We start from the raw sequence: 72,089 nt of genomic DNA, 5'->3' as shown, positions 1-72,089 counted from the left end.
TTACCTCTGTTTCCAGTCTGTTTATAAATAAAAGGACAAAGGTTAGCATTCAATCTGCTAGTGAGCTTGGTTGTCAAGAGCAATTTTTATCAGAATGCAGGGTTTTGTCAGCGTGACTTGGCCTTACTGGAAAACAAAACCAAACAAAATCTAATGTTACTGGGCATAAATTGTTTGTTATACTGGGCATAAATTGTTTGTTTCAGCAAGTCTTTGAAAATGTAGTGTATATATACATTCATATATAAAGTGTTAGTCTTTTTGTAGCAGGTTTTTCTCTGCTCTAAAACAACATGAATCTATTGACTTTTGTTGAATTTTATGGGCATTTAGAATATGCATCATATAACTTATAACATTACTCATTTGTTTTCATTAAAACAGAAAGCTAGCCATGCAACATGTTCATTCATTTAATCACATTAATACAGTGCTACACATTCTTTAGTCAGTACAGTTTGGGGATATCAAACTTTATAGTATTTGCTTGCATAACTTCATCTATAAGCAATATGCAATCACTTCTGGAATGGATTGTACAATCTTTCAAGACTGCAACTGAAGAAAAAAAAAAAAAAAAACAATAGGCCCAGACCTGAATCCAGCACTACAGGTGTGGCTGTACTATGGCAGAGTTAAAAAAAAAAAAAAAAAAAAAAAAGGAAAAAAAATCACCTGCCGGTTATCTTTGTCAGACTTGTTGAGTTACGATTCTATTTCTACAGAAGCTGGAGGGAGAGAGCAGAAATGTTTGTTTATGAGCAATAGTAGCTCATGTGTGCATGTTGGGGGAAATACAAAGAATTTCACCCTTTGATTCAAGAGAAGACAATAATAATAATAATAATAATAATAATAATAATAATAATAATAGTGAGAAGAAGAAGAAGAAGAAGAAGAAGAAGAAGAAGAAGAAGAAGAAGAAGAAGAAGAAGAAGAAGAAGAAGAAGAAGAAGAAGAAGAAGAAGAAGAAGAAGAAGAAGAAGAGGAAGAAAGAAGAAGATACTCCCTCCATTCCCAATGTCTGTATGCCTGTCACAAAAAAAATGAATAGTTCTACCTTGTTTTTCCACAGTTCTAAGCTGTCTTAGACTTCGAGCCATTCAAACGAGTGAGTTCTCTCTATTCCCAAACATGCTAGTAAAGGTGAGAGCATTGAGGTCGAAGGAAGGAAAGAAGGAATAAAGGAAGGAAGGAAGGAAGGAAGGAAGGAAGGAAGGAAGGAAGGAAGGAAGGAAGGAAGGAAGGAAGGAAGGAAGGAAGGAAGGAAGGAAGGAAGGAAGGAAGGAAGGAAGGAAGGAAGGAAGGAAGGAAGGAAGGAAGGAAGGAAGGAAGGAAGGAAGGAAGGAAGGAAGGAAGGAAGAAAGAAAGAAAGAAAAGAAAAAGGCTGTCATCCTGTTCTATAAGTAGATGTAACTCTAGGTAATGTAATGCTAGGTAACTTGCATTTTGTAGGTTATCAAATATGGACAAAGTCACTGAAAAAATGGCAGCAAATACTGCAAAATTAACTTTTTAGCCCTTGTTTTAGGTCTTTTTCAACTCCTAGAAAATATTTAGGTGAAACTTCATATAATTAGGAGAAATGTATCCATCAGATTTAAAGGTTTTTTTTTTCAAGGGACTGCTCCTGGATTCAGGTATTCAGCATAACTTCTCTGAGACTTTAGATGAAGTTCACAGGATGTAACTATGCCACTTATGTTTCATATTGAAAGCTTATAAAAATGTGTATTTTTCCAGTAGCAGTTTACCATTCAGTACATTGTTTGGTGAGCCAAATTCCCTCTGTAGACTCCTCTTCTAGACACCTGGTACAGAATCATTCTGCTTTGGGACTAAAGACAATATTACTTATATATTTCCTAACAATGAAACATTTATGTTCTTTGCTATATTAACAAAGTCTAGCATATAACACATATGACCTTTTGGAGAGGTGTTAATGGAAAAAAATAGATATATATATATTAATATTGAAAATATAATCAAAGATATCATATAGATTCACATTAACTTGATGAATGGATAAACAATTTTTTTTTTCTGGTTATTTCTACCATGAAATTTTGGTATGGAACTTTTGGCATTTTCAACAAAATGGCACAATGTGTACAACATATTTTTTATTTAATCAGACAAAGGTGGGACTGAATATATAAATATATCACAATAATTTAAAAGATGTGCAATTTGATCAATAATACTACTGTAACAGGTCATTCTCTACTTCACCACTTATTACTTTCAATGATAAATTAAGATATTCTATGATGCAAAAACAAAGGTAAAGTTTTTTGTGTCATTGCAACATTTATGTACATCCATAGCTGGCACCTCAACTTCTGTATTCATATTCCAAAACTTATGTGTACCAGGCTGTTTGGATATCATGGTAGAACTTTTCTTACTAACACAGCAATTTTCTATGTATCTATTGTTCTTAAATTATTCAGTTTCTTGACTTCATTGTGTTTGGCTTAATTTTTACAAAGCATGTACAAACCATCATTTAATTTAAAAAAAAAAAAAAAAAGTGCCAATGGCAACAAATATATGCAATATATATATACTATATATATATAGTATAATATATATTATATATATTATAATATATATATAATTTAATTCAATCCGAGACATCTGAGACACAAACACCTACTCCATTTATATTACATTTTTATTATCTCCTAATATCCAAGTATCCTTCTTTTTCATTAGTGACTTAACTTTTCTTAAAATCATATTAATTAGGCCAAGGTCTCAGAGAGACCTAACACCCTCAATAAAAGTTTGTCATTCAAAATAAAATTGTTTTGGGATTAAGGCAGCTAGATGGGTGACTAACATTTTGTGTCACAGGCTTTAATGCAGACCAGTTGAATTACTTCTTTACTTTAAAAATATGTAGTGTTATATTGCTTTAGAATGTAACTTAGCCATCCCAGGGCACAATTGTCTTACCAAGTCACCACTTGTCCTAGTCTTTCCTTAACTGCTTTGACCCTATGAGCCTTTTCTGAGGGCATGTGTTATTATCATTAGTAATAGTAGTAGTAGTAGTATATGTTTATATTTTATAATAATTTTATTATATTCAATATAATAATAATAATAATAATCTTTAAGAATAGAATCATAGAATCATAGAATCATAGAATATCCTGAGTTGGAAGGGACCCTTAAGGATCATCAAGTCCAACTCTTGACACCGCACAGGTCTACCCAAAAGTTCAGACCATGTGCCTAAGTTCACAGTCCAATCTCTTCTTAAATTCAGACAGGCTCGGTGCAGTGACCACTTCCCTGGGGAGCCTGTTCCAGTGTGCAACCACCCTCTCTGTGAAGAACCCCCTCCTGATGTCAAGCCTAAATTTCCCCTGCCTCAGCTTAACCCCGTTCCCGCGGGTCCTGTCACTGGTGTTAATGGAGAAAAGGTCTCCTGCCTCTCGACACCCCCTTACGAGGAAGTTGTAGACTGTGATGAGGTCTCCCCTCAGCCTCCTCTTCTCCAGGCTGAACAGGCCCAGTGACCTCAGCCGTTCTTCGTACGTCTTCCCCTACAGGCCTTTCACCATCTTCGTAGCCCTCCTCTGGACACTCTCCAACAGTTTCATGTCCTTTTTATACTGTGGTGCCCAGAACTGCACACAGTACTCGAGGTGAGGCCGCAACAGCGCAGAGTAGAGCGGGACAATCACCTCCCTTGACCTACTAGCGATGCCGTGCTTGATGCACCCCAGGACACGGTTGGCCCTCCTGGCTGCCAGGGCACACTGCTGGCTCATATTCAACTTGCTGTCTACCACGACCCCCAGATCCCTCTCTTCTAGGCTGCTCTCCAGCGTCTCATCGCCCAGTCTGTACGTGCAGCCAGGGTTTCCCCATCCCAGGTGCAGGACCCGGCACTTGCTCTTATTGAACTTCATGCGGTTGGTGATCGCCCAGCTCTCCAACCTATCCAGATCCCTCTGCAAGGCCTTTCCACCCTCATTCGAGTCCACAACTCCTCCAAGTTTGGTGTCATCAGCAAACTTGCTCAAAATACCTTCTATAAATAGTGTATAACAAGAAAATTGTTGCTGCTTGCAGTTTTCTAGGTTGATGTCAAGGTGATATACAGAACAATGTAGTGTACAAGGTATGTAGTGTGCAAGGCTATAAGGCTTACTGGTGTAGTGATGGAAAGAAGCTTGGACTAGGCAGCTGGAGTGAGACTTGATGGGATCAAATTTACAGATAACACTACATTGGAGGATGGGGGTGGGGAAGATAGTTGATACAAAACAGGGGTAGAAACAAATGTAGCAAATGTATTTCCAGCCCCACAGGTATTCTTTGAAAAAAATGTCTTATTTACCAGATTTTTAATTGAAAATAAGAAGCAGTTTATATATGTTGTTCAAGTAGGGAAAATAAAGCCCAAATGTTTAGTGATAAAAAGAATAACAAAAGACAAACAGAAATATATGTATTTTTACCTTCTTTAATACTTATTTGGTCCATCATGATAAAAAGCTTACTATTTTGGTGTTGTTGCTGTTGCTGTTTTTTGTGTTTTTTTTTTTTTTTGTTTTGTTTTAATTTGTTTGTTTGTTTTATATTTTATTATTGCTCACAAGGCAAAAACATACAGAGATAAAAACAAAGGAGTTACTGATATCCATTATCAATCATCTTATTTTCTCTATAATCAGTTTAGAAATGAGAAAACGTTTTAGGAAGGCTGGAGTCACAAACGATTAGGAAACGCAATTCAAGCTTCTTTTTCCTTTATACCTCACTCTTTTAGTTTCCGTAGAGTTGAATAAAATAAAGCATTAGAAAAGCTAGATATATAAAGATACAACTTTCTAACATCATGCTTAGAGGCACACCAGATAGGTTTACTAATTATGAAATTTAATTAGAGTATCCATCTTTCATTTTATTCCTTGAGATTTAAGTGACAACATCACATAACATCCATCATGTCTTTCTGGCTCATCTTCCTTCCTGGCTTTTGTGTATGAGATGAAAACTATTTATTTATTTATTTATTTATTTTCCTGTAGCCATTTTCTGACTAGATACATTTTTATACACAATGAGGGGAATGGTAGAAATGTAGAAAACTACCTGTTGACCAAACTCCAACTAAGACATGGACAAACACCAGGAAACAGTACAAGATAAACAAGAACTCTGCAATGATGCTCATTACTTACTAATTTTGCAAGACAAAACTTTCCAAATAGCATTAATAACTGAAAAAGTTGTAAGGATATGTAGAAGGAGAGTGCCTGCTCCTTTAAGGTTATCTGGTCAAGGGCCTTTTTCAGTGCAACAAGAGATATTAAGAAAGGGAGGCAGTAATGGGAATGAGGTCTGATCAAGTCACACTAATTGATGAAGGCATGTGAGTATATGGAAATCTTTATTGTAGCAGGGTTATCTGATCAAGGTCTTCAAAGCTCAGAGGCCATGACCAGAAAAAAATTGTCAGTTGTACTATTTTAAAAGGAAAGAGATTGCATCTGGGAATGTTGATGCAAGCAAGGTTGTCTGAGTGAGAATATCTGGTTCAGGATGATATGAAAAATATTGAGAAGCAGATCTGTCAAAGAAAAAAATGGAGACGATGACAAGAAGCATACCTCCCAGTCCTTCCTCCCACTGCCAGGAAGATCGACCTGAACTTTGCATTTGATAAGACTCTGAACCTGGGAGGGGGGCTGGGCTGGGAAAGTGCAGAAACTGAAGAGATATGCAAACCCATGATGAGTGTACAGGGGGATGGCAGAGTAGAAGGAACAAAAATGTAGAGAAGGGTATAAAAGGGCCAATCACTTGTAAAACAAGGCCAGTCTCTACTTGTCTGTCCAATGTTTGGACATGTCTTCAGTGAGCTTCAAGCTGGACTAGACCAGGGAGTAGTTGATATGCTAATTGGGTAAAGGGCCTGGGAACTAGGCATGAGTGCTGGATGGACAAAGGAGACATGCCAGGTACTCAAAGCATCTGCCAATGTATGTTTGTAACCTATTGCTGTGTGTGTGCCTGCACTTGCAAACTTGCGTCTCTACCAGCCAGACAGAAGGGGATTTTGCTGTCTATGTTTTACTCGAGTCCTGTGTGTAAGTGCTGTTGAAGGCAGCCCTTGTCTGGGGCAGCCTGTGTGACCCATCCTGTCAGCACCCCATCTCTCTTTGTGTCTGTGTGTCACTGAAATATGTGCTCAGCTTTGCTACCAGCTGAATCTGCAAACGGAAAAGCGGCAGACACATCCCCCAGCCTGAGCAGAGACACTAGGTCCCCATGCACCTCCCCAGTGGCCCAGCAGGAGCAGTGATGGGTCAGAACAACCCCAGAAGGCAGCTGCACTCTTTGCTTTTTCCTTCACTTAATTATTTGTAGAAGCTCCATAAAGTAGATGAATTATATGTATTCTTAAAATATTAAGATAATGTCACTTTATTATTTAAAGAACATCTGGAAAGCTTTTGTTTTGATTTCTGGCTTGAAATATATGTTGTAAAAATAATAGCTGCAGAACACATAGTAATTGTTAAGTACAAAATACAAGGGAATAAGAGAAATTCAAAAGGCAATAGAATATTTGCTATAAAGTTATTATGGTCTAAACAACAAAACTAATTTATTTTGAATCAGTCCCATATCTGTAGAAGCTTGCATTAATGGTGAAAAGAAACTGGTTGAAGTTTATGCCTCAATTTAGTGGCATAGTGGAGACAGACAGATGGCAGAAGAATTATTCCTGGAGATCTTCAAAACAAAATCTTATGCATCTTGATCAAATCTTAAAGTTGATGCCTCTCTGAGTGGAGAGTAAAAACAAATGAGTTCCTTCCAAATTGAATTATTCAGTAAGTCTATGATAACTGACACAATTATTATATATAAGTATAATTTAACAAATGAGCAAATAATATGTTTAAAAGGTTAAGAATATCCACTTTTTTACATGCTTTCATACATGTGCTTTCATTATTTTCTTAACTTACTTTAGAGCATCACCGAAAACATCATTTGTGACAGTAGAAAGACTGTAAGAATTTATCTGCAGCTTTAAGTACATCTCTGCATATATATATACATGTACACATATATGTATACACCAAACAAGATAGCACAGTATTGTACAAGGCAGCAAAACTAGCACAAGTCCTAGAAACTAGTTTATGATGTGCTGCACCCATAAAAATTGATCTGCACTGCTTTGATGTATCTATCCTGCTTCTAGCTGTAGAGCTTGTTCAGGTCATAGCTCAGTGCATGGCACTTTTTCACAAAAGAGATGTAACTTCTATAGGTTGTGTATTTTGACCTTTTATTTGCTCAAGAGACAAGACAGCTTTATGCAGTTTTGAAATTTTAACGAGTAAAGCAATATAGCTGCTGTTGTTGTTATAATAAAATTGATTATTAGAAGTTTTGCCCTTGGCTTCAGTAGAATTAAGCTTTAATGAGAAATGAATTTATTAATGAAGAAGGAGTGATGTGAAGGGGAATGAATAGGAAAATATCTACAAAATCTCCAATTGTCTTTAAATATAGGCCTGACATTGACTTACAGGTTACTTTAAATACACCCAGAAACATTTCCAAGGCTAGATCCACAAGTCTAGATGGTGTAAAACAAACAAACAAAAAAAGTTAAGCCTTTCAGAAAACAAAAGGGCAATGGTCTTCTTCAATGTACTGCACAGTAACGTGGGATTCACAGTAAATAAAACAAAATGTTTGAGACCCCAAAAATTCTTTTAAGAGAGAGTAAATCTAGAAGAGGGACAAATAGTGATAATACAATGGAACTATGTAAAATATGTAATGATATATCAGAAGGTCAGGAAAAAACAATACTCATATGAACTTTATTTTTTTATTAATTTTATTTTTATTTTTTATTTTTTTAAAGACAGAATGCTTGCTCAGAAGAGTTTACTGTTTCCTTTTATATTTAATAATATTTCTTAGAAATATTCTATATGTTCAGTCATAACATTTTGCCTAAATAAGTTTTATATCTCATGAAAACAGATTGGAGCACTATAAATGTGAAACTAAGAACTACATTTGTGGTTGAGCAAAAAAAAAAAAAAAAAGCAATTTTATTTTCAGGGATACAATAATTTTTAATATTTTAATAAATTTTAAAAATAATAAATAAATAAAATAAATATTAAAAATATTTTTTTTAATATTTTAATAAATTTACATCATGTTCATTCTAGGACTATATGTGGAACCTTAATTTTTACATCGTTTTATTGTGAGTAATTATCTCTTCATAATGTTTTCTCAATATCTGAGAAAAGTAATCACAAGATATAAAGAAGGCCTATAAAAAGCCTTCTGCATAGTATAGATTGTAGTAGATGAGTCAGTCCCAAAACCTACATACCTGTATATCTACAGACTAATTTGTTTGGGTCTGCTCTCTGGCAATGTGTCAATAGGCAGAATGTAGCTTGTGTAGTGAGTTAAATTCTCTTATTCAAAAACATGGGCAGCAGGAAATGTGTAGTAGAAAACTATGTCTCATTCTTGCAAGACCTATTTGCAGTTTGCAAGCTGACTGAATCTCACTATTTCACTTCTGAATCTCTGACACTGGCAAATGCTAACAGGGAAACAAACAAACAAACAAACAAACAGGTTAGTGTCTGAGAAATTTCATAACCTACAACAGAAGTTGGATGACCAAAAAAAAAAAAAAAAGTTGGAATTTGATTGATGTCCCCTTAAAATCCTGACACAAGAAGCAAACAGAACTATACCTGTTAATCTACTGTTGCAAAACTCCAAATCTACCTGCAAATGACTAAATCCCTATGGGACTTTATTAGTTATTGAATGCTTAGAGAAATTATGATTTCCTACTGATATTTTTGTTGGTACAAAATAATAATCACTTCTTTTGGGATTTTATGAAACAGTTGGTGGTGGTTCTGGTTACTTGTTAGAACACCACCCTGGCTGCTTTTCAAAATGATTGGTAATTGCATTGTACATTATAGCATTTTGAATAGAACAGGTAAAAGATGATTCCAAACACTTTGTGTAATTGAATCAAAGGCAGCTCTACAAATATTCCTAATAAATGTTTTGTGTGGTTTGTGTCACTTCTATAGACTATCACCTTATTTTGTCTTGAATATTCAGTTTCTAATTGATTTTATGTTTGTGTAATACATTTCTATTTTATTCAAAATACAAATAAAGTATATAAGTAAGCAATGACAAAAAATATTCTTTCCAAATCTGTACTTCAGGAACATAAGGCATTTTTTGAGAATTCCATTTCTATTTGTCTTATTTTTTATTAATTCAGAAATCAATATCCTTTGGATTTGTTGTTTAGTTTCAGAATTACAGTCTAACTTATTTAGTGCCATCTCCAGTTATGGTTGAGTTACAGAAATAAAGGATAGGGAACACAAAAAATATTAGTGCTGTCACACTGTGAACTACAAGAATGATGCAAAATATAAAGAAAATGTCATTTAAATGCAGTGTTTTGAAAGGAAAGAAAGTGATTGATGGCAGTTATAAACTCTACAAGGCAGGCAAGCAGTTGGGATTTTACCAGCAGTTCTGCAATTAATTAGCATACAAATATCAGTATTTCCCTGTGTATAACATGTGGTACAGATTGATGTATAAAAGATTCCACCTAATAATGCATGCATTTTAGGAGCTACAAGAAACAACTCAGTGTTCTTTCCACTTGGTACCTGCAATCAAATAGACTGGGGGTGTACAAGAAGTTAGAAGGGGTTACAGCCAGAACAGCTGACCCAAACTGACCAAAGGCACACGTGACAAAGGCACATATTTTATTTACTGAGCATATCATGCTCAGTAATAAAAGCTAGGGCAGAGAAGGAGGCGGGGGTGGGAAGTGGAGTTTGGAATGATAATATTTGTCTTCCCAAGCAATTTCTTCTCAGAAAGAGTAGTCAGGCATGAGAACAGTTTGCCCAGGGAGGTGGTGGAGTCACCTTCCCCAGGGGGGATTAAGGAAAGGTTAGGTGTGGTACTTAGGGACATGGCTTAGTGGGTAATATTGGTGGTAGGGGGATGGTTGGACCAGAGGAGGTCCTTTCCAAACGTTATGATTCTACAAGTAACCATTACATGTGATGAGCTTTGCTTTCCTGGAAATGGCTGAACACATCTGTCTGCCATTGGGAAGCAGCTAATTAATCCATTATTATGCTTTGCTTGTGCATGCAGCTTTTTCTTTCCGTAGTAAACTGTTTTTACCTCCACCCATGAGTTTTTGCACTTTTACCTTTCTAATTCTCTCCCCCATCCCACCTGGGGAAAGTGAGTGAGCAGTATGGGGTTGCCTACCAAGGTTAAAACACAATGCATGGGTAGTGAGACCTGGTGGTGTCCTCAGGACCCTGACACTACCAAAAGGTTTATTGCACAATGACCCTAACACTACAAGTTTTAACGAATATGAGAAGTTTTTTTTGTTTGTTTGTTTGTTTTTTTTTTTTTTTTTTTTTTAATTAATATGAAGATTGAGGAGTTAGAAAGAGGGAATATCATAATGCCATGAAACACTGAGCATACAATAGTCTGAACTCCATGACTCGGCACCTTTCTCACTTGCTGGATTCCACTGAAATACCAATTAGCAATTTGCCATGACTTTGAGGAGTATAGCCATGAGGCAGTTAATGCCTGTCATCATATACTTACGACTTTGTACTGTCATACACTTTTAGAATTCAACAAAGGTATTATTTAATGATGGCAATTATACTGCCACTGACTGTAATGTAGCTAGAAGGTAAAATAAATAGTCTTACATTTCAGAGAGTTAAAAAGATATGAGAGATTTCATTTAAATACTGTTACAGTTTTCTCAGATCTAATGTAAATACCTTGTAGGTTTGTTAGAAACAGTGATAACTTGTTTTTCTTTCTATTTAGCAAGTTTTCATTGTGCTATTCACCTTTCTCTAATTTGCTCAAGTTAAGGTCAACTGTGTTGAAATCAGTCTTTTATCTGAGTCTTCTCAAGAAGGATAAAAGATTTGTTTAATTTGCAAGCTTCCATTTTACAGCATAAATATTGCATTTTGTTAACCAAGTAAAGCAAAATGAAACACTGTGAACTGTGCAGCAATTCCAAAGGTTTCCTTTTACCTTGTCCTGTCCAGTCTATTCTGGCTTAAATATAAAGTGTGTTGGAAAGGTAAAATTTCCTTAACCTCAAAAGTAATTGATCGTGTTCCGATTCTGCATTTGCAAATGTGCATATATATGCTTGGGAACGGATGCCTGAAGTACAAGTGACAGAAAAGTGTAAGTGAAAAAGATTGTCTTGCAGCTTTGAAGATCCTCAAATTAGCAGGAGTCTGCAATTAGAGAACAGACCAAAGACATACCTCAAAGGTAACAGGAAAGAAACTTTCCTACAAAACAAGAAGGGGAAATCTGTGAAGTTTGTTCAGCTCAGCAAGCTAATGGAAGTTGTTAGACTGGAAAAAGGAATAGAAGAAAAAAATTTCCAAAGTTATTGCACTGGCACAGTGGGAAAAGGAAAGTTTTGTACATAGTGTTTCAATCAAAGAGTTATCCCTATTCATCTAATTCTATTTTATAGTATCTGTGTTCTGATAAAATATTCACTGTAGAAACTGAAAGTATTTTTAGCCTTTTGCTGTCCTCAGTTCACCACAATGAAGTGTGAGTGTATTTAAGTGGTCATTCCGAAGAGAGGGAGGGAGACAGTTCTAGAAATAAAAAGTTTTAAGAGTGTAAGTTAGCAATGTGTTTTTCTTGTTAGTGACATAGTCTATGACTACTTGTGAAATTAGTGCAGAACAAAAGGATTGGATAGATAGAGCAAAATCAATATGGAGGATCTAATCATCACACTAAATATATTTAAAGACATTTCAACATTTCAAGAGTATGTTCAATGTGATCCTATGGACTGAAAGCTCATTTACAGCTGAAGCATATTAGGTGCACACATGCAGCACATCATCCACATTGGTTTCCTCTAAAAGAAACCTAGTTCCTCTTCAAAGACATTGCTCCACAACAAATTGAAATATTTTAAATAGAGACAGCAAGGAGATTTGCTTCAAAAGTCTACTGGTAAACTAAAGTAAATCTTTAATGCAGAAATGTTCATGATAGACAGTCCTATTCAGGACTTTTGCTCTTTTTACTGCTGTATGACTCCAAAAGCTCTATGAGTAATCTTCATCACTGTGTCAGCTTGATGGTCAGCCAACGTTCCATTTTATTACTTGCATGCTATGTAAAGTGCTTTGGGACTAATGTATGAAGATGGCTATTAAGGTCCAAGAATAATAAGTGATAGCATAGTTCTGCAAATGTACTATGCACCATGTATATATATTACAGTTATTTCTCTTACTGATTTCCTGTTGTGGTCTGAGGGGTTCAATATTTATTTGTATATGTTATAATTTCAAGTATATAATCCACATCTGATACAATCATTCCCTTATGTACTGGCTCTGTCTGGAACTGAGATAAATTTCTTCCTAGCAGTCTACATGGTGCTGTGTTTTAGAATTGTGACGGCAGTCACTAATTAGAAACTGCCTGGGCATTGGCCTGCTTGTAGGAGGTAGTGAGTAATTCCTCTTGCATTACTTGTTTGTTTTTTTCCTCTTTATTTCAGCTATTAAAGTGAGTTTACCTTGACCCATACATTTTCTGTAATTCTGCTCTTCTGATTCTCTCTTCCACCCCTCTGGGGAAGATGGGGGAGAGGATGGGATTCAGTTGGATTTACAGGAGTGAAAGTAAAATTAAAAAAAAAAAAAAAAAGAAATTTAAAACAGAATTAGAGAGTGCATCAACTATCAGCATGAACAAGCATTTTTTAAAACTGGATTTTCTCTTCAACTGTTTATAATATAAAACTTATGTTACACAATGTTGTGTATTCTTTGGAAGTAAACTGCTGTAGATGTAAAGCATGTTTTTCCATGAATGCTGTTAAGTTTTGATATTATTTTTTTCCACAGCTTAATACTCCACAGAGTTCAAAAATGCAAAATACTAATATATTTTTCCCCACAGCAGTGAAAAATGCAATAATTTTGTCAGAACTACATTATATCGCAAATGGCATACACAGCTTCATTAGAAAAGAATGTCATAACACTTCTGACTTTATTGTCTAATCTCCACAGACTTGGAAAAAAAAAAAAAAAAAAAGAAAGAATTATCATCACACTGAGAATACTATGTGCTCTTTTGTCCAGCTAGTACAGCCACTTGTACAATTCTGAGTACAAATATATCGTTATTGCATAATATTTGTTTCACATCTAGGTTCAGAAGAGGGGAGATAAAACTTTGCCAACAATGCTGTTGTGGCATTTCCATATCAATACTTTTGCAACAGCACCTTTTCCCTCTTACTGACTAAATTCCAGAGTTTTGACTTGTTTGTAAATATTGGTGTTAAAGGATGTTAAGAGAGACTGCTTCCTTTAGTGACCCCTGCCCCACCACAGACCTGCCCAAGAACCCTCCTGCAGGGCTGCTTAGGCCAGCCCGATGTTGGGGGACCCAGGGTCTCTGCCCAGGCTGGGTGATGTGGCTGTGCTTTCTTCTTTGTAGGTGCAACCAATAGCAAGGCTGAACACGTATCCAAGAGACATGCAGGATGCTGACACAGCTGGCAAGGCACTTTAGGCAAGGCACTGACTTCAGAAGCTCCTACATATAGCATTTGATTTAAGCACAGACAGAAAACTCCCCTTTCTATTCTTCAGATGGTAGCGACAAAGGGTCATTAGTGTAGACACGCATCTGCAAAAGATTGGCTGTATTTCTGCTACCTGGCTTTAAAGCAGGAGTTTATCAAAATGGTATGTGAACTCATCGAGTTTTACCGTTTCTCTTCCTCTCTTCTACTGAAAATGTGGTAACAAATAACTAGATCAAATAAAAAAGTTTTTCACTAAGACAGTTTCCCTGAAGTTTTTGCTGGAGAGGAAATACATGTATGAACTGGAAACAAGTGAACTAAACTGGAAAGCTGAAGAAGGAGGAATAAGTTTCTCCTATGTATGATTCACAGGTAGTTAAAATGAAGTATTTTACAACACACAACTTTAAGTGTTATTTTCAAAAGGTCAAATTTTGTTACATTCAACTTTTGTAATATTTTAAATCTTTTATCACAAAGTTGTGGTTTTACTCAGCTAGACAGATGAACTCCACCAGAACTACTCTCTCACTCCCCCTCCTCAAAGGGAAAGAGGCAGAAAACACAATGAAAAGGGCTCAACATTTGAGATAAGGATAGAGAGATCACTCAATTATTGTCACAGGATAAACAGACTTAGCATAGAAGGAAGACTAATGTAATTTATAACATATTGCTAACAAGCTAGAGCAGTGAGAAATGGGGGGGGGGGGGGGGGGGAATACAAAACTAAAAACGCCCTTCCCCCCATCCACCTTCTCCTACAACCTCACCCCGCGTGGCAAAGGGTAACAGGGAATGGAGATTGCAGTCAGTCTGTAAACTTTGTCTCTGCTGCTTCTTCCTGGTCACTCTCTGCCCCTGCTCCACGTGGGGTCTCTCCCATGGAATGCCGTCCTTCCTGAACTGATCCTGCAGGGGCTGCCCACAGGCTGCTCTTCAAGAACTGCTCCCACATGGCTCCGTATCACAGGGTCCATCTGTTAGGAGCAAACTGCTCTAGCACGGGTCCCCCACAGGTGGGCGGCAGCTCCCCCCAGTCCCCCTGCTCCTGCGTGGGCTCCTCTCCACGGGCTGCAGCTCTGGCCCAGGGCCTGCTCCTGCAGGGGCTCTCCCTGGGCCGCAGCCTCCTCCAGGCCACACCCACCTGCCCCACCAGGGGCCTCTCCACAGGCTGCAAGGGAACTTCTGCTCCGGTGTCTGGAGCAGCTCCTGCCGTCCTTCTGTACTGACCTTGGTGTCTGCAGAGCTGATACTCACATCTCACTCTCCCAGAGGCTGTTGCACAGCAGTTTTTTTCCCTTTCTTAAATATGATGTCACAGAGGCACAAACAATGTTGCCTATTGGCTCAGCTCTGGCCGGCGACGGGTCCCTTTAGAGTCAGCTGGAACTGGCTCTTATCTAATATGCGGCAGCTTCTGAATTCTTCTCACAGAGGCCACTCCTACAGCCCTGAGCTATCAAAACCTTGCCATATAAAACCAATACAACAATATAAAAAGAAGTATATATGTATATTGAAATCATAATAAAGATGTAAAGGAATATTATCACCCTTCACCCAACTTTTTGGATTTGGTTTGGATTAATAAAACCTATGCATATTTTACCCACTGTTGTGGTTTAACCCGGCTGGCAGCTAAGCACCACACAGCCATTCTCTCACCCTCCGCCCTCCATCATGGGGGAATCAGAAAAGAATCAGGAAAAAATGAATCCTGTGGATTGAGATAAAAAGAATTCATTAGGACAGAAAATAAAGGATAACAGTAGTAGTAGTACTAATACTGTGTACAAAACAAGTGATGCACAATGCAATTGCTCACCACCTGCTGACCAATGCTCAGTCTATCTAATCCCCAAGCAGCCTGTCCCCCCACCCTGGCCAGCCACCCCATATTAATTGTTACCATCAGATGGTATGGAATACCCCTTTGGCCAGTTCAGGTCAGCTCTCAAGGTTCTGTCCCCTCCCAGCTCCTGCTGCACCCCCAGCCTTCCTGCTGGCATGACAGTGACAGAAGCTGAAAAGTCCTTGGCTTAGTGTAAGTACTGCTATGCAACAATCAAAACATCAGTGTGGCATCAACATTATTCTCATCCTAAATCCCAAACACAGCACCCTACCAGCTACTAGGAGGAAAATTATCCTGGCTGAAAGCAGGACACCCACGTATGAGGAAAGTAAATCAACCAATTAATCTTTATGGTGCTGACCCTAAATAAAAAATAAATAATAATAATAAAAAAAAAACCACCTGTGCTTAATTAGCTCTCATTCTATTACTTTCTTGAATTATTTTCTTCTTGGAAATTATTCTAAAAATAAACAATGAAAAATCTCATTACTAAGCTTTAAATAGTTTATTTTACTTTCATAATAAGTGATATGGCAAAGTTTTGAGCTGCTTGGGAGAGGTGTTAAAAACTTACATATAATTCTCAAGTTACCTCATTACATCAGCACTGTTGGCTACAAGTTTGTCCTTCTCTTTCATTAAGGCAAAATACACTGACAATACAACCTGTTGTATCTTGTCTTTGCATACCTTATTTAAACATTCAACATAAGTCTTTAATTACATTTCACATAAGGGAAATAGAATCTGAATAGCAATGAAAATGAAGACATTCATGTGTATGGCGGTTAAACACCAATGGAGAGCTAAGCACCACCACACTCCTCTCTCACTCCTCCTCCTCAAAAGGACAGGAGGAAAAAATATGTTGTCTAAATATGGACTGCTCCAGCAGAGGTCCCCCATGCACAGCACCTCCCACCAGATCTGCCATAATCTCTTTATGGACTGCAGTTTCAGCACGGAGTCTGCTTCTGTATGGGCTGTCCACATGCTGAAGCCTCCTTCAGGCCATATTCACCTGCTGCCTGAAGGAATTCACATCAAGAATGATAAAGAACACTAACAAATAAGAAAGCAGTAGAAATTGAATTGTGGTAGACATACAATTATATTTGGAAATGCTGTCTTGTTCCCTATTGCTACTCATACTACTGAGTATTTAGGGCTCTGGAATTTGGTTCAGAGATTGTCATCCTCAGTCAGAATTAAAGAATTATGAGAAATAGGCCTTTCCATTAAAAGAAAAAAAAAAAAAAAAAAAAAAAAAAAAAAAAAAAAAAACAATATCCACAATATCCATTTCCAGGACTGAAAGAAGGAGTTATAGAATAGTATTTAAAAAGAGATTCTTATTCATTGGTGTTAGTTTGATCTGGATGTTGTATGTATCTACCTTTTAACAATTAATAAAAGCACAGGTACTGCATCATATAGTTCTAAATCAACTCCTCCTTACAGTTAAAAGTAATATAGCAAGAGTGCTTCAAATTCCCCAAGCTACTCCAATCTTTTTACTTTATCCCTTTCTGCAGAAATATGCCTCTGCTCACTATTTGGGAAATTGACTTGTCTGTAGACTTGCTAAAAGCTACACTCCTTCATAGCACCATCTTGAAAGTCAGCTGAACATTTCCACAGGTTCTTCAGATTTCATACAGCCTTCGCCAGCTACTGTATTCTCTTTGGTCTACATTTTGCTCTATTCCTCTTTTTCTTCAACATCCCACATGCAGCTATATCCTTTTTACTCATCACAATTACTATTTGCTACTCTTTATCTTCTATAGTTGGCAAAGGTTTTGTATATTTGTTTGTTTGTTTGTTTGATTTCCTGTGCTTTGCTACCCTCTCTTTGACTTTTTTTTTTCATTCTTTCCCATTGTAAAGGTTGCTCATTAAAAACCATCCCTTGCTAAATGCTTCTTCTGTTCGCAATTGTTTATTGTAAAGTATAGCTGATAGAATCCCATGTTCAAACTGATATTTTTCTCCACAAATATATTCATTTGTATTTTTATATACAGATACTCTGATTTAAACAAATTTCAAGCATGCAATGCCAAACTTCATCTCTTATCTCTTTTTTTTCTTTTTTTTCCCACTTTTCTGACAGAATTTCCTTTACGCTTATCCTTGTTATTAGAGTTTCATCTCAAATTCAGAATAATTTTGAATCTTTGCAATGACGCATACATTTTTGTGGTTGCATATTGAATGAACAAGTCTTGATCTTATGTGACACTAGATAAGCTGGAAAGCAGTCTGATGAAATAAAACATCAATTTCTAAATATAGTGTGTTGAACATTATTTTTTCTTTATTAGATTTTCTCAAAAGTTTGTGAAATTTATGTCTTCTATCATAACTCAAATTTTCACAGAGTTCTCAATGTGATAAAAGCCCAATCTAGGATAAGTTTGCAAAGAACTTTAAATTTTTGCTTATACCAAGCCCCAGTAAGAATTTGTGTGAACGTCAGTCCTTCTACATCTTCAGGAGTCTGTAATACACTAATCTATGGTATTCAAGAACTTAAAATTATTTTGATGATAAATTTTCAGATAAGTCTTTTCTCTTTGAAGATGAATTACATTAAGAATGATTAGAAGGTACGTCCCACGGAAAATTAAGCAACTACAAGCAAAATATGATACTTCAGAAATTCCTGTTAATTAACATATATATATATATTAGTTTTATGTAGGAAAATATGTTTGAGAATACTTAGTTAGCCTCAACACACTTAATTAATTATTTTTTCTAGTTTCCCCCACTCAAAAAGGAATCAGTATTCATACTATTCCTTATATTAAGCCTTTGTAAACCTCAGCTTCATGCCCCCTGATCCTTCTTTACTCCGTGGAATTGAATTACTTTCCCTCAGTATGCAGATCAGCTCATCAACTGAAAGGCTGACATCATCTTTTTAATCTTTTATTTCTGGACTTCATTTCTGCCCTTCAAAAAAGAAAAATATTCCTATTAAATTATAGTGAGTAGCTCTGAGGAGAAACTAGACTCTCAGGTAAAACAAACAAACATTTCCCTGAGAACAGAATGTGTTGTGGGTTTTTGAGTATGAAGTTTGTAATTGCTTTCAGTGGTAGCAGAATTGTGCTTTCTTTAGAAAATTATATGCATATATACATTAAAATTGTTAGATATATATTGTTTTCTGGTGTTTCAATATATGTGTATTCAATAATACTTATTATAGAGAATGGTGCACAAATGGAGGCAACTTTCACTGTTTAAACAATAGATAGACAAGTTGCATGTATATGGATAATAAAAGTTTGTTGATTTAAGTTCTGTCTTTTCATGATGACTGCTCATGAATACCTCTCCATGAGAAGTCATTGCTCACACCAGTATACAGTCTGTGGTAGTTCACCAAGGCCTGGCTCCAGCTACAGCCCCAAAACATTGCGGACCTGACAGCTAACAGCACCAGGCTCTTGCTCAATCCCCATGGTCCTGAATGGCCATCTTGGGGCTGGATCTGAACCTGGACCTCACCCACCTGTTTATCCATGTCTCAGATCAGCCTTGGCTTGTCCCCATCCCCAGAGAGGTGCCCAGGGCTGCCCTGACACCCCAAGCTGCCCTCCTCCTGGCTAGGGCCGTGGGATAGGCCCTGGCTGTCAGGCCCTACTGCGATGGACCCTGGGGAACCTTTGTCAATCCCAGTGTCCTGGCCTACATGGAGCTGTCAAGATGCATATTTCTTTTTCAGGAAGAAGCCATGCTTTCATGGAAATTTGGAATTTGTGCACGCACTAGATAGACATTTTTTTCATCAGTAGCATTGAATGCCACCATATTCAACATATAACTATTCTGCACTTGCAACAAAGGATTGATGTTTCCAGAACTTGTTTTCTGTAACTTTGACAACACTGGATTCATACAGCAGACGCATTTCTGTTTGGAATCACATGTAGCCCAGCTGTTAAAACAAGGAAAATCTCTGCATAATCGTGGGTTAATTCCATCTGACAGGTAAAGCCCCACACAGTCAATCACTCAATCCCCCTCAGAAAGACAGGGGAAAGATAACTGGAAGGGCAATAATGAGAAACATGTGTGGATCAAGAGTTTAGTAAATGAAGCAGAGGTGTATGTGCTAGCAAAGAAAAATTAGGAATTCATAAACTTAGCATGGCACAGAATGGGGGATGAAGGTTGCAGTCAGTCCATAACAGTTCATCTCTGTTGTTTCTTCATCTTCACTCTCTTTTGCTGCTCCACTGTGGGGTCCCTCCCACAGGATGCCATCCTTCCCAAACTGGTCCTACATGGGCTTCCCACATATTTAACTTCTTCACTGAAAGGGTTGTGAGGCACTGGAACAGGCTGCCCAGGGAAGTGGTGGAGTCACCATCCTTGGAAGTCTTCAAAAGACGTTTAGATGTAGAGCTTAGGGATATGGTTTAGTGGAGGGCTGTTAGCGTTAGGTTGGAGGTTGGACTCGATGACCTTGAGGTCTCTTCCAACCTAGAAAATTCTGTGATTCTGTGATATTGCAGCTCTTCAAGAACTGGTCCTGTATTGGATCATACAAGGGTGTGCAGCCCTTCTGGAATGGACTGCTCTAGCATGGGTCTCCCACAGGTGTCAGGTCCTGCCACACCTCCTGCTCCACTGTGGGCTCCTCCTCAGGCTGCAGCTCTGACCCAGAATCTCTTCCTGCATGGGCTCCCCATGGGCTGCAACCTCCCTCAGCCCATATCCACCTGCTCCACCATGGGTTCCTCCAAGGGCAGCAGAGCGCATATCTGCTTCACCATGTTACACTATAGGGGCTGAAAGAGGACAGCCTGCTCTGCCCTTTTGCTTTCCGCAGGCTTCAGGAAAACTGCTCTGGTGCCTGGAGCACTTCCTCCCTCTCCTTCTTCACTGATGTTGAAATCTTCATTGTTTCTCTGTACATTTTCTCATTTCTCTCTCCCAGCTACTGTTGTGCAGCAGTTTCTCCCTTTCTTAAATATGCTCTCACAGAGGTGTAATGAGTGTAGTTAATAGGCTCAGCTTTGGCTGGTGGCAGGTCCTTTCTGGAGCTTGTTGGAACTGGTTTTCATCTAACATGGGGCAGCTTCTGGACTTTTCTCACAGAGGCCACCTCTGCAGTCCCCCCACTACCAAAGCTTTTGACATGTTAACAGAATACAGTTGTTTCATAGAATGTAATTATAGGGATTTGGGCATCATAAGTATATGCAGAGAGAACTGCTAGATATGGCATAGTTTAAGTAGAAGCTTTGAAAAGAAATTTATGTTTTTTCTTACTTTACAAAATAGGTCCTCTTCTCCAAACAGTCAGGTTCCAGTGACTTCTTGGGGGTGATAAAGCCCTTCCAAACTCTTACTAGATCACTGTGGGACTTGATTATGAGGCTGTTGCAAGCTATATCCCTTCATCTGCCACTTTCTTCTCCTGCTACAGGCATTTCCTTTCTGTTTCACTGACTACTTCCCCTGTCCTTCACAAGTTTCTTTAAGCATCTCAGTGAAGGTACAATACTTTCCTCTCTTTAAAGGGTTGCTCCTGATCTGCAGTGTATTAGCCAATACAAGATCCTTACTATCTAGCTTCACCTTTGTTATGGAAAATACAAAAAACATTAGAACTGGTATAAACAGGTTTAATATTTTTATCAGCCATCATGCTCTGTATCAACTCTCATTCTCCAAAGAGGGCATTAAACTGCATTGAGCTGTGGTGCAATTGCTCTCTGATGAAACAACTAGTTTGTTTTGCATTCTTGGAATGATTTATTTATAGCTGGGTCAGTCTGCAATGTAGATATGTGTAAGGAACACAAATTCTTCTGGGGGCTCCTGTGGGAAGCTTTATAAGATCCAAAAGTGTATCTGTCTGTTCCTCTTGTAAGAAAGGGAAATAAAAATGTGCTAACAAAACTTTACTATGAGCTGAGTTCTTGTTTTAAGTGGGAATTGAACCCTTTTTTTTTTTTTTTTTTTTTTTTTTTTTTCCCTACCACACAATGTATGTCTTAAAGTCTATTCATCTGTTTTTGGCTTGTTTACTTGTTTGTTTGCTTTCTAAGAAAATGAGACATAAGCTGCCACATTAGATTTTCTTTCTGTCTCTGCTAATAAACCTTCTGTGTATTTTCCAGCTGAAACTGTTAATTTACAAATAATATATATATATATATAACACTTCTAGTGAAAATCTACTTTCAGGTAGGAGTGTAAGAGAGTGCCCCTACTACTGTCTTGCAGAAGGGGAGGTTGCACAGTGATGCTCTTTAAACATCAGAGATTCTAAACATGAAATGCCATGGTCTTAACTTATCAAGTGAGAGACACTGTTTATGCATCACTGTTTTTATCCATCACAGAACTACTTGCAAACCTCAGAATTAAAATATTAAAAATCTGAGTTAACACAAATTAAATTGTGCTTGATTTTCACATACAAACCACCAGCTCACATTTTCCTACAGTTACACTGAAGTTATTCTTTTTAAGACCCCAGTAATTAGTGATAGGGTTGCATCAAATTAGTACCAAATTACAGGGTCAAATTTAAATAGAGCAGTTTACTTTGTGCTAGACTTTCTCAGTTGACTTATTAGGTAAATGCCCCATTTAAGATATGCAAACACCTTTCAAAAGAATATGACAAAACAGCATCCAATTTAAAATGAAGTAATTAAGATTTTTCTTTCTAAATTTCTTCATCTTTCTGAAGGTTTTATTGCTTAAGTGGCTAAACAATTACTTCCTCCTCCCCTGGGGAAACAAACAAACAAACAAACAAACAACAACAACAACAACAACAATAAACATTCATATACCCCTCTGCTAAACTCACAGCAAGCAGTGGTTAAAGAACTCTTAAAATACCTATGAAGAAATAGTACACATATTTTATCTGCATACATGTCTACTAGAAAAAAAAAATAAAAAGCAGTCAGTTTAATCAGTGGATTAAACTTTCATCTAGGAATCTTGGAAACATATGCATATGTGCTGATTAAAAACAAAACAAAACACTAAAAAAAAAATATATATAGCTTTTTATCTTAGTGAAATCAACAACAAAATATTCCTTACTTTACTGAAGAAGGGAGTTACAACACTAAGAGGAGTTTTTATAAAGACAGGGATGACACTAAAAATAATCTTATTGTCTAAATTTCACAGTTATGAAGGTGTCTGTTCTAGTGGGGATACTGTTAAGGAGTTCACTCCAGGTATTCCTAGATTGTGGAGATAATTCAGACAGACTTGTACACAAAGCAATGGGCTCACTGTCTTCAGCAGAGTTGCAGTGGTGAGGTACTGAGCCAGAGACAGATTGTCACATTTGCACTTACTGCTTGCATTTTTATCTCCTTTCTTGATCATCCCCATTATGACATTTACTAGCCCTCCGAAAGAAGTATCAGACCTTCATTTATTTTTTCGCTTTAGCTCTAGTTCACTGTCAGACACTCTTATTTGGTAGCAGTGATACAGCTGTCTTGAAAACGTTGATGGTGATCTTCTTTTGTTTGGTGCTTCCCCTTTACTACGTATACTACTATTTGTACAGTTACAGTTTCCTCATCACTTCATTCAGTTTCCTCCTTCTCATTTCAGTGCCTGCTAAAACTGTGAGTAAGATTATTCTAGAACTTATTGAAAAATACCTAAAGGACAATGTAGCCATTGGTCAGAACCAACATGGGTTCATAAAGGGAGAGTCATGCCTAACAAACTTAATTTCCTTTTTGCAAGATCACCCAGCTAGTTTACCAAAGGAAGACAGGTGATATAATCTTTCTGGATATCAGTCAAGCTTTCAGTACTGTCTTTCACAGTATCCTTCTAGACAAAATGACCAGAATACAGTTAGGTAAAAGAATAGTAAGATGGGTGAACAATTGGCTGACAGGTCACACACAAACTGTTATTTTACATAGGGTTACATCAAGTTGGTGACCTGTCACTAGTGAGGCTCCCACTCCATTTTAGTACCAGTCTTCTTCAATGTTTTCATAAACAATTTAGATGCAGGACTTAAAAAAGGGATGGTCAGCAGGGAGAGGGAGGTGATTGTCCCCCTCCACTCTGCTCTTGTGAGATCCCACCTGGAATACTGTGTGCAGGCCTGGGACCCCCAGCACAAGAACAATGTAGAGCTCTTGGAATGGGTCCGGCAGAGTGCCACTAAGATGATCAGAGGGCTGGAGCACCTCTTTTATGAAGAAAGGTTGAGGGAACTGGGCTTGTTTAGCTTGGAGAAGGTTCCAGGGAGACCTCATTGCAACTTTCCAGTACTTGAAGAGCGCATATAAACAGGAGGGGGAATGCCTGTTTACATGTGTTGATAGAGACAGGACAAGGGGGAATGGTTTTAAACTAAGACAGGAAGGAGGAAGTTTTTCACTCAGAAGGTGGTTAGGCACTGTAACAGGTTGCCAAGAGAGGTTGTGGATGCCCGATCCCTGGATGCATTCAAAACCAGGCTGGATGCGGCTCTGGGCAGCCTGCTCTAGTGGTTGGCAACCCTGCTCATGGCAATGGTTTGAAACTAGATAATCTTACGGGTACTTTTCAACTCAGACCATTCTATGATTCATTCTATGACTTGAAGGTTTTTTGAGCAAGTTTGCAGACAATACCAAATTGGTTGGTACTGTTGACTCCATTGAGGGTGATGAGGCTTTGCAGAGATCTAGAAAAATTAGAGAGCTAGGCAATCACCAACAATATGAAGTTTAACAAGAGCAAGAACCAGATTCTGTACCTGGGAAGGGGCAACCCTGGTTATACATACAGACTGGGGAATGAGATGCTGGAGAGTAGCCCCACAGAAAGGGATCTGAGGGTTTTGGTTGACAGCAAGCTGAACATGAGCCAGCAGTGTGCCATGGCAGCCAGAAGGGCCAACAGTATCCTGGGGTGCATCATGAACTGCATTGTTAGCTCTTGAAGGAAAGGGATTGCCCTTCACTACATTACACTGGTGCAGCCTCACCTTCAGTACTGTGTGCAGTTTTGGGCACCACAATATAAGAAAGGTATTAAGTTGTTAGAGAGTGTCCAAAGGAGGGCAACAAAGATAATGAACGGTCTAGAGGAGAAGTTGTATGAGGAGCCGCTGGAGTCACTTGGATTGTTCAGCTTGGAGAAGAGGAGACTAAAGGGAGACCTAATGGCAGTTTACAACTTCTTCACAAGGGGGAACAGAGAGGCAGGAGAGGCAGGCACTGATCTCTCTGCTGACCAGTAATAGGATCCAAGGGAATGGCTTGAAGCTGCAACAGGGAAGGTTCAGACTGGATATGAGGAAAAGGTTCTTCACCAAGAGGGTGGTCAAGCACTGGAACAGGCTCCCCAGGGAAGTGATCATGGCACCAAGCCTGACAGAGTTAAAGCATCATTTGCACAATACTCTCAGACACATGGTCTGAGTTTCTGGGTGGTCCTTTGGGGACCCAGGAGTTGGACTCAATGATCCTTGTAAGTCCCTTCCAACTCAGATATTTGATGATTCCTCCACCAACCTTTTTTGTGGCAATGGGTCACTGTTAGTCACATGTACACTTTCCCCTATTAGTATTTTGTAAGAATGAGAAATCATTTTGCAGCATTTTAAACTTTTTTTTTTTTTTTAATGTAATGCTCGAAATAGAAGAAACTTCTGAATATTATAAGGGCTTTCTTTGATAAACGTGTGCCTTTTAGTTAAACTACAGAAAAAAAAAAAAAAAAAAAAGAAAAAAAGAAAAAAAGAAAAAAAAAACACCTCTAAAAATAGAAAAAAATAGAAAAAAAACCCACCCTTACTTCTTATCAAGTGTAAAATTCAACAAGTGTAAAGTTCTGTTTTACACTATACTTTCATCAAATGTACTCATTTCTTTTTATATACCATGAATCACTAAGAGCTTATTGATATCTGTAGTTATGTGGTTGTTGTTGTTGTTGTTGCTGTTGTTTCTTAAAAAAAAAAAAGTTTATCAAAATATATATCAAGATGAGGTAAACCAGCATAGTCATTAAAAAGTAATAAGCTGTTGAAGAATTATTTGAAATTTATTTTTGCTATCCCTGGCTTAGTGCCAAAATTATGCATCAAGAGATGCAGTTTTCTGGTTTATGACATTTTAACAGTAACATTCCTTCAACTAAAACAAAATGAAAAACCTAAAGTCACATTTATACAATATTAAGAAACATTGGTACCTTGGTCTTACAAAGTATTTCAGGTCAAAATCTACCTCAAAATCTTTAAGAAAATGACATAACTAAGCATGAAATCTTAAAGGCAACACCCTGTCTCACTACAGCTCTTCACATCACTCAGAACTTCACCTGCTTCAACTCAAAAAAGCAGTTCTGCAATATGTATATTTTATTTCTAGTTTGCATGAGTGCACTTATCACAAACATTCAGATTTTCAGAGCTGTCTGAGTGCTTGCTAAGCATATGTCAACTCTAATACCTTGCAGATACTGTGGATGTTGTTATTGCTCTGTTATTGCTCAGTGTAGGTCACCTTTTGGTATAAGCTCTTTTAAAATGTGCCCTTAACTTGACAAAGACCTTGCAGATGAACACCTACCTTATAAAATTTTTTTGCAAACAGGTATTAACCAACTGACAACATGCATCTAGAAAATCTACTTGGCAAGTAATCTCACTTTTTGGCTTATATACTAAAGATTCAAATACAGTGGCTGTGGGTTGTTAGTTTGTTGTTGTTTTCTTTGTTTTTGTTACTTAATCTTTATTTGTTTCTTCATAACGGTACAAAATATACTCCAGAAAACCAGAGGAAAACCAGAAAGGGCATGAATAGAGGCAACTGTTGTTGGTGAGGCCACACCACAAATGTGTTGTTCAGTTTTGGGCCCATCAGTACATGAAAGACATTGAGGTACTGGAGCATGTCCAAAGACAGGCAAAGAAGCTGGTGAAGGGTCTAGAAAGCAAGTTTTAAGAGGAGCAGCTGAGGGAGTTGGGGTTGTTTAGCTTGGAGAAAAGAAAGCTCAGGGGAGACCTTATTGAATGCTAGCTTAAAAGAGGCTATCACAGAATCACAGAATCACAGAATTTTCTAGGTTGGAAGAGACCTCAAGGTCATCGAGTCCAACCTCTGACCTAACGCTAACAGCCCTCCACTAAACCATATCCCTAAGCTCTACATCTAAGCTTCTTTTGAAGACTTCCAGGGATGGTGACTCCACCACTTCCCTGGGCAGCCTGTTCCAATGCCTCACAACCCTTTCTGTAAAGAAGTTCTTCCTAACATCTAACCTAAAACTCCCCAGGCTCAACTTAAGCCCATTCCCCCTCGTCCTGTCACCAGGCACGTGGGAGAACAGGCCAACCCCCACCTCTCTACAGCCTCCCTTGAGGTACCTAAAAAGAGCGATAAGGTCACCCCTGAGCCTCCTCTTCTCCAGGCTGAACAAGCCCAGCTCCCTTAGCCGCTCCTCGTAGGACTTGTTCTCCAGGCCCCTCACCAGCTTCGTCGCCCTTCTCTGCACCCGCTCAAGCACCTCGATGTCCTTCTTGTAGCGAGGGCTGGGATTAGTCTCTTCTCCCAAGCACATGTGACAAGACAAAATGACCTTAAATTGCACCAGTGGAGGTTTAGGGTGGATATTAGGAAAAAAGTCTTCACTGAAAGGGTAGTGAAGTATCAGAACAGACTGCCCAGGGAAGTAGCTGAGTCATCAATCCTGAAGGTCTTCCACAAAAAGTGTAGATGTAGTGCTTGGATGATGTGGTTTAATGGTGGACTTGGCAGTGCTAGGTTAAAGTTGGACCAGATGGTCTTAGTCATTTTTTCTAACCTAAGTAATTCTATGATTCTGTGAACTTTATGAGTCAGTTATATATAGAATGTCTTCAGTCTTCCTCCCCTAAAACAAAGGTCTGGGGCATGAGTACCCAGGAAGGGAGTAAAATACTATGTTTATTTCTGTCATTCATTCTCTTCCACCACTTGAAACTTTTCAGTCTGCCGGTGAACAGCTCAGGTTTCTTCTCTGGATCAGTATACATTAGGCAAAGACTTCTGGAGTCTTTGGACTGAGGAATACCCATCTCTGGAGGTGTTCAAGACCAGGTTAGATGAGGCACTGAGCAATCTGATCTAGAGAGTGGCATCCCTGCCTATGGCAGGGGGGTTGGAACTAAATGATCTTTAAGGTCCCTTCCAAACCAAGCCATTCTATGATCTTGTGATTCAATGAGTCTATGATTCCATGATTCTGAGACTTCTGGGTTAGACTGGAAGGCCTCCAGAGGTCCCTTCAAGCATCAGTCATTCTGTGATTCTAGGCAGTATTACTAACTTCTATATATCAAAATATTGATGGATCCTGTTACTGTGCCAATGAGCATATTTTCTATTTATATTTGATTGGAAGACTATTTCTTTAAATAAGAATTACAAAATCATAAGTTCTGGGATACATTTTGCAGCTGAGAGGTTTTAGAAAGAATAAGTCAGACTTGATTGTCAGCTAACAGAGCCTGTTTCTGTGAAGTACAGCTGACATCAGCCATAACAGAAACAGAGTACTAAACCAGCTGGGTTATTTCTGTAATCCAGTCTGCTAATTCCTATGCTACAAAGAACGCCATCTCCTGAAGTTTTAGCTCAGATTCAGTACGTGTCTATTCTGTCGTCAGCATATTCTTAGAAAATGTTGTTGATCCATTTCTAAGTGCTTCTACCCAACCAACTAAAGATAGTAAACTCCTATTCTCTCTTAAAAATAAATAAATAAATAAATAAATAATAAAATTGCAAAAAGTCTTAACAAATTAGATACAATTACCTAAATAAGTTCCAAATGTCAGTAATACATAAAATAATGCAATACCATTGCAGTAGCAAAGGCAGTAACAGTGATATTCAGAAAGGTGGGTGACACAAAGCAGAACTGTGAAATTACTGTTATAGCCAGTCAATTCAGTCTTCCTGTAAGTAATTCTGTCAGTTGGTTATAAAGTTTTAGTTGCAGATCTGTAGAACATTCTTATGTTAGTAACAGTGGCCAGTTTATTATACACTTTATGCAAAGCCACGTTGTGAGTCTTCCATTTCATACCAAGGAACTCAATCAAGAAGAGACTGCAAATAGCAAAAAATTCTGTGATTGTTATTAATTGAAAATATCTATCTGGAAGCATCATTGCTGTGGAAGAACCAGCTGGCTTCAGAAGAACAAAGATTAGTTCAAGATCTGGTGCAATGTTCAATGATATATAGCATAGGTAATGGCACTGATAGTTACAAATGCCCAAATTTTTGCATTACAATTTTATTTCCAGTTGCTTCATCTTAATGCCCACAACCCTCCCCCCACTTACTGAGTCTGTAAGTTTTTTGCTCTAGATGAGGGATCTGATTTTTCTTGGAGACTTTCATCTGAAACCACTGTGTTGTTTCACATATATATTAAAAAAACATATTATTCCAGTCTTTCAAAAATATATTTATCATATTTTTTAAAAGAGCTCATCTTCTTCAGGAGCACAGGTATGATATTTGGTTGATACTTTGCCAATATATTTTTTTTAACGAGGACCTCACGCAGATAGCCTGCATTGAGTGCTCCTGGCAGGGAGATGAACAGACCCAACCCCTAACATGCCCCTCCCCCCCATAACGCAGCACACAGTGGATTGGTCAGAGCCGCAGCCCCGGACCCCCTCCCCTCAAGTAGCCAGGAGCTGTGCTTGTGCCACCGCGGGCGTTGATGTGATGAGGGCGGAGCCAGGGGTGACAGCAGCCCACCCACCCCCTGGTGCTGTAAAACTAGTCCCTAGGGAGCGCTGCAAACAAGACGTGATAACAGGACTGGTTTGGCAATTAGCGCGGGGCATTTCAGGCGGGGCAGGGAAGAGTGCGAGGAGTATCCTCTCCTCCCTTTCCCACCTCCATTTCTCTTCCCCGCCTCTCCTCGGGGAACTCTGCCTCTTTGCACCTAGAATTCACCATGGTGGGCGCCCGTCGCAGTGGCTGGTCCGGGGTGGCAACCCAAACAGAGGAGATGCAACCTCTCTGGGCTCACGTGGGCACTCAGGTGGATCCCCTGAGGGGGAAAGTGGCAGTCCAGACAGGTGACTGCGGGAAGCTCCAGAATCTGGAGCCCCCCCTGGGTCCTGAGGGAAGAGAGGGCTGTCATGGGTGCAGGTGTGCCCTGCTTGAGGGACTCCTGGGTGTCTCTGAGGGTGACAGACAGGAGGTGTCAACCTACCCCTACTGATGCCCAGCAGCCCCCTCCTACATCCCTGAAAGGGGTAGTAGCTGACCCAGCTGATCACGTGCAGGACAGAGGGCTTGACCACTCACAAGAGAAAAGGGGCTGGACCCTCGTCTCAGCTCGAAGCAGAAAGAGACGTTGCCCTTGACACCTACAGTGCCACCAACCCCCACGGTGTCCCTGGGTAATAGATTTGAGGCTCTCAGGCAGAAAAAGGATGAGGTTGAGGGTCTGGACAGTAGTCCAAACCCAGGAAGCAACCCTGTGAAGAATGTCAGCGTGGGGGAAGTACTGAGTATAGGGAGCGGGGCCGCGCAGAGCACTGCATCACAACCAGTGACACAAAAAAAGAACAGAGAGTCTTAGTGATCAGAGACTCTTTGCTGAGGGGCACTGAGGTTCCCATTTGTCACTCAGATAACCTATCCAGAGAGGTGTGCTGTCTTCCTGGGGCACATGTCAGAGATGTTAGGAAGACTCTGCCAAAGCTCATTAAACCAGAGGATTACTATCCTCCTGTTGTCATTCAGGTTGGATCCCGGGAAGCTGCAACTAGAAAAAAGGAGAATATTAAAAAGGACTTTGCATCCCTGGGAAGGTTGTTGAAAGGATCGGGGTGCAGGTAGTGTTCTCCTCTGTCCTCCCTCTGGGTGACTGGGACCCAGAAAGAAGGAGAATGGGACAGGTGAATGACTGGCTGAGGGGGTGGTGTCTGGAGCAAGGATTTCGGTATTTCAATCTTGGGCAGCCCTTTGAGAAGCCAGGTATGTGGGCTGCTGACCGAATTCAACTCAGTAAGTGGGGCACAAGTGTGTTGGGGAGCAAGCTCTTTGGGCTAATTACCAGGGCTTTAAACTAGGTTTGATGGGGGAAGGGAGGGGAACTAAAAGTGACAGAGAAGGGCTGGGGGAAGTTGTCACTGCTGTCACTTTTGAAGATAGTAGGGAAAAACCTCTGAGTTGTCCCATAGGATCAGACAAGGGCACCTTAGAGAAGGTAATGATCCTGATACCCTGTCCAGAATTTTCTTCTTCTTGCATCCCTCCAGGGGTAACTGTGCCTGCTGCTTGCCTAATGTGCCTGTATACCAATGCGCGGGTCATGGGAAATAAACAGGATGAGCTCGAGATCTGTGTGCGGTCACAGGGCCACAATCTTGTTGCAATCACAGAGACATGGTGGGACAGCTTGCATGATGGAATGCTGTCATGGAGGGCTATGTCCTTTTAAGGAAAGACAGGCAGGAAAAATGAGGGGGAGGTGTTGCCCTTTATGTGAGGGAGCAATTAGAGTGTACCCAGCTCCACCTGGGTGAGGGTGACGGACAAGTGGAGAGCTTGTGGGTGAGAATTAAGGGGTGGGCTAGTATGGGGGACACTGTTGTGGGAGTGTACTACAAGTCACCAGATCAGGAAGACGAGGTCAACGAGGCTTTCTACAAGCAGCTGGTAGTAGCCTTACGATCACGTGCGCTGGTTCATGGGGGACTTCAATTTTCCAGACATCTGTTGGATAAGCAACTCAGCCAGGCATGCGCAGTCCAAACGGTTCCTACAATGCGCTGAAGACAATTTTCTGACGCAGGTGGTGGAGGAGCTGATGAGGAAGGGGGTTCTCCTGGACCTTGACCTTACCAACAGGGATGGGCTTGTTAGGGATGTGAAGGTCGGGGGCAGTTTGGGATGCAGCCACCATGAGATGGTGGAGTTCAGGATGGAACTTGGTGGAAGAAGTAAGGCTAAAAGCAGGATTGCAAACGTGGACTTTCGGAGAGCCCACTTCAACCCCTTCCGGGACCTGTTTGGAAGTATCTCATGGACTAGGTTGCTAGAAGGCAAGGGTGCATGTGAGAGCTGAGCTACATTTAAACAGAACTTCTTCCAAGCTCAGGATCGGTGCATCCCTAAGAGTAGGAAATTGGGGAAGGGGGGCAGGAAACCTGTGTGGATAAGCAAGGAGCTCATCGATAAGATCAAAAGGAAGAGGAAGGTCTATGAAATGTGGAAAAAGGGCCTGTCCTCTTGGGAGGAGTATAGAAGTGTTGTCAGGGCCTGCAGGGACATGACAAGGAAGGCTAAAGCCCACCTAGAGATGAGGCTTGCAAAAGAGATAAAAGATAATAAGACTTATTTATTTATGTATGTATTTATTTATTTATTTTAAGTATGTAAACAGTAAAAGGAAAATTAGGGATAATGTGGGTCCCTTGCTGAACAAGGGGGGTGTCCTGGTAACAGGAGATGCCAAGAAGGCAGAGATACTGAATGCTTTCTTTGCTTCAGTCTTTGCTTCAAGGACTCCGCCCTGGGACTCCTCACCCCCGGAGGGAGGAGAAAGAGCCTGGGAAGTGGAGATCTCCCCCCTTGTTGACAAAGGAGTGGTTCGGGAGCATCTGAGTGGGCTCAACACACACAAATCCATGGGTCCCGACGGGATGCATCCACATGTGGTAAGGGAGTTGGCAGAGGTGATCGCCAAACCACTCTCTATTATCTTTGAAGGGTCCTGGAGAACAAGAGAGGTGCCTGAAGATTGGCAGATAGCCACTGTCACTCCGGTCTTCAAGAAGGGCAAGAAGGAGGATCCGGAAAACTACAGGCCGATCAGTCTCACCTCTGTCCCAGGAAAGGTGTTGGAACAGCTTGTTCTGGAAGCCGTCTCCAAGCAATTGGAAGAGAAGAAGGTTATGAGGTTATAAGTCAGCATGGATTCACCAAGGGAAATTCATGCACATTGCCTTCTATGATGGCATCACCAGCTGGGTAGACGGGGAGAGAGCAGTGAATATCATCTACCTTGACTTTAGCAAGGTTTTCGATATTGTCTCCCATGACACCCTGATAGCAAACCTGAGAAAGTGTGGGATAGATGAGTGGTGGGTTGAGAACTGGCTGACTGGCTGAGCTCAGAGGGTGGTCATTGGCGGCACAGAGTCTGGCTGGAGACCTGTGACTAGCGGTGTTCCCCAGGGGTCAGTGCTGGGTCCAGTCTTGTTCAACATCTTAATTGACAATCTTGATGAGGGAATAGTGTTTGCCCTCAGCAAGTACGCTGATGACACAAAGCTGGGAGGAGTGGCTGACACGCCAGAAGACTGTGCTGCCATTCAGCGAGACCAGAACCGGCTGGAGAGATGGGCAGGAAGAAACCAAATGAGGTTTAATAAGAGCAAGTGTAGAGTCCTGCACCTGGGAAGGAACAACCCGAAGTATCAGTACAGGCTGGGGGAAGACCTTCTGGAGAGTAGCTCTGAGGAGAAGGACCTGGGGGTCCTGGTGTACGACAGGTTTACCATGAACCAGCAGTGTGCCCTTGTGGCCAAGAGCGCCAACGGGATCCTGGCATGCATTAAAAGGGGGCGTGGCCAGCAGGTCAAAGGAGGTGATCCTCCCCCTCTACTCTGCCCTGGTCAGGCCTCCGCTGGAGTACTATGTCCAGTTCTGGTCTCCCTGGTACAAAAAAAGACAGGGATCTCCTGGAAAGAGTCCAGCGGAGGGCCACAAAGATGACACAGGGCCTGGAACATCTTCCTTATGAGGAAAGGCTGAGAGACCTGGGTCTGTTCAGCCTGGAGACAAGAAGACTGAGAGGGGATCTCATCAGTCTGTATAAATACCTGAGGTGTGGGAGACAGTGGGATTTGGTCAACCTCTTTTCAGTGGTTTGCGGGGACAGGACAAGGGGCAACAGCCACAAGATAGAACACAGGAAGTTCTGCAACAGCATGCGAAAGAACTTCTTTACGGTGAGGGTGATGAAGCACTGGAACAGGCTGCCCAGGGAGGTTGTGGAGTCTCCTTCTCTAGAGATATTCAAAGCCCGTCTGGACGCCTACCTGGGCAGCCTGCTGTAAGGAACCTCCTTTGGTAGGGGGGTTGGACCTGATGATCTTTCGAGGTCCCTTCCAAGCCCTTCAATTCTGTGATTTTGTGATATCAATAAAATACATTTACTATTTAATATTAAAAAAAAAAAAAAAAAAAAAAAGTGATCTTTTCAGGTAACCTTAGGCTTTAATTCATACTTGTTCACTAGAAATTAATTACCGCATAGAATTACATTATCTGAAAGATGACTCAAAGATTATATTCAGCCAAGACCATATGGGCTGTGCATAATTTTTTTCCTGTAATTGTTACTCCATGATGAAGATGTACGTGATTTCCCAGAGCATCCAAGCAAGTGGGTATTTTGGAGTCCTACCTTGCAGACCAAATTACTTTAATGTAGCATGACTGTATGTTGTGTTTTTTGTTTGTTTATTTGTTTGTTTTTTGTTTTGTTTTGTTTCCTGTAGAGTTCATCAGTTTATTGTTTTTAATTACAAGTTGTCTAGAAAACAAACAAACAAACAGAAAACACCAGGAGTACAGGGAACTGAAGTGAAAGTGCATTATGTGCACAATGCGTTATCCTGTTGTTAAATTCATCCATGTAGATAGCTAGGAAAGAGCTTCTGAAGTGAAGAGATCTGACCATGCACAGTGAAGTTCTGTGAGTGAAGTACCATTTACTCCATTTCACCTATAGCCCTCTGAGAATATGTTCCTTACTATTGTGACTAACTACTGCTTTCTAGTTGGGTGGTTATTGAGCTACGCAGAGATCCATGCTGCTGTAGTATGGAATAACTTTCAAAATTGTCCCCTCACATGTTATCAGTGTGTTGTAGTCAAGGCTAATAAATTATGGTTTAAATAAAGTTTTCTTTGTCAAGAAATAGGGAATGAAATGGAAAACACTTATATAGACATACAAACACTTATAGACATACAAACTATAATACTACTATTTATTTGATGCTGTTACAGTAGATAGTCCAGATGTTCATTATTCTGAAAAGATAAAAATAACCTGTTTATTAATGTATCATTGCTCCTTGCCTCACATAGTGCTATTTTTCCTTGTAATGAATTGATCTTAAAAAAAAAAATAAATTATAATCATAATGCATCAAAGAAATTGCTTGCAAATCTCATATATAATTTGTCAGTTTGGAGTACTAGAACAGATAGATGTAATCATTAATAAAGTAATTTTCATTTTAAAAAACTATGTGCAGTAAGTATATCATTATTACTTCACAATCTTAAAATTAAAATGCATTTTATGTTATCTCTTACTAATTTGCATTTAAAATTAGATAACATGCTATGCATAGTTAATATAGGGGAACATAATTAACCTCTGTATACTCAGTGTCTTCCTTTGCATTCTAATCTAAACACATTTGAGGTACATAATTACATGGAATTATAAAATAATTAAATAGCTGTTTTTTATTATATATTGATTACAACAGATGCCTATATGGTTTATCAACAACTACAGAGCATATTTATTCCTAAGTGAGAATTTTCAAGCTTGTTACTTTCTGCAATAACAATTATTAAAATAGATTAACTTAATAGCAAATCATGTTCAGCCTATTACTAAATACAAATAATCTGGAAACATTGCAAAAGACTATTGTGGATTCTAAATTTAAATGAATGTCCTTTAAAAAAATGTTATTTCAAACAATAGAAGGTACGTAAAGGAACCATGTAAAACATTAGCATTTGATAATGTCATAAATAAAGAACATAAATAAAGAACATTTCATAAAGAACAAAATAAACTAAGCATATAGCTATCCCATTTTATTATTTATTTTTTTAATGTTTCACAGCTGTGTTATTATGGTGAAGTATAAGTTGTGGGGTTGCTTTTGTTGTTGATTGTTCTTTTTTTTTTTTTTTCCTATAATATTAATATGATTCATACAAACATAGTATATTCTAAGCATTAGTTTATACTCTCCCATGAACTAAGTGGGATTTCTTTAAAAATGACTCTGATCATCCAGAATTTGTAGATGACTAATATATATCTTATCATTTGTTTTCATTAAGCTTTCACTAAGCTTTAAGAAAAAAAAAATAGTAATGTGTAAAGAGTATACACTTAATTATTTTGAAATAAAAGACCTTATAGTCTCAATGTATTTCCAAAACACCAATTGTTTGTTATAATAATTTTCACAGGAGTCCAAGACCTTCCTGATTGATGGTCACTGCTGATGAATTCTGCTCTTCATCAGAACCTATTTATCCTCACATTTATTTTAGACTATGCTCTGATTCAGTTGTTTCTGCTCTCACTTTTTGATTTTCTACTTGAAGGTTATAGGCCAGTGTTCAGTGTAAAAAGTGAAAAAGAAACATCCTGGTGTATAAGCCACACATTGGATATGGTCAACACCAACATAATATCTCTTTGTGTAAACAAAATTCAATTTTGCTTTATTAGGAAAGAGAAACTTTTATATATTTTTGTTTGTTTTGGTTGTTTTTCATGCAAGAAAGAAAGCAATTGTGAAAAAGAAGGTTAATCTCTATCTGAAGAATTAAGCTTATTGCACCCCCGCTCAGTAAGGAGGGACTAGAAAGCCACAGTTATTGAGATAGGACTTTTTCCTTTCCAGAAGCAGTCAGTTAATTGTTCATTGTCACATTTGCTTGGTGGCAGCAGGAGTTAATGAGAAAAAACTACAATGGAGTTAGGGAACTCCTGTAATAGCAGCAAAAGAAGCATAATATATAAGGCTTGACAAACATGCCTACTTGTAAGACTTGTGGGGAAAAATATAGCTCTAGCATAATTATGTTATCAAACAAAGAGATGTAACACAGAGACTTGTGTGATGACAACTAAAAAGTGACACATTTTCTATGTATGAGGGTTGTTGTTGTTGTTTTTTTTTGTTTTTTTTTTTTTCTTTGCCCTTTTTCCCCTGACTGTTACAGAAAATATTATTTAAAAGGTGAACAAAGATATCTAGATTTTCCTGAGCTTCAAAAAGGTGGCTGTTAAATCCAGGGACATGTGGAAGTGACTATGTCCTTGGACAAATTCCAATCAACAGTAATTAATCATTTCAATTGTGTAATAAAGTCTTGAGAATATGAAGCTTTGCCACCAAAATGTGACATTTATTTCCATTAAATAATGAAACAGTTACTGCCACAGTAAACCAGCAAACCATTGTCAAATAATAGTGAGTAAGACTGATCCTTCTATCATCTTGTGTTAGTGCATTTTACTGAAGTACTTGAAACATTGGACAACTACACAGACTAACCATAACAATTGACATATTACAAAAAAAAAAAAAAAAAAAAAAATCCTTGAAAATGAGAAAGTTATTTACTCAGTTTACATATTTACTTGCATTTGATCATTCGTGAATAATGAAATGGTCACCAAAGTACCTGCAATTTATTGTTATAAAGACTACCCTGAAAAAACTGGTAGAAGCTGTGGATTACATACACTACTCTGCACACTAAGGCACATGAAGGAATTAATTAGAAAAAAAAAGAAAAAATAAATAAAGAAAGGAAATGGAAGAACAAAACTTCAGTAAGGTCTTTGAGGTTCTGTAACAATCTTTCATGTATATCATTTATCTGTCATAGGCATTTATCTTTCTATCTTCCCCTTTTAGTTCCTACCATCTTACAGATATTAATGGAATCACAGTACTCAATATTCAATGCCATTGTCTCCATTTGCATGCTTTTTGTAGATTTGGTTTTATAAACTTGAGTCAGTTGTTGAGTGAAAAGATTTCTCTCATCTAGCTTAGAACAATCCTCAGGGTAAACGTCTATGTCCCAGCTAATCACATTTTATACCCTGTAATCAGAAATAACTACTTTCAAGTCTTGATTCACCCAATTTTTTTTTTTAGGTGTTTGCTTCAGAATTAGATGAATAATGTCACAGAAGCACATATTCTTTCCTTTAGTTAAGATGGGATTTTAAATTATTTGTTCAGATGTAGACATCAACAGTATGAATATCTAAATTTGGTTAGATGAATACGTGTTACTGTAACACGGTTCTTTCTTACTTATCTCTTATTCTTTCATGAGTTCCATCCTCTAAAATATTGCCAACTGATGTCTTAAATATTCAGCACAGTTACAGGACTTGAACCAGAGGCCTCCTAAAAACACCAGAGTGGGAACCTGAGACAGAGACTAAAACCTAAGTCAACAAACGCATTTTCTCCTTTTAAGATCTTTTTTTGATCAAAAACTAAATCTGAGAGATTTCATATACAAAATAGAAACATATGATTTTAAAATACAAATCTAAAGCAGAAAACAGTCTTGGGTAACATAATAATTTCCCATCTGAATAAAATGGTAGATAGGAAAGCTATATATTTAGCATTTATGATTTTTTTTGTTGATGTTATTGTTGTCATTCTGGAGGATATTAACAACATAACATTTTCTGAAGATGTTAATTTTTCTGCCGTTTATTAGTGTATTTTATAGTTTCTAAATAAATAGCAGCTAAACTGGACCTACAGCTTTGAAAAGACAGATTATTAACAACACTATGATATAATCCAAAAGAAAACCTCCTAGCAACTAAAAAGGCAATACTAATTAAGTTTATTACTAAGATCGTGGGTGAGAGATTTTTGATGGTGTTTCATTACTGAATGTGAAAAAGACTAATGAGAAGAAAATGAAGAAAATAAGAACTATTTCTGTCTTCTAGCAACAGAAATGAATAACAACAACAACAACAACAACAACAAACTTTAAGAAAGACTTTAAGATCAGTTAAGAAGGAAATGAAATGGAAAACAGTCTAACAACTTATATATCTTTCTTGGTACATCTGTCTTTTTAGTTATCTCTTTATGACCAAACCGAATGACATTTTAAATATGCATCTCTAATATAATTCTTTATGATAAATGATTGAAAGTGATAAAGATCTATGATTTTCTCTACTTGCTATACACTATGTAACAGGGGATTCAGATATACAGCGCCTGTAATTAAATGGTGATGTAAAACCTGTTAAGGAACAGGAAGGGTATGGTTTAGATTTTATTTTTATATTTATTAGCTAAAGAATTTTCAGTTGCCAAATAAAAAAAAAAAAAAAAAAGTAAAGGAAAAAAAAAAAAAAAAAAGAGGAAAAAGCAAACACAATGTCTATTTGTTACTGACAGGTTCTAGTTAATCCATTGCCCCCAAAGCAGATAATTAAAGGATTTTAGATGTGTTGCTGGTGAATTTAATTTGACACATTAGAGTTTATAATCCCTGTGACCTCAATTATTGAGTAGGAATGATGGCAAACACTACTAATCCAAATGACTGGTGTCTTAATTTCTTTATAAAATCCAATACTTAGTTAACTAACTGTGAATGAAGGTTATCTGAATCACAAAACACCCCACCCTTCATCTTTTGAAAGGAAAAAAAAATGTTCTGTCTGTGAAGGTCACTGCTTTAACAGCATATATTGCCTATGTTCAGAGATATACAGAAAAGAAGATGCAATTCTTGTTGTTCTTAACCTTTATCTAAAAAAGAGCAATTGAAAAAAATGATGTTTTTTAAAAAATTAAAAATACATATTTTTAATATATTTTCTGTTTTAAAAACTTCCATAATCCTATATCAAATGTATCCACATTGCAGTGCAAGAATCTTTGATAGCTTTGAAGAAACATGCAATGAAATAGGAGTTGTTTGTCAGAACTGGGAGACAGACTCTGAACAAATATCAGTTCTACATTTCAGTTAATGTAAGTACTCCAATAGATTTCTGTGCTGGTTTTGTCTGGGGTAACTAATTTTCTTCATGGTAGCTGGTATGCTTCTATGTTTTGGATAGTGATAATACTGTTGATCACACACTGGTGTTTTAGTTGTTGCTGAGCAGTGCTTACAGTAAATGAAGGTCCTTTCTTATTCTCATGCTGCCCTGCCAGCAAAGATGCTGGGAGTGCACAAGAAGCTGGGAGAGGACACAGCTAGGGAAGCTGACCCAAACTGAACAAAAGGATATTCTATAATATTCCATACCATATGATGTCATGCTCAGCAATAAAAGCTGGAGGAGAAGTTTGCCAGGGGTGCCATTGCTCAGGGACTACATAGGCATTGGTGAGCTGGTGGTAAGTAACTGTTTTTTGTATCACCTTGTTTTTTGTTTTGTTCTGGTTTCATTTTTGTTTGTTTCCTCCTCTCCATTTTTTATTTTATTTTATTTTTTTTAACTTATTAAACTCAACCTACTATCTCAACCCATGATTTTCTAAAATTTTCCATTTCTATTCTCTTTCCCCATCCTTCTAGGGGAACATTGGCCCTACAAAAAATACACATATATCTACTGTATTGAATCACTGGGATAACACATATTACTGATCTACCATGCTGACATCTTTGCTGTTTTTACTTTAAGCAACATTTCTTATCTCTTTCCTGAAATCAACCTCGGCATTTCATCAACCTTGTTATAAAAAGCAAAGATTCTGGGTCATGTCACAGCAAACAAAGACTAGAGCACTGATCACCTCAAACTTTCGTGTCACCTTTTTCACCTCTAAGCAATTGCCTGTTAACATCAGGTTATAACAAGATACTGCTTATTTTGATATGACATAAGAATGTAATAAGTATAATCTGGGGCATAGTTGTCTCTCTGACACCAGGCTTTGACATGATATATGAGGTCACTTTTTGATGCATTGTAGGATAACTTCAAGCGTGGCAATTGGAGAGAGTGATGGTTTTTGTGTTCTTATTCTATAAGCCCTGCCACAGACTTTTTGTTTTCTGTTGAGGAACCAGCCATTCGCTGCTCTGCCAAATAATGCCATTTTTCAATCTTACGCATAGATATATATTTCCAAAAGGAAGATGGAAGAAAAACAAAACAAAACAAAACAAAAAAAACAACAACAACAAAAAAACTGTTAATATGATGCAATGAGTGAGAAGATTAGCAATCACCAGGTAAGAATATGTCAACAGACTTATTTGCTTGTAAAAAACTTCTCTTCTTGGGCAAAATGTCTCTCACTCATAATACACTATACATTTCCCTCATAGAGGGAAATCTAATGCTCTCAAAAGACTCTTATTGGCTATCTTTTTTGGTGTTTGAAATAACATAATGCAAAAAAGTAGGTCTATTTCTGTTATACTCAGTCGTCTCATCACACATTTTAAATTTCTAGATTTGAAATAAGCTAGCAGCTTCAAGTTGTCTTTGTGTCCTATAGGCATCTACATTTAAGATTTCATATAATTTCCTATTGATTGTGGCAATAGCACTGATGCAGAGACTGAATTTTATTCCAGAGCAGACAGCTGTTCATTCCAGTGAAAACACTGAATCATTCCAGTGAAGACAGATATTTTCTTGACTTTCTGCATCATCCTTTAGCTACCACTATCAACAAAGGTAAATAGTTATAAAGCATTATGATAGAAATTAATGTGCACATGAATGTCACTGTCAGTATTAATCCATTTTTTTATCACAATGCTTGAGCATTGCTATTACTAAGAAGTGGTAGTAGGGTTTTCTGTTGCATTGAGGTACTAAATTCCCAGTAGTGAAGAAACAACAACAGCTTGAATGGAATGCCGGTTAATTGAAGGTCCCTTTAAATTAATGAGGAGTTTTTGAACTGACTTCCACGGTAATGAGATCTAAATACCATGTTGTCTTCAACTTGATAAGCAAGTAATACTAATAACAATATTTTTATCAATAAATACACTTACTGCAATAGCACTAATATATGGTAACACTGCAAGCAAAATGCTCTCCCAAATATTCCTCACCAAAAAGATAAAGGCACAGAATTTACCAAGGAGGTGTCCCTGTCTTGATCGAATTGAAGGAGCACAGCCTGTTGACTGCCTCTTCCCGGTTTCCAAATTATTTTAAGAGGTTTTTACAGGGGTAAATCAGAGTTTTATATCTATGACATTTTCATAAAAGGAAAACAGATGCATTTTCTCTCTGAAAGTTCTACTGATGAGGTAGCAAACAGTACTCCAAACACATCACTAATCTACAACTGAGATGATGCGGTATGTTTCACAGGAGAAAAAAAAAAATCTTTCAAACACTTTCAAGCACAAGTCATAAACTAAATGAGCCCATAGTCTTACAGTGTTCTCACCTACAGAACAGAAGAGCTCACAAAGTCAGCTCACAAAGATTCTCCCAATATTGCTCCAATCTCAAAAAACAGAAATAATCTTCTGTAAATGACTGCAGGATAAGAAACACTGCAGTAAAGTACCTCTAGACTATATAATAAAGATTCTTAGGACCAAAGAAGGGTAAAACTAAGACAGAGCCCTGCCATCAGCAATCCCAGTTCACTTGCAAAGGATCTTTGACACGGTGTCTCTGGTCTATTGTGATGACATTCATTTCCTGTATCAAAGGAACCTCAAAGGTGAATTATGAAAGACAGTTATCCATACTGTTAAAAACATGCTGAAAAAATGAGGAATTTTGCTAAGAGAGTATTAGTCATTGTTAATAAACAAATAAATAAAGGCTAATATTCTGGGCATTATTATTAATAGAATCTTCCCATGAAATCATTGTGTATACCATTTTAGTCTTACAGTTTTTGTATCTTGCTTTTTTAATACTTCTAAAGTCTGACTCCTTAGGCAGCCAACAAGGATCTTTTCATCTCCCTGCCAAATCTAAGTAGGGAATTAATCAGATGGCAGAAAGCATCAACACCTTGAGTACTTTGGACTGGAATGAATGCATAAGGAAAAGATTATACTAAATTTTCTATGTAGGTTTTGTTAATAGCATGATGGGCTTGATTCTCAGCTTATACAGATCACCCCTACAGCATAAATTCTATTCTATTAATAGGATTAATAATTATATTAATCATCGAATCATAGAATGGCTTGGGTTGGAAGATCATCTAGTTCCAACTCTCTGCCACAGGCAGGGATGCCACCCATTAGATCAGGTTGCTCAGGTCATCATCCAACCTGGTCTTGAATGCCTCCAGGTATGGGCCATCCACTGTTCGAGCAACTCACCGCCCTTTGAGTGAAGAATTTCCTCTGTATCTTTAAACTAAATCTCCCCTATTTCAGTTTAAAACCATTCCCCCTTGTCCTGTCATTATATGATTGAGCAAAGAGTCACTCTGCATATTTTCATAAGTCCCCTTTAGGTACTGAAAAACCTCAGTCAACCTGAACTGGTTACTGAAGTTGGAACTGAATTGTAGATTTGTGGTCCTTTTAATCATTATGTTATGCATCATTACATGTTTGTGAATAACGGATTTTGATAAAGCTTTTATATTTAGTATAGTATATAGTATTTTATATTTAGAATATTTGCATACATTTTCATCCATAAAAATTAATAACAAATGAAATATGTTCTATTTACGCCCTTTCACTAACTTATGTATGATAACATCAAATGAAAATCAGAACAGAATTAGACCACAGGATTTGTATATAACAGCACATCTTTTAAGTGGAAATATTACTTCTTTGAATAAAATAAGAACATGGAAATAAATAAACCTAAAATATTAGGAGAGAATTGTTGAGATATGGAAATAATGTTTAAAGATAATTTTCATGTAGAAATGAAAAAGCAGTTTGCATGCAGTAAACAATACTTCTGAACTTTATTTGCCTTTGTTTGAGCAGCTGCACACTGCAAATAAGAAAGCTGTATTAATTTTCTTTAATATAATTTTAGTTTTGAAAATAATATTGAAGTTTGTTAATATATATGGTTTACCGCTTCCGCGCGGAAGCACATAGAGAGAAAAAATTATTCTCTACTTCCCATCAGTGAGCGGTGTTCAGCCACGTCCTGGGAAGCAGGGCCTCAAACGCGTAGTAGTTGTTCAGGAGGAACAGCCCCCTCCCCCACGAGAGCCCCCCCTTTTATTGCTGAGTGTGACATCAGGTGTTATGGAATATCCCTTTGGTTGGTTTAGGTCAGCTGCCCCAGCAATGTCCCCTCCCCATCACTTGCCCACCCCCAGCCTGCTGGCTCTTGGGGGCTTGGAAGGAGTCCTGATGCTGTGCCAGCACTACGCAGCAATAGACACAACACTGGAGTGATATCAGTGCTGTTCCAGCTACGAGTGCAGAGTACAGCACTGTGTGGGCTGCTGCAGGAAAAAGGTGACTCCAGCTCAGACAGACCCAACACAAATATTTCCATTCTGTAATTTCTTCTACAGAACTGGAAAGATTTAAATACAGAAATATATTTTTCCTTCTGCAAAGAGCAACAGAATTTTAACTAGCTTCTTTTCCCACTATTCAGCACATGATACATGGATATTTGATCACACTGCCAATCTTTCCCTCCCCCCAAAAAATCCTCACGTGTGAAATGACATAAAATAAATAACCTCTGTATCCAGATAATAAGAATTTCTGAAAACAGTATGTTCAGTGCAAAGTTCTGCATGCATGTCATAATGGATTGTTAAGCAGGGTTTGATTTCATCATAATTCATCATATTTCAGTGTTAGAAAAGCAGTTATAAAGTCATTTTTATGCTATTTAACACAAATTGCATTGATTTTGGAAAATTCAAGGTTAAGTCTTTTGTTTAAGGCAGGATCTGCTTGTGTGCAGAATGCATATTTATATGTTTAAATAAATGTATAACAAGTGACTAAAAATGAATTTGTTATACAAAAAATGTGATTCATTTACCACGAACATCTCTCAAAATCATCATAAGTTCAAAAACAGACTGTCTGAAGTTGAGTAAGAAAAATTCACACAAAGCTGGTTTTACAGCAGATACCATATTGATTTATGAAGGCATTAATTTGCCATTTAGCTCTTAAATTTGACTATTAATAATTCTTGACATTCAAAAGATACTGTATTATTTTTTATTATTAAAACAAGTTTTGTGACTTTCTTAAAAAATATGACTTTTTACACGTGTTCATTTCTTCAAGGAACAATGTATTTTTCAGTTTTTAAGGAAAAAGAAAATTAGCTTAGAAAAACTTATTTTTTTCTTTTAAATTTTTGACATTTTAATTTCAAATAAGTTCCTAATGTCTATGACTTCATGCAAACGTATGCCCATTAGTATCAGGATTCACTAAATTGTCATGTTATTAAGGGACCAGTTTACAAAGCTACTGAAAAACTGTTGTCATATATTTTGGCTACCATGTAGTTGCGTTCTTTATTTGAGCTATATTCAAGATCCACAAATCTTCATTAAAAAAATTGTATATCTTCCAGCTGTTAGTTGATGTGTCATATGCAAAATTACATATTTTCTTGGAATCAGTTTTTAAAAGGTATTACATTTTTAATGAACACAAAGGAAAGTTCATTTCTGTTTAGAATTTGATCACAGGGAAAATGAAATAAGCTGAAGTAATCACATAAGTAAACAATATGATGAAAAGAGTACTGTACAAATTAAATGCTTTGGGCTACTTTTGGCAGCCAAGGAACAAACAGAATCACTAGAGTTAGGAGTTTAACAGAAGACACTGCCTAAAGATTTTATTTATTTATTTATTTATTGTGAAAAACATTACATTATCTTTAATACTTTTATACAGTATAATTTTATGAGAGCCTTAAAGCTGTTTTAGTCTACCTAATGGATCACATAGTATCTGTAGAGGCAGGAAAAAAAGGAAGAGGTGTAGATTAATAGACTAATGAGGGGAGGGAGGGAGGGAGGGAAGGAAGGGAAGACTAAATAACAGTATCAACAATCAAAAACAAAAACAAAAACAAAAACAAAAACAAAAACAACCATGGATAAAAACCAAACAAGAGAATGAACTTCTCTAACTTGTGAAAAAAGGTGAAAAAGAGTGAGAACGTTATAGTAAGTAATTCTATTTGACACTCTAAATAATAAACAGAACACCCAACAGTAAGACTGGAAAACTGAGTGACAAGATAGGCAAGAGTGTAATGAAAAAAACAAATGAGAAAAAACTTGTGAATAAATACAGGAATTCAATCTGAATAGGTTTTCTTTTCTACTTTTCAGATTAGACATATGCATTGGGATTTCAAAAAGATATTACATAGTGTATATAAACTAATTAATTAAATAAATAAGCTGGTGGATTCTGAATATTTATTTATTTCATCTTATTTATTTTTTAATACCCCTTTTCCCCCCCAAAAAAGGAAAGGGGGGTGGAGGTAAATGCATATTCAATTTCGAAATTTCTAAAAAGTTCTCTTGGTATTTTTAAGGACATTTTAAAAATTTGTCTTCCACATACCTTTGAGGATTGGAAATACAGGGGAAAAAAAAGAAAAGAGACACTAACATGAAAAATATTGAATAATCTTTGACAGAATATGCCAACTTAATTTATTGGATGTTATGTTAGAGAACAAACTCTGAGAGAAAATAGGAGGACTGGTTTTAAAACTGGTTTATATGCACTGTGTGCAGGAGCAGACAAAAATAATGACAGAAAATTGGCAAAAGAGCACAGAAATACACTGCTTAATGGTAAAATAACTAGTGAAAATGAAACCTTATTTCTAATTGGGAAAGCTGTGAAGCCTCCAGCATTCTGTAACATTTCAGTTCCACATTTGTCTGTTACAGAGGATCTCGATGACATCTGTCATAAAGGTTAAATATCTAATGAAGTTTAATAGAAAAATGAGTTGCAATAGTGTCTACTCCTGCACTTTAAACATTGTATCCTGAATGGAGTTGACATAAGTCTTTCAAACATAGGACTGATCAGACTTCTGGTAAAAACTGTATGTCTGTGAGCAGCAGTACAGGATAGATGGAGTTATGAAAGAATACTACACCTTGTGCTAAAAGTTTTTAATGAAAATTCTGGTAGTTTAAATATAAAGAGTGAAACTGAAAGTGCAATATTGCCAACAAAACACATCAACATATTTGATCCTTTGTCCTGATTATGCTCTAAGTTGATATAACAGTATGTCAGAATATTTACTTAAATTGTTGTTATTGTTGGTTTTTTAATATTTGGTCTTTCATGAGCTCAGCTCTGAAAAAAGAGCAGGGCATCTGCATTGCAGTGGATAAATTAGAATCATAAAATCATAGAATATCCTGAGTTGGAAGGGACACAAAAAGATCCCTAAGTCCAACTACTAGCTTCGTGCAGGACCAATCTAAAATGAAACCATATGTCTGAGAGCATTGTCCAAACACTTCCGGAACTCTGGCAGGCTTGGTGCCATGACCACTTTCCTGAAGAGCCTGTTCCAGTGTCCAACTACCCTCCCAGTGAAGAAACTCTTAGTTTCCTACCTGACCTTCCTAAGACATAGCATCATGCCATTCTCTTAGGTCCTATCACTAGTCACCAGAGAGAAGAGATCAGCACCTGCCCCTCCATTCTCCATTGTGAGGAAGCTATAGACCAGGACGAGGTCTCACCCCAGTCTCCTACTCTTTAGGCTGAACAAAGTGACTACAGCCATTTCTCATGTCTTCCCCTCTAGAGATTTTGCCACCTCTCTTGCTCTCCTTTGGATGCTTTTTGATAGTTTTATATCCTTTTTATATTGTGGCACCCAAAACTTCACACAGTGCTTGAGGTGAGGTTGCACCAGTGAAGAGCAGAGTAGGACAATCACTTGCTTCAACCAGCTAGCTATCCTGTGTTTGATGCACCCCAGGATACAGTTGGCTGCCAGGGCACACTGTTGATTCATATGCAACTTGTTGTCAACCAGAACCTCAGATCCCTTTCTGCCAGGCTGCTCTCCAACCTCTCATCCCCCAATCTATACATATATTCAGGGTTGCCCCTTTCCAGGTGCAGAATCCAGAACTTGCTCTTGTTAAAGATGGGAGACTTAGATTAAAGGTTAGGAGGAAATTCTTCACTCAGAGGGTGATGAGATACAGGAACAGGTTGCCCAGAGAGGTTGTGGATGCCCCATCCCTGGAAGTGTTCAAGACCAGGCTGATGGCCAATAGTTTTATGTCCAGGTGGAGGTCAGTGATGAGTGGTATCCCTCAGGGGTCTGTTTTGGGAACAGTACTGTTTAATATCTTTATTAATGACATAGACAGTGGGATCGAGTGCACCCTCAGCAAGTCTGCAGATGACACCAAGCTGAGTTCTGTAGTAAATACAACAGAAGAAAGGGAAGTCATTCAAAGGGACCTCAATAAGCTTGAGAAGTGGGCCCATGTGAAACTACTGAGATTCAACAAGTCAAAGTGCAAGGTGCTGCATCTGGGTCAGGGCAATCCCAGACAGGAGAACAGACTGGGACAAGAAACAGAGAGCATCCCTGCAGAGAAAGACTTGGAAGTTCTGGTGGACAAAAAGCTTGACATGAGCCAGCAGTGCATGCTTGTAACCCAGAAAGCCAATTGCATCCTGGGTTACATCAAAAGAAGTGTAGCCAGCAGGTGATTGTTCCCCTCTACTCTACCTTTGTGAGGCCTCAGTTAGAGTACTGTGTCCAAGACTGAGGGCTCCAGCACAGGAAGGATGTTGATCTCTTAAAATGGGTCCAGAGGAGGGCTACAAAGTTGATCAGAGGGCTGGAACACCTCTCCTATGAAGACAGGATGAGAGATCTGAGGCTGTTTTGAGGAAGAGAAGGCTCTGAGGTGATCTTATTGCAGCTTTTCAATACTTAAAGGGGTTAAAGGGGTCTTTTAAAAAGATGGAAAGCAACATCTTTATCAGTCAGATAATGACAGGACAAGGGGGAATGGTTTTAAACTACAAGATTTGGATTAGAGGTTAGGAGGAATATCATCACTCAGAGTGCAGTGAGGCACTGGAACAGGTTGCCCATAGAAGTTGTGGATGCCCCATCCCTGGAGGTGTTCAGGACCAGGCTGGATGGGTTGTTGGCCAACCTGATCTTGTAGGTGAAACCCCTCTCCCCCCCCCCGCAAAGGGGTTGGAACTAAATTATCTTCCAGATCCCTTCCAACCCTAGACATTCTATGTTTCTATGACTTACATCTTATAACTTAAAGCCAAAGACACAGATTTTCACTCTAAATCTACACCCATAAACACATTACTGGTTCAACATACAGCAGTTCATATCCTTAACTTTTTAAAATGTATATAATCTTTTAAAAATATGTTATTGTTTTTGATTGTTTGTTTGTTTGTTCATTTCAGAAGGTATGAAGGGTTTCCACACTTACAAAGTACTCTAATACATATATTGCCTATTATTATTATTTTCATTATAGTATACAGAATCACAGAATCACAGAATCACAGAATTTCTAGGTTGGAACAATAATAATGAATGCTAATAAGACTGTTTTCAGTTTTCATATTCCCTCCCACCATCTTATGGACTTTAAATGGTATGTGTACATGTTTGTGTTTTTTTTTGTTGTTGTTTTTTTTTTTTTTTTCCTCACCTTCTTTCAGTTGTTTTGGAATAGGTAGAAACTAATATTATATTATTCACATAGTGCTACAGAGACGACAAAGATTGATCATTCTTTGCCATCTTCCCAGCTTACTGGGATAAATCATGAAATAGAGTGACTATAGCACATACTGAAGACATCCAGCTCTGTTTTCATCTCAGGAAGTACATGTAGGCACTTTTACTTATATATCTTTTAACACAAGAGTGATGAGCATATAGATGAAATGCAGTTGGCTGAGTTTAATCAAGATACATGAAATGGCACTGTTAGGATGTGAAAAATATACTGATCAGATGGTGTGAGCATTAATTCTTCTATTGACAGTATATATCCTAAAATATTCAAAGCAATGCTTGTTAGAGCCATTGCTTCTCTTAGAATAAATTTTCTAAAAAGAGAAAAAAAATGCTACCTTCCCTTTCCATTTCAACAGAAAGCTTTATAATTCCAAACAGATGACAATATAATCACTGAATCTTTCAACTACTTTTAGCGTGAACAACTGCCAACAGATGAAGATAAAATAAATATATATACACCTATAAAAATATATACAACTAGTTTCTACAAAATTAAATAAATAAATAATCTGATAAAAGAAGGACAATACAAAGATATTGCTTCAGTTTGGAATAAAAGGCCTCCCCACTGACACATGACAGTCTGCTTACTTGGACTTTATTGGCATACTTAATTACCTCTTTGTGACCTACCCTGGAATATCAATAGTGACCAAATTGACAGACTTTTGAAGCCCAACCAGTAGAGACGAGCAACCAGTATAGCTGTTTATTTAAATATGCATTCTCTAAAGTTACATAGAGAAAATAAACTTTAATATGGTTTGAATAAATTTGTGATTATTTGTATCACTGACATGTTACCCTCTTGTATTGGGTTTACCTGGCAAGGTTTTGGCCTCTGTGAGAAAAGTCCAGAAGCTGTTCCATGTTAGATAAGAGCCAGTTCCAGCCAGCTCCAAAGGGATACATGACTCACCAGAGCAGAGCCAATAAGCAATGTTGTTGGTGCCTCAGTGGGAGCAGATTTAAAAGGAAAAACAAAACATAACACAAAAACTCCTGTGCAACAGCAACTGGGAGAGGAGATTGAAAAACAACCCTGAAGACACTAAAGTCAGTACAGAAAAAGGGGGATGAGGTGCTCTAGGCCCCAAACAGAAATTCCCCTACAGCCTGTGGGGTAACACAGGGGAGCAGATCTCCACACTGCAGCCCATGGAGGAGCCCACGGTAGAGCAGGTGGATGTGGCATACAGTAGTCTGGCCAATGGAGAATCCCCAGTGGGGGAGGCTCTGGGATGGACCTGCAGCCTGTGGAGAGGAGCCCACATAGAAACAGATAGGTGATCTGGGGGGAGCTGCTATGCATGGGAGATCCATGTTGGAGCAGTTTATTCCTTACAGACCCCATAGTACAGACCTATATGGGAGCAGTTCTTGAAGAACTGCTGCCTGTGGGAAGCCCACTCAAGATCAGTTCAGGAAGGATGGAATCCCTAGGGAGAGACCCCTCATTGAAATAGGGTCAGAAAGTGACCATGAAGGAGTGGTGGAGATGAAGTGTTAAGGACTGACCACAACTCCAATTCCTCATTCCCCTCCTTGTGCCTATCAGGGGCCAGACATAGAGGAGGGTGCACTGGGGGAAGGTGTTTTTTGTTTGTCGTTTGTTTGGTTTTAGTTTCTCACCACTCTAGCTTGTTAGTAATATGTAATAAATTACATTAATGTCCCTATGCTGATTTTGTTTTGCCCGTGACAATAATTGTTGGGTGATCTTCCTGTCCTTATCTCGACCCTTGAGCCCTTTTAATCATATTACAGGCCTGTCAGTCTCACATCAGTGCCTGGTAAAATCATGGAGAAGATGGTTCTCGAACTTATTGAGGCGCACCTGGGGGACAAAGCAGTCATTGGTCCCAGCCAGCATGGGTTTGTGAAGAGTAGGTCCTACCTAACTAACCTGATTTCCTTTTATGATAAGATCACCCGTATGGTGGACCAAGGGAAACCAGCTGATGTGATTTTTTTGGACTTCAGCAAGGCTTTTGACACGGTTTCCCATAGGATCCTACTGGACAAAATGTCCACCATACAGCTAAATAAAAACATCATACGATGGGTGAGCAATTGGCTAACGGGCAGGGCCCAAAGGGTTATGGTAAATGGGGCTGCGTCAGGCTGGCGGGCGGTCACCAGTGGGGTCCCTCAAGGCTCCATTTTAGGGCCTGTACTTTTCAATATTTTTATAAACGATCTGGATGTAGGAATAGAAGGTATTTTGAGCAAGTTTGCTGATGACACCAAACTTGGAGGAGTTGTGGACTCGAATGAGGGTGGAAAGGCCTTGCAGAGGGATCTGGATAGGTTGGAGAGCTGGGCGATCACCAACCGCATGAAGTTCAATAAGAGCAAGTGCCGGGTCCTGCACCTGGGATGGGGAAACCCTGGCTGCACGTACAGACTGGGCGATGAGACGCTGGAGAGCAGCCTAGAAGAGAGGGATCTGGGGGTCATGGTAGACAGCAAGTTGAATATGAGCCAGCAGTGTGCCCTGGCAGCCAGGAGGGCCAACCGTGTCCTGGGGTGCATCAAGCACGGCATCGCTAGTAGGTCAAGGGAGGTGATTGTCCCGCTCTACTCTGCGCTGTTGCGGCCTCACCTGGAGTACTGTGTGCAGTTCTGGGCACCACAGTATAAAAAGGACATGAAACTGTTGGAGAGTGTCCAGAGGAGGGCTACGAAGATGGTGAAAGGCCTGTAGGGGAAGACGTACGAAGAACGGCTGAGGTCACTGGGCCTGTTCAGCCTGGAGAAGAGGAGGCTGAGGGGAGACCTCATCACAATCTACAACTTCCTCGTAAGGGGGTGTCGAGAGGCAGGAGACCTTTTCTCCATTAACACCAGTGACAGGACCTGCGGGAACGGGGTTAAGCTGAGGCAGGGGAAATTTAGGCTTGACATCAGGAAGGGGTTCTTCACAGAGAGGGTGGTTGCACACTGGAACAGGCTCCCCAGGGAAGTGGTCAGTGCACCGAGCCTGTCTGAATTTAAGAAGAGATTGGACTGTGCACTTAGGCACATGGTCTGAACTTTTGGGTAGACCTGTGCGGTGTCAAGAGTTGGACTTGATGATCCTTAAGGGTCCCTTCCAACTCAGGATATTCTATGATTCTATGATTCTATGATATTTTCTTCCAGTTTTGCTCTGAGGAAGGGGAGTGAGAGAGCAGCTGTGGTGGAGTTCAGCTGCCCAGCTGGGTACAACCACTGCACCTTGAACCCTAAACTTTATGATATAAAGACACAAACACAAAGGTAAAACACAAATACTGCAGGAAACAGACTGTTCAGTGGTTTTTCATGGAGGTTATAATATCTCCTTTCATCTACAGAATTATAAATAACTGATATTTTACTGTCTCTAGATCTGTAGTTTTCAAGGGTTTTAACTAATTTCCCCTCTAAACAAGCTTAAAGTATTTGATAAAACATTACATTGAGGATTCGTGATTGAGAAGAATCATAGAATCATATAATAGGGTTATAGAATATCAGAGTTGGAAGGGATCCACAAATATCATCAAGTCTAACTCCTGGCTTCGTGAAAGACCAACCAAAAATCATACCATATTTCTGAAAGCATTGTCCAAATGCTTCTTGAATTCCAGCAGGTTGAGCCAGGTTGACTTGGGGAACCTATTCCAGTGTCCAAACACCCTCTCAGTTAAGATCCTTTTCCTAATATCCAACTTGACCCTTCCCTGACACAGCTTCATGCCATTCCTTTGGATCCTACTTTTGGTCACCAGAGAGAAGAGATCCCTCCACTTCCCTCACGAGGAAACAACACACCATGACAAGGTCTCCCCTCATCTCAAGCTCTTGCACTCTTCTGCAGATTTGGGAACAAAATGCAATGAAAGACATTTAACCATAGAATCATATTAATCAGAAGGTACATCTGGGTTCATTTTGTCCATTCTTCTTCTTGTGGTTGGACAGTTAAATCATCTTGGTTAGGACTTCCTATGCTCAAGTGTTTAATGTTTTCTAGAATGAAGATACTATAACATTCCTCAGAAAACTGTTTGAGTGTTTGACCAATACATAAAACTTTTTCCCCTTATATATGGTTGGAATTTCCTATGTTCTAGCTTTTATTTCCTCTTGTCCTTTCAATATGAACCTCTGAGAAGTGTCTGGTTCCATCTTCTCTATAACCTCCAATAAGCGTTTGAAGAAAGCAATAAGATCTTTTTTTTTGCCTACCTTTTACTCTTAAGGATAAACAATCACAGTTCTTTCAACCTCTCTTCTACAGCCCCTTAATCATTTTGATTAACCTTTGCTGAACTCACTTGTGTTTATTAATGTATTTCTTGAACTGGGGAGCCTTGAAGAATCCTTTCCCTTCACCTGCTGTTTGTACTCTCCCTGCCAGTAGGCAACTGACCTTTTTTTGCTGCAAGGCCGTCCTGCTGCCATCCTGCTGACTCAAGTTCAACATGTTCTCAATTAGGTAGTTTTTTTGTTTTGTTTTGTTTTGTTTTGTTTTGTTTTTAAGCCTTCCTATTTAGTTGTCCTCCAGCTTATAGTATTACATAGGTTTATTCTGTCTTAGTGTGGAGGTTTTACTGGGGTGGGCAGTCACGTTCCACCACAAACGCTCTCTCACTCCCCCTCCTGAAAGGGGAAGAATAGGGGAGAAAATACGACGCAAAGGGCTTAAGGGTTAAGATAAGGATGAGGAGATTGCTCAAAAATTATCATGATGGGAAAAACAGACTCAGAGTAGGGAGAAAGTAAGATTTATTGCCTATTACTAACAAGCTAGAGAAGTGAGAAACAAAGGAAAGAAACCAAAAATGCCATTTCCCCATCCACCCTTTCACCTTCTCCCCCTGAGCAACACAGGGGAATGGGGTTTGCAGTCAGTCTATAGCACTTTGTCTCCACCGCTCCTTCTCTTCCCCTGCTACAAAGTGGGGTCCCTCCCATGGGATGCAGTCCTTGCTGAACTGATCCTACAGAGGCTTCCCACAGGCAGCAGGTCTTCAAGAACTTCTCCAGATATGGGTCTGTACCACGGGGTCCATCCATCAGAAGCAGACTTCTCCAGGCTGGGTCCCCCACGGGCAACAACTCCTGCCAGGTCACCTGCTCCTGCGTGGGCTCCTCTCCACAGGCTGCAGCTCCGGCCTGGAATCTGCTCTGGTGGGGGTCCTCCACAGGCTTCAGCTTCCATCAGGACAGGTCCACCTGCTCCACTGTTGTCTCCTTCATGGGCTGCAGCATGGAACCCTGCTCCACTGTGGTACTCCATGGACTGCAGAGGGACCGCATGCTTCGTCATGGTTCTTACCACAGGCCACAGGGGAACTTCTGCTCTGGTGCCTGGAGCACCTCTTCCCCTTCTTCTTCACTGACCTTGGCACCTGCAAGGCTGTTTCTCACTCCTCTCTCTCTCCCAGCTGCTGTTCCCCAGCATTTACTATTATTATTATTATTATTATTATTATTATTATTATGGCCAGTGGTGGGGCCATTATCTAACATGGAGCAGCTACTAGATTCTCCTCACAGAAACCACCTCTATGACCCCCATACTAACAAAACCTTGCCACATAAACCCACTACATCTAGGTTTTCCTTTCCCATGTTTTTCTTTGTTGAACTTCATGAGATCCCTGTCAGTCTATTCCCCCAGAATGCTGAAGTTGCCTTGAATATCAGACCTACCTTTGAGTATATCAGTGATCCCTCTGGCATCCTCTGCAAACTTGATGATAGTGAAATCTACACCATCATGCGGGTTGTTAATAATGACATAAAATAGTCTTATTTATTGATCTCTGAAGGATGCTACCAGTTGGACTTTTTACCACTGAATACTTCCTTTTGAGTCCAACAGCCCAATAAATTTTCTATCCACCTTATTTGCTACTCAAGTCCATATATCTCCAATTTTACTATATTATGAGTGAGCTCTGTTAAAAACTTTTAACTTTATGTATACAGCATCCACTGCTCTCACCTTAACTGCACTGACAGTCATCTCAGTGCAGAAGGCACTCACCTTAGTCAGGTATGGTTTGCCTTTTGTAAACCCATGTTTGCTATTCCCAATCACCTTCTGGTCCTTTGCTTACTTAGAAATGGCTTCATGACCTTCCTTGGAACTGATGTTAAGCTGACGGACCTCTAATTCCCCAGTTCCTCTTTGCCCTACTTGAAAGAAAACCATTACATGAGTATCTTCAACAAATCCTCTCATCACCATGATATGTCAAAGATGACAGAAAGCTGCTTTACAGTGTCATCAACTAGCTCTCAGCATCGTTAGATGCACTCATCTGGTCCCGTGTATCCCTCATCTGTATGTCCAATTATCTTACGTGGTTCCTAAATTTAAACTTTCAGTGCTATGGGTAATGCCTTATTTCTACAGACTCTGTTTAAAGGCTTGATGGTCTGGGATGCTTGAAGATAAACTTATTCATTAAAAAAATAAATTTAAAAGTGATATTGGAGTAGATCGACTTTTCCCAAGACCTTTGTCAACAGATACTTTATTCCACTGGGTATGTTCTTCCTTTTCTGATGATACATTTGCAGAAGTTCTTGTTGTCCTTCACAGCCCTTCCTACTTTCAGTTCCAGATAAGTTTCACTTACTTAACTCTAGTCTTATATGAAAACCATGTCTGTACATTCCTCCCAGGCAGACCTTCCTTATTTCCACCTCCTTTATAATTTAGTTTTCCTCTGATATGTTCCACTTCCCAGTACAGATTCCAGGGACAAGCTGGCCATTTGCCATAGGAAAGAGAGAAAACCTTGTGAGAGCAGTGAGGGGGCTGTAGTCTGTTGCTTTGAAAACAAAACCACACTAAGATGGATTTAATTATTATTAGATGGTTAAAAAAAAAAAAAAAAAAAAAAAAAGTACTTATATAAATAGCTTGTAAACAATACATTTCTGAACCCAGTTGTCCAGTGAAAACAATACTGTCATTACTGAGAACAACACTTAAGTACTTATACTATGCTATGGCATTCTGGCCTCTTAGGCTTGCTATCAATTATTATGAAACTTGTTCTATGAAGCAGAGCTTAGCTGACTTTCCATAAACCCAAATATTTTATACAGGAAACAGATCTTGCATTTGCAATGGGGAGAGGATTGGAAAAAGATATCAGGTTTTATTCTGTTGTTTCTCATCAAAGAGTCTTAAACCTGACTTAAACCTGGTTTCAAACTGATTTTGTTACATAAAATGATCAAGGACGATAGCCATTGGGGCTAATGCAAAGCATCAGCCACATTGTTTTTCAAAGCACAGGATAAAATATATGTTTCTGTACCATAGGTTGCTTTCCACAGTAATTTATGGAAAGCACTATCAACTTAATCTGTTCATATGCGTTAAGTATGATATCTCTTAGATTATCTGGCACCTTATCTTCTCTAAGGTTCTGCTTTTATCCAGATTTCCTATTTAATAATGGCAATTTTACAGAAAATTTCTAATTTTTAATAAGGAACAAATTAAAAGAATTATAGTTTATAGAAATAAACCAGGACACTGAAGAGTGATAGTTCATAAGGGTAGTAAGCACCTTAAAGAAATGTATATTTCACCTCTGGACAGACAAGGCTTAAGAGTTAAATATTATACAGATGTTAAAAATCATTGCATATGCATTTAATCTGTTTGAATGAATACATTTATTTTTGTAAAAGTAATTATTAGGCTTTCATCACAGTGCACAGGGAATTACTGTAATGTCTGCTTCTGTTGATCAGAATTTCACAGACGTTCTGAGTATAACCCTGACTCGTAGTCTGCACAGTCCTTTTTGAAGTACTCTAAAATTTAAATAATCTGATCTTTTTCTTCTCTCTCTCTCTTGTTTCTCATCTAAAGATGAATGACTGTTTACATAAAGATCTGTCTTTTTGTGTGTGCACATAACTCCCACTGACATTAAGTATAGAAAAAAATAATAACCATAAATCCCATGATTTAAACCTCTGATTGGTTTTATTGTCTATCTAAAAATGGAAATGAAAAAAAAAAATCAGGATTTTGGTTAAACCACTCCATTCATGTTTCCTTTCATCTGCATGATAAAATCATCAAGACTGTTTTTTATTTTTTTGTTTTCTTAATTTTTATATAATTCTAAGACCATATAGACTCATGAAAGTTGTTGAAAAAAGGTCTATTTAGGTATTAAAGAGTCTGATCTTGAAAGATAAAGGTTAGCATCTCAGTCTCTCTGAAAATAAGTACTGTTTACAACATATGGTTAGACTTTATGAGAAGGAATGATATGATATAAGACAATGACATTCTGATGATTCTCCTGCATTTGTTGAGCTTACCTAGAGGTCTTAAATGAAGTTCAAATGACTGTCTATCTATTCTATTCTTATAAACTACTTCGCAGGAAAGAGGCACTCTTTCCGCTATGCAGACATTTTGCAGAATGTATAGGGTAGCCAAATTTACTTTTATAATAGTTTTCAGAATACAGGAAACTTTAAGAATAAACATGACCTTAAGTGAGTTTAAACATTTTTGTAGAGATAAGTTGTATCTCTTTCCTCACAGTATACAGAGGGAAAAGTGGTATTTTAGGTTTCTGGAATTACTGAAAGAGATACAGAGCATCTATTCAAAAAACAGCTGATATCCATTACTTATTGCAAGAATTTATTTCGTTTCCATATTTGGATCCTAATGAGAATCAAAAATATCACAGACAGCTCAGTATGTACAGTCGCATATCTGTATTTGAAGCAAACAAACAAAAGAACAACAAGAAAAAAAGACAACAAATCTTTGAAACTGATTTAGCAGTCAATAGAGATTAAGGTTTTTTGATTGTTTGTTTGCTTGTTTTTCTAACATAAGGTGAAGGAGAATCTCAGAGAAACAGACAATTTTTTTTTTGTCTTTTAGAAAATTTCCTTTTTCACTTTTTTTTTTTTTTTTTTTTTTTTTTTTTTTTTTTTTTTTACTCCTTACTGTCATGGCACAAATATTTTCATTATAGTCCTGGTGATGGCTAAAAGGGTCAATGTTTATCAATATGCTGGCCACCATAATATGGTGATTAATGAATATAACTAACAGAATACCAATGTATTCAGAATTTCTTCCCATGTAACAAATAAATCCGTACAAGGAAAGGTTTTCTTCTTCTTTCATATCCCCATAAGAAGCAAATATAGCAATAAAAAAAAATCATTTGAGCATTTCTATTTCTTCATCTCACTGAACTAAAAATGAGGCTGTCCCCATGTTTAATAATGTAAACAGCAAGTACAGTACATGAGCATATATGACGATGAAGTGTAGTCTCAGTATGTACATAATCCCTGCTACAGCTCCCACAAAACAAATTGGACAATGTAGGCAGTTTGTGATAAAATGACAAGGATTTATATATATTATCTATGCTCCTTTCATATACAGATACAGATACAGATACAGATACAGATACAGATACAGATACAGATACAGATACAGATAGCTATTGTCTATCATATCTATTTTGGTCTGCTTCATTGATGGTAGTAACTAGTTGAAGAAATTCAACTAGAAACCAAAATAAAATAAAATAAAATAAAAATATCAATGCCTTCAGTAAGGAAGTAGAATTTTATTGAATTATTTACATTGATAAGTGACTCACATTGTTTTCAATGACATGAGAAACCAACTTTATCTATCCCTCAATACAGCAGGATATATATTTTTCTTGTTTTAGGATAGGAGATTGCTTATTATTTTAAATATACGTATTATTCATACTTTATCTCAGAATAAACATTATTTTAAATAATGGAAAGTTATAAATGTTTCACCTACTCTATGCTTTTTCAGAGGTTACTTCAGAGATTATCAGATAAATGTCTAATCTAAAAATAATCTAGGACACACTGAAGGAATCACTTTTCTCTAAAATGGATTTCTGCAATGAATTTTAAACTAAGTTTAAAGTTTTGGTGTTTTAGTGACTTCATTCTTCAGTTATGGAGACTTCAGTTAGTGCTAGAGATAAGTAATATTAAGTACAAGAAATGTTTTTCTCTGTGTCAATATTAACCTGCCTGCTTTTCTTCTGTCCTCAACCTCTTATTAAAGTATATGTCCTTTTCGTATCTGAATCAGGATTGTGAGGGAAAAACATTTTTATCAACAGAAGTTAAAAGCTACTAATTTAATTATTACATTATTATATTTAATTTAATAATAATTATTATTAAATTGTTACCCTCAATTCTTGATTCATTTTAATTTTCTTCCAACAGTCACAGTATTGGAAAATACCAGTCATCATTCTCCAACAGATTGTCCTTATTATCACTCTTCATTCTGATCTTGTCAAGTGGAAAAAATACCTCAAAAACACAGAGTAGGCATCAGAGTAAGAATTAAAATACTTTTTTTTGGTCTTTTTTTTATTTTATTTTTTTCCAAAAATCTGTTAGCATACACTAAGGAATTTCAAATAGCATCAGATACGTGTTTTCAGACAACTGAATCCCTCAAAATTGTCCTCTCGATGTGCATCTGTCTTCTACAACAGCAGAAGAAGACCAGATTAAATGCCTATAAAATAGGTATTTTGAATAGAATCATTACTCTTCTTTCGCAATACAATAAGGAATGAAACATGCCTTTAACAAAGAGGACATAGATATTAATGAAAATATAGAGATCACAAAATCTTTCAGAGTTCCTTGAAGATTTGGTGGCTAATATTAAGGTTAATATTTGCATGCTGTTGTTATACTGGTATTCCACCTTTTGGACTACATCCTGGATATAACCAGGAAATAACTCAGAATCATAGACTGGTGAAGGTTGTAAAGGCCTCTAGAGATCATCTAGTGCAACTGCCCTGTTCATGAAGGCACACCTAAAGCAGGTTTCCCAGGGCCATGTCCAGGCTGCTTTTGGAGATCTCCAAGTATCTTCCACAACTTCTCTGAGCAACCTTTTCCAGAGTTCTGTCATCTTCAAAGCAAAGTGGTTTCTAATGTTCAGACAGAACCTCTTGTGTTCCAGTTTGTGCCCATAGCCTCCTGTCCTGGCACTGGGCACCACTGAAAAGAGCCTGGCTCCATCTTCTTTGCACACTGAGTATGGTGCTGGGTAGAGCAGAAGGATCACCACTCTTGAGCTGCTGGCAGTACTTTGACTAATGCAGTGATCAAGACTGTTAACCTTCTTAGTGGCAAGGGCATATTGCTGAATGATGTTCAACTTGTTTTCTACCAGGACTTCTAGGTCCTTATCAGCAGAACCAATTCCAATTGGGTGGCCTCCAGGTGCCTGATGTTGCTCCTCCAGAGGTTGAGGACTTTACACTTCACCTTTTAGAAATTCCTAAGATTTTTGTCATCCCATCTCTCCAGCCTGTCAAGGTCCTTCTTGATAGCTGTACAGCCTTCTTTTGAAGCTCCACCTAATTTCCACCTAATTTCAATGTCATCTGTAAATTTATTGAGATTGCAATCTTCCCCATCACTCAGATTGTTAATGAAGATGTTAAACATGAATGGACCTAGTATTTACCCCTGGCCTACTCTGCTCATTACATGCCTCCAACTAGAGTTTGTTCCTCTTTTACCACTACCCTCTGGGTCTGGCTGTGCAGCCAATTTTGAGTCCATTGTCTTATCCAGCTCATACTTCAACAGCTTCACTACAAGGATCTTATGGAGGACCATATCAAAGGCCTTACTGAAATCCAAGAAGACAGTATCCACTGCTCTGCCCTCATCTATCAGGCTGATGATTTCCTGGCACTCTCTGAATACTTGTTGACTACTTCTGATGATTTCCTTGTCCTTCATGTGTCTGGAAATGACTTCCAGGATTAGCTGTTCCTTCACCTTCCCAGGGATGGACATAAGGCCTGTGGTTTCCCAGTTCCTTCTCATCCTTACTGAAGACAGGAGTAACACCTACTTTCCTCCAGACTTCAGGTACTTCTCCCATTTGCCACTATTGAGCAACGATTATTGAGAATGGTCTTGTAATCACATCTACCAGCTCCCTCAGCACTCATGGGTGCATCCCATCAGGGCCTATGGACTTATGAACGTCCAGTTTACTTAAGAATTCCCTGACCCAATCCTCTATCACCAAAGGTACATCTTACTTGCTCCAACCTTTCAGCCTGGTCTCTGGGATCTGGGATTCCTGAAGGCCAGTCTTGGGGTTAAAGATTGAGGCAAAGAAAGAGGCACTTGGTACCTGGGCCATTTCACTGTCCTGGGTAACTAGGTCTCCCATTTTCTTCAGGAGAGGGCTAATATTTTCCCTAGTCTTCCTTTTTGTCATTGAGGTACTTGTGGAAGCCTATCTTGTTGTTCTGGATGTTCCTATCCAAATTCAATTCCGTCTGGGACTTAGGTTTTCTAACTTGATCCATGGCAGCTTGGACAATGTCTCTATATTTCTGCCAGGTCCTTGATTCCATACTCTGTACACTTCCTTTTTGTGTTTGAGTTTAATCAGGAGCTCCTTGTTCATCCACACAGACCTCCTGGTGTTTTTACATGACTTCTTCTTTGTTGGCATGCATCATTCCTGAGCTTGAAGAAGGTGATCCTTGAATACTAACCAGCTTTCTCAGGCCCTTCTTCAGGGCTTTATCCCACTGTACTCTATGAAACAGATTTTTTAAAAGGCCAAAGTCTGCTCTCCTGAAGTCCCAGGTTGTGAGCATATTGTGCACTCTCCTCACTGCCTTCAGAATCTGTATCTCTACTATCTCATGGTTACTGCAACCAAGGCTGCCTTTGACTTTCATATTTCCCACAAGTCCCTCCTTGTTGGTGAGAATGAGGTCCAGCATGGCACCTCTTATTTTTGGCTCCTCTATAATTGCAAGGAAGTTATCAGGATTTTCTTGGGTTCCATATGCCCTGCTGTGTTGTCTCTCCAGCAGTTATTAGGGTGGTTGAAGTCTCCATGAGGACCAGGACTTGTGAACTTGATGCTGCTCCTATCTGTGGAGGACTTTGTCCTTTTGTTCTTCTCGATCAGGGGGCCTGTAGGAGACTTCCATGATAATGTCACCTACCTCTGTATTCCTTTAATTGTGATCCATGAACTCTCAGTCAGCTCCTTATCAATCCACAGGCAGAGTTCCACACACTACATCTAGTCATTGACATAGAGGGTGAAATCCCCTTCCTCATCTCCCCAGGTCTGTCCTTCCTGTAGAGCCTCTATCCTTCCATTTCAGCACTCCAGTCATGGGAACCATCCCATGTCTCCATGATCCAAATAAGATCAGAGCCCTCCAGGCATGTGCATGTCTCTAACTCATCTTGCTTATTACTTGCATCAAGTGCATTAGTGTACAGACACTTAAGAGAGGCACTGCAGAATGTTGTGTTCCTAGAAAGTGTTTTATTATGGATTTCTCCATAATGGTGCCTTGTAGGCATTTCCTTGCTAACTTGCAAGTGCTGGTACTGAGATAACTGAATTACTCCAGAGTTGTCTCTAAGCTGATAAATGAAGACTAAATTTAAGACTTAAATTTATTTAAGACTAAAATAAATGTCTTGAAAATTTCCCTTTTAAAATAAACTCTCTGTATACTTGCTTATATGCATATGAGAACAGAAGATAACTCTAAGTTCCCCCCTATTTATTTATTTATTTTTAAGTAAATATCTTAGAAGTAATGTGTAAATCCTCTTGATAAAAAACAAACAAACAAATAAAAACACATAAAACAAAACAAAACAAAACAAAAAATCTATCTCATGACCCTAAGCTGAAAAGGGAAGAAACAGTTACTATAAGTAATTGCTATATTTAGAAAATAACTCCTGGAATGAGAGTGCAGTAGGTATTCTAAACTCACTCCAGCCAGGTTTGAATCAAATTGATATTAAATAATGTCTTTTACCTTTCCTTGGTGCTGTCTCTGAAGCTGAATTTCCCTGATTTACTAGAAATGACAGTTAAGTTATATTCTCAGCAAGTTCAGCATGCTTAATGAACTCCTTGGGGAAGCCAGGATATCTGTAGCACAATTAACTTCCCATTCTTATGTAAATGAAGAGTTTCAAGGTCCCTGATGGAAGCCTAGTTTCTGACTGCAGTTAGCAAGTGTATGCTATTAAATGACACGTGGAGCCTTGAGCTGAAATTTAGACTTCACTAATTTGTGCTCTGACATGTGCAAAGCTGCTTTAGAGAAATGTAAAACTTTTTTTTTTTTTTTTTTTTTTTTTTTTTTTTAATGTATCTGATTAAATGGGGATTATTACCTCTGGCAAGACTGTCTTCAGCAGTCTGATTACCTTTGCCTTTCCTTGGTTTTAACAGAATGAGCACACTTACTCTCTTTCAATTCTTTTTATATTTGCTATAATATTTCTTTGGATTTGTATTTCTTAATAATTATTATCCATTTGAGATTACTGATTTAAGATAGAAAGAATGCAGTAAAGTAAGGCAGTCTATATTAATACTTTAGATAGTGTGTGTACATTTGTGTACATGTTAAATGTGTAAGAAAAGATAAACTCTCAGTCAGGTAGATAAGGTTCATACAGCTTGTAAAGGAAAAAAAAAATCACATGCATAGTTTAATAGCTTGACTGAGATAAAGGAGTGAGAAAACAATATCCAAAGTGAAAAGAGGATGTTACTAAATAGTTCAAGCTTTATTTCTGCTAGTAAAGTCCTTTGAGGTATTTGAATGAAAAGGTACACTATAAATGCAAAGTACTATTGTCTCAGAGTAACAAAGCTGTATGTCAGTTCTAAAACACTGGAATGCAATCAGATTCAAGCTACAAAGTGTTATCTGTCTGAGCATATATCTAACTTGAAGTTACCTAGCAAGTTCCTAAATCAAAGTTGGGTCTTAGATACCTACATTGCATGTAACTCATTAAAAATGTCAAAAAGATAAACATTTTGGTTTCTCCTGGGTTTACCAAAGCAACCCAAAAAGGAATCTCCTTAGTCATATCAGTCACCACGTATTTTAGTTTTAATAAGAAAATATTTTGGGGGCACCTCTTCTTCCATTTCACTACAAACCTGATGGAATAGAAGTTTTTCCCTCTCAAGATTTTAGGATTCTTATAATCAGCATCACTGCAGCTGTCACATGAACAAATTTGCACATTAGACCTTCTCGACTAATACTAATGCAGTAGGAAGTTATTCTTGATTTTACATACAATTTCAATAGATGGAACAGTTCCTTGAAAAAGGAAATGGGTGCATAAATAATTTTTCGGTCTGACAAATTACAAATCCCATTTGTGAGGAGAATGCTCTAATCCACACCTTCTAAACTGGGCTTAAGTGAGATTCTTTTCCATCTTTTCTGAGAAATCTAAGCTACTACAAATGTAGAAAATATAGATTTATGAAATCAGTAAATGAACAAGGCATGCTTCTGTAATACAGATATTATAATACTTGCCAAAAAGGCATGAAGGAAGGGTTCTGAATGCTATTCCTTGTGTAATGGAGAAGGGATCTATCTCAGCCTATTTTTCAACATCATTAAAAAAGAAGAAAAAAAGAAGTCATGAAGACATCAGCAAAGAAAGACACATAAATATCCTGTGTGAACTGATTTTTTTCTCACTGAAAAAGAACAGAGAATCTCTTTAATAATTCAAGATTTGCCTCTTCATGCATGGGAAGAGAAAAAAAGAATTTTGGAAAACAGCTCTGCAAAAAGGACCTAGGAGTCTTGATGAGTCCAAATTGACCATGAGTCAGCAATGTGCCCTTGCCATTAAGAAGGTTAATGATCTTGTTCACTGCATTAGGAAAAGTATTACCAGCAGGTCAAGAGAGGTGATCCTTCTGGCTTGTATTAGGAACAGCGTGACCAGCAGGGCTAGGGAGGTGATCGTCCCCCTGTACTCAGCTCTGGTGAGGCCGCACCTCGAGTACTGTGTTCAGTTTTGGGCCCCTCGCTACAAGAAGGACATCGAGGTGCTTGAGCGGGTGCAGAGAAGGGCGACGAAGCTGGTGAGGGGCCTGGAGAACAAGTCCTACGAGGAGCGGCTGAGGGAGCTGGGCTTGTTCAGCCTGGAGAAGAGGAGGCTCAGGGGCGACCTTATCGCTCTTTTTAGGTACCTCAAGGGAGGCTGTAGCGAGGTGGGGGTTGGCCTGTTCTCCCACGTGCCTGGTGACAGGACGAGGGGGAATGGGTTTAAGTTGAGCCAGGGGAGTTTTAGGCTAGATGTTAGGAAGAACTTCTTCACTGAAAGGGTTGTGAGGCACTGGAACAGGCTGCCCAGGGAAGTGGTGGAGTCACCATCCTTGGAAGTCTTCAAAAGACGTTTAGATGTAGAGCTTAGGGATATGGTTTAGTGGAGGGCTGTTAGCGTTAGGTTGGAGGTTGGACTCGATGACCTTGAGGTCTCTTCCAACCTAGAAAATTCTGTGATTCTGTGATTCTGTGATTCTGCTCTGCTCAGCATTAGTGAGACGACTTCTAAAGTATTGTGTCCAGGGCCCTTCAGTGCAAGGAGATATGGAGAGACTGGAAAGAGTCCAATGGAAGGCCATCAGGGTGGTCAAGGGACTGGAACACCTTTTCTATAAGGAAAGACTGAGAGAGTTGGGACTGTTCAGCCTGGAGAAGAGAAGACTCATGTGGGATCTTACAAATGTGAATAAATATCTGTAGGGAGTGAGCAAAGAAGATGGAGCCAGGCTCTTTTCAGTGGTGCCCAGTGCCAGGACAGGAGGCTATGGGCACAAACTGGAACACAAGAGGTTCTGTCTGAACATTAGAAACCACTTTGCTTTGAAGATGACAGAACTCTGGAAAAGGTTGCTCAGAGAAGTTGTGGAAGATACTTGGAGATCTCCAAAAGCAGCCTGGACATGGCCCTGGGAAACCTGCTTTAGGTGTGCCTTCATGAACAGGGCAGTTGCACTAGATGATCTCTAGAGGCCTTTACAACCTTCACCAGTCTATGATTCTGAGTTATTTCCTGGTTATATCCAGGATGTAGTCCAAAAGGTGGAATACCAGTATAACAACAGCATGCAAATATTAACCTTAAAAATTTAGCAGGAGGAAGTAGGAAAAATAAATTGAGAATACTGGTATTTGATTTCAAGAAAAAAACATATGAAATTAGACAAATAGGGAAAAAAAATAAAAAGAAAAAGGACAAGAAAATAAAAGGATAAGTCTAGCGGTCCACAAAAACTCCCAATTTAAGTATATCTTAAAACAAAGAAACAGAGGTATTATAAATCTGTCCCACAAAATTATTTTCCTGAAATGAGTATACCAAAAAAACAATAGGTAGCTCTTAATACATAGCTCTCATAGCTCTAAAGCTATGTTTGATAAGTACTCAGAAACACAGAAACACACACACGTGGTGGTTTTACCATGCTGGGCAGCTAAACCCCACAACCGCTTCTCTCACTCCCCTTCTTTTCAGATGAGGAGGGGGAGAAGTAAAGCAAAGAACAACTCACGGGTTGAGATAAGGATAATATAATTAAAGGGAAATAATAATAATAATTAAACAAAGATTATTTAATAATAATTAAACAAAGATTATTATGAACTAAACAATTTAACTAAAGGGAAATAAAAAGGGAAAGGGGAAAAGGGAGGGGGAAAGGGAAAATAAAAAGAAGGGAGGAAAACAAACAAATAAAATAAATGAAGGCTATATGGAAGTGCAGAGGAAAGAAATTACTCTCTACTTCCCACAAATGAGCGTTGATTGACCATGTCCTTGAAGCAGAGCCTCAACGCACGTAGCCGGTGTTTGGGAGGACCGATGTTTTCCTAACAAGAGCCCACCCCTCCCCTCTTCTTCCTGTTTCCACCTTTTATTGCTGAGTGTGACATCACATGGTATGGAATCTCCCTTTGGTTGGTTTAGGTCAGCTGCCCTGGTGATGTTTCTCTTCTCACTTTTTGCCCACCCCCTAGGAGGGTTAGAGAGAGGCCCAATGCTGTGCCACTGCTGCTCAGCAGTAGACACAACACTGGTGTGATAACACTGCTGTTCCAGCTAGAAGTGCAGAGCTGTATGGGCTGCTGCAGGGAAAGTTAACATTCCAGCCAGACCCAGTACAACACACAAAAAACTACGATAGGATAATTTTCTATATAGAGAGAACTCAAACTTTCTGATGAAGAAATATTAAATATGTCTAAACCACAAATCTACTTATTGTTTAACGACTTTGAAAAATAGATTTTTCTATCTTGTTCTACTTTCTTCACCACAAACTTTCATGTTCTGAACAAACTTGAAATCCTGGATACCTCCGTACTGATAAATAATGGGAAATCAGGAAGTAATTTCAAGCACTGATCTTCTTACTATCCATCCATGATGCTTAATTGTTAGCTTATGTCCTATGTTTTGTGTGGATCACTGTAGCAGCTACCTTTCTGCCCAGTTACTGTTCTGTAAAAATGGTCCTGAAGGATAAATGATGAAAGATGATTTGTACCATCAGTGTTGGAGTTCCATTTTATCTTTGTCTCAGCTTTGATTTAATAACAGAAAAAGCCCAAGTTACTGGAAGAAAAATTTAAATTCAGTGATTCAGTGTAAATGTAATATGATCTTTTCAAACTACCCTTTCATTGTGAATGAAATATGATTGTTTCAAACCATTCTATTCTTAATTGAAATTCTAAATGAAAATGTTAGAAATGTGTGAGAGGAAAACTGGAGTGAAACGTAAATAGAAGGGAAATAAGATCTTCAAATCAATACTAAAATTAATAATTGAAAAATAACTGATGTAAAATTCTGAGCATCTGTATAAACAATGCTGATTACTTATTCAGATGACAATTACAAATTTGTTTTACAAATCTATATCAAAAATATCCAGACTGCATGACTACCACAAAACAAACAAACAAACAAAACTGAAAAAAAGAGTCCAAATAAAGATTTAATCAGGAAATTTCAATATATATATATATATATATATTTTAAATAAAGAATCATTTAGTAAAGTGAGAAATGTCCAATAAGTCAGGTAACAGAAAAATTGAATAAATGTCACTTAATGTTGAGATTTTTTTTAACTAAAAGAACAAGTAATGTTGTTGCATCTATAGAAATGTTATTTTAAAATAGAGGTACATAAATCACATATGTATTTTATTATCATAGATTTTTGAGAGGAAATAAGGAAAAATTTAAAGCATTAGAATGATTGATCCAGAGGTGAAACTCAGCTTCCACAGTATTTTGTAATAAAAACATTCATGTTAGTGATAACACTCCATGAATGCTATAGAAAAAGCTGTTGTATTAAAGAAGAAAAAGGGGAGAATGAAAGAGAATAGTACTGTTTCATTCAAATTGTCCTTTTTTTACAGATAATTTTTTAACAAATTTGAAATGCCAAACTACACAGAGAAAACAAAAATGTGTGACAAAGCATACTTTATTTTATTCCTTTAGCTGACTACTGTATGTGTGTTTGCATGTATTTCTGCGATACATTCCTCTTTTAGGTTGTGAAAACAATGATAGGACATCATTGATATCATTGTTAAAACAATGATAGGACATACAACAAAAGAATTAGGAACTTAAGTTTTGATTTCATATTTCATGTCCAAATACTGAACAGTTTCTTCAACATTGGCTGGACCTGAAGGTACTTAATGTAGCAACATTTTGATATCTAGGCCTTTAGTCTGTGTCTACATTGCTAAATAAAAGAGGGTTAATGAGAAAATTTAGCAGTGGAACCACATCATTGCTAGCTCTGGTCTCTCTGAGTCCTTTTGAATCGCTCCATTTGTCACTCTAGCAAATCCCAGACACAATTCTTAAAAGAGTCTATTACATTTACAGTTCTAGAGAGAGTACAGATAACACTGCACCAATTTTAATTCTTATTAACTACTGAATTCACATCTACACTGTCAAACAACTTAAGTGCCTTGAGTCTGCTCTCCAAGTTACTCAGCATGTATACCGCATTTCATGCTGTAAAATACCATACAGAGTAATGCAACCTTCATAATATTTCCTAATAGTCAAACAGAAAACACACACAAAATATGATAAGCATGTATTAGAGTCTTGTAAAAAGTCAGAGAGGTGGGTGTAAACAAAGTATACTACGAACGTGACTAATATGTTTTAGAGGCTATTAATCCAAAATTGTCTTAAAATAAATCTGGTTACTTCTTGTCTTCAGAACTTTGAATTTGTTTTTGGATTTCTTCTATTTAGCAGTGTGAACACAGTCTTGAAGTCTAGTTAGTAATACAGTGGTTGAGCACAGAGGAACTGAAGGCTTATTAGTATGGGCTAATTAGGTGAGATATTTAGGTCTTTCTGTATTGTGAAATGACACAAGGATAGTATCAACCATATACTTTCCTTCTTTAAGTCTTACCTTGCACAATAAATATTTTTCTATAAAAGCATTTACTTGTGTCTTGTTACTCCCATGTATCCATATGTTAGAGATACTTCTCTTACATATAAACACAACAAATTCAGAAAGAAAAAAAAAAAAAAAGTCTTATGAAGAGGGCTTAGTTCAGTGCAACACACTGTCATTGTTTGAGATACCTTTTGGTTTCCTACCTAAGATCTAGCTGCTGTTCCAAAAGGACATTAATCTCTTGTCTTGTGGAATTTTCTCTGGATTCACATGGATGCCTTGGAGCTTTCAAGACATCTTACTGTCACTAGATGTGCTTCTGAAGTCTCTTTAATCGAGCTTTTAAGTTTCTGGTTTAATACATTTAGAACCATGCTTTTGGAGTCCACTGGCTACCCTAGCTCCATCTCTTCAGAGCATAGTTGGAAGACTAGATGGAGTGTAGACATACAGAGATAGATAAGACATACATGTAGACAGAGATAAATATAATGTAGGTGTCCATCCTAAATTCAAACTGAATGACACACAGAAAAAAAGGAAGAAAGGAAGGAAGGAAGGAAGGAAGGAAGGAAGGAAGGAAGGAAGGAAGGAAGGAAGGAAGGAAGGAAGGAAGGAAGGAAGGAAGGAAGGAAGGAGGAAAGAAAGGAAAAAAAAAGAACAGGATCTTTTATAACATAGTGTTTCAGAAAAATATGAATTCAGAAAAATAACAATTTGTCATATAGACAGGGCTGGATTGAATTCTAGATGCTAAACTGTAAGACTGTATAGCATATTTTATTTTAGGATAAAATACCTTTACAAACTTGTGGAGGTTTTTAAATAAATTGCAGAGCCTGCAATCATTGGGTTTAAGAAATTGGAATGACCTGAAGCCACTATTATTTTAGCAAATTTATTTGCTATTTTAAATGTGATTATTAAATCTTGTTAAAACAACAACAAAACATAGATGTGTCTCTCCTGCTTCATATATGATATTAAAATGAAAGACACCAATAGAGAAAGTATATGAAATTATTTTTGTAAGGGAAGGACACTAAGGAAGCAGAGGTTGGATGGACAGAGAGGGCCATGCCAGATACTCAGGATCCACAAATGTGTGTGTGCCTGTGAAAATGGAGAGTGTCGTCCTTGTGACTTCCCAAGTGGACTTATATTTCTGTCAGCTGAAAAGGAGGAACAGGACTCAGCTGTCTGTGTCTATGTTTCATGTGAGTCCTGTGTTTACCTAGAGAGTGTGTATGTGTGCCTTCATGAGTCAACTTCTCTAGACAGAGTGTATAGTCAACTTTCTACAGATGGACAGGAGGAAGGGAGCTGTCTGTGTCTGTTTGATGTAAGTTCTGAGTTGCTGTTGAAGGCAGCCCTTGACTAGAACACTCTTTGTGGTTAGTGTGTTGGCGTCCTGCCTCTATCTGTGTGTGCCTGTATATCTCTGGGATATATGCTCAGCTTTGCTATAGGTTGAACCTGTAAACAAGAAACTGACAGCCATGTCCTTTGGCTTGAGCAGAGACCCCAGGCACTGGGCTGGGCTCTAATGGCTAGACAGTAATGGTCTGGGCCAAAGCAGCTGGAGGAGATGGCTCCAGCTGCTTTGAAATGGCTCCAGCTGCAATGAAAGATGACTTTAATTGCTCTTTACCTCCGTTAGTACTTTTAAACAATTATTATTATTATTATTATTATTAATTATTATTATTATTATTACTATCATTGTTTTATTACTAGCATTGCCTTGGTGAGTAGTGAGTCAAGTTGGGTATTTAATGAAAAGTAAATTCAGATTTTATCTATATTAAATTGTTCTGACTTTGAATGTAGAATTTACGCTCTGTGATCTCTCAGTTATTAAAATCAGAGAATCATAGAATCATTCATGTTGGAAAGACTTCCAAGGTCATCTACTCCAAGTCTACATCTACATGTTTCCTGAAGACCACTAGGGATGGTGACTCAACTACTTCCCTGGGCAGCCTATTCCAGTGTCACACAACTCTTTCAGTAAAGAAATTTCTCCTAGTATCCAAACTAAACCTCCTCTGGCACAACTTGAGGCCTTTTCCTCTCATCTTTTCACTTGGTACTTGGGTGAAGAGCCAAACCCCCTCCTCACTACAAATTCCTTTAAACTAATTGTAAAGCATAATAAGGTCTCCCCTGAGACTTCTTTTTTTTTTTTTTTTTTTTTTTTTTTTTTTCCAAACTAAACAACCCCAGCTCCCTCAGCTACTCCTCATAAGACTTCCTCTCTAGTCCATTCACCAGCTTTGCTGCCTTTCTTTGAACATGCTCCAGCACCTCAATGTCCTTCATGTAGGCCCAAGACTGAACATAGTATTTGAGGCGTGGCCTCACCAAAGCTGAGCAAACCGGGACAATCACTTCCCTGTTCCTGCTGACCACAGTATTGCTGATACAAGACTGGATGCTGTTGGCCTTTTTGGCCACCTGATCACAGAGCTAGCTCATATTCAGCCAGCTATCAACCAATACCCCCAAATCCCTTTCCTCTGGGCAGCTTTCCAGCCACTCTTTCC

This window comes from Aythya ferina (assembly GCF_964211825.1).
Source record: "Aythya ferina genome assembly, chromosome: 1".
Taxonomy (NCBI): Eukaryota; Metazoa; Chordata; class Aves; order Anseriformes; family Anatidae; genus Aythya; species Aythya ferina.
This window is presented reverse-complemented; position numbering follows the sequence as displayed.